Source organism: Lacerta agilis, chromosome 3 (assembly GCF_009819535.1).
Source record: "Lacerta agilis isolate rLacAgi1 chromosome 3, rLacAgi1.pri, whole genome shotgun sequence".
Lineage (NCBI taxonomy): Eukaryota > Metazoa > Chordata > Lepidosauria > Squamata > Lacertidae > Lacerta > Lacerta agilis.
In genome coordinates, this window is record NC_046314.1 from 38,321,316 (window position 1) to 38,391,746 (window position 70,431).

General features: G+C 41.2%; 1 protein-coding gene across 3 annotated transcripts; it reads right to left on the minus strand.

Moving 5' to 3' along the window:
• Window positions 1–9,146: 9,146 nt before the first annotated feature.
• Window positions 9,147–60,487, minus strand: IBTK (inhibitor of Bruton tyrosine kinase). 3 transcript variants are annotated; one of them, XM_033143295.1, is made up of 29 exons: window positions 60,270–60,486; window positions 51,150–51,819; window positions 44,115–44,211; window positions 43,483–43,607; window positions 42,856–42,966; window positions 41,749–41,919; window positions 39,840–39,957; window positions 36,575–36,755; window positions 35,567–35,690; window positions 34,287–34,461; window positions 31,450–31,624; window positions 29,736–30,344; window positions 29,473–29,559; window positions 28,798–28,880; window positions 28,672–28,709; window positions 25,794–25,890; window positions 24,348–24,449; window positions 23,773–23,890; window positions 22,196–22,256; window positions 21,291–21,418; window positions 20,496–20,608; window positions 18,529–18,677; window positions 17,608–17,771; window positions 16,859–16,951; window positions 16,310–16,453; window positions 12,111–12,245; window positions 11,323–11,394; window positions 11,103–11,235; window positions 9,147–10,167 (listed from the first exon to the last, which is right to left on the minus strand). In XM_033143295.1, exons 2-29 carry the CDS (start codon window positions 51,471–51,473, stop codon window positions 10,042–10,044), a joined length of 4,053 nt encoding a protein of 1,350 aa, XP_032999186.1. In that variant the 5' UTR covers window positions 51,474–51,819; window positions 60,270–60,486; the 3' UTR covers window positions 9,147–10,041. The 3 variants fall into 3 exon arrangements, with proteins under 3 accessions (XP_032999186.1, XP_032999187.1, XP_032999189.1); XM_033143296.1 differs by lacking the exon at window positions 16,859–16,951 and having other exon boundaries at window positions 60,270–60,487; XM_033143298.1 differs by lacking the exon at window positions 29,736–30,344.
• Window positions 60,488–70,431: the final 9,944 nt, after the last annotated feature.

A 70,431-nucleotide genomic window follows, 5' to 3' on the forward strand; every position in this document is an offset into this window, starting at 1 on the left:
CTCCCCAACCATAACAGAGCACAACCCTATTCAAACCATCTATGCATAATAATAAAAATTGCATATCATCCAGCTTGTTAGCCTCCATGGAGCTCATTCACTGGTCTCAAACTTCCCGTACTACACCTTTGTCACTTATAAAGCTAGATGTTGACCCAACCATTTTTGGAAGGTCCAAAAAAGTGGGTCCTGGGGTAGAAGCTAGACCAGGGGCAGCTGGAAGACCCAGTGGGGCTTCTAGGAGGGCATGAAGTGGCAGCCAGGTTGTTCCTCATCCTCCTCCTTTGAAAATATAGTATGGACACATAAGCACTGCAGTTTAACAAACAGCACCAAACTAAACTGAGGGGGTCAAAGCAGTCCCTGCTGTCAGAGGTGCTGCTCTACTGGAAGAACTGACAAGAGCATTGCCTGAGCCCCAAGATCCTCTGCCTTCATCGCCAGAGCTTCTAAGTTCAATGTGATACATTCACAGTTGAACTTTACAGTGCCAGTAGTTTCCACGTGGACGAACAAGTACTACTAACTGCCACGCCACCACCGCCCAAGTAATACCAAAGAAGAAGCAGAAATGATTTAGAGCAAAATTAATCATTAAACAGCAAAAATTGATGTGCCAGTCAAATTTAACTATTCCACATACGCCTCTAATACATTTCACTTGAAGGATTGATTTGTGGCGATTAGATAGCTCTCTCGGGTTTTATATATCATTCTGAAGAAGCATCTCCTCACGAGGCATGTCGGTTTTCTTAATGGGATCAAGTCCATTTGTCTAGATGAATAATGAATCAATATGGCTATTAACAATTTACTACAGTTAAGTATTCAGAGTTGGGTACTGCAAATCTCCGCCTCATAAGCTTGTGCTTTGTTAATAATGAATTCCCAAAGAAGTAACCATCTCTCTCTCTCTCTCAGCAAAAAAAGTATTGTGGCATCTTAAAGATTAACAAATGTGTAAGTCACAGGGTTTGCCAACCTTTGGGGGCCTGTGGCAAATGTAGAACTCTATGAAAGAGCCATGGGCCCCAATCACACCTCAATTCCCCCCCATATAAAAACTGAGAGGCTTGTGGTCACCTAGCCCAAGCCCCTCCCTCAAAAAACCACAGATGTACCCATATACACAGGTATAAACACACACTCCTGCCTACACAAACAGCTATATATCCTTGATAGTGTAGCTTGTGATACTTTTGAGCACTTTTAACTAGGCACTGTAAGTGTTGGACTACCATTTTATTTTCTAGTTTTGTCAAGTAGTAGAGTGTTACCCAGAACCAACCTGGCCTTGCTGATCTGCTTTTTTCACTTGGCTTGTTCGTTATTGTAGCCTGAGAAATGTCTGATGTATTATTTTTTTCATCTCTGTTCAGTGAGTCTCAACAGGTGTGATTGTATTGCAGGCCTTGGTCACAGACAATGGATTTGGTGTCCACGGAGAGATCCACAGAGATCCTGGAACATCCAAGTTGAGGCCCATCAACATGGGCAGTTGAGCAGACACAGCACCTCAGCTCTGCTTCCTTTTTGTACTTTGCATGCTGATTGCATCATCTGGGCTTGACGAGGCAGGTGACCCTCACCTGTTCTGAACCTGCTCTAGCTGAGGAATCATAGAACTTCTCCCAGAGATAGCGAGCCCCACACCTGGCCAGCTAGGGAGCTGGGCTGTGGGCCCTTGCTTACCTCAGCCTCTTGGAGCGCCCTGCCACTGCTCCCTACACCTCAGAGTCCACCGTGTTCATGGAGTTATGGGTCCCTCTGGCTCTGGTGATGGGTCCTGCTGCTCTGGTTCCTGTGCACTGACTCCCATCCCCTTGCCAATTACCCCATGAGTAATTCCTACACCAACCTCTCCTTCCCCATCCCAGTGTGTCCCAGTCCTGGCTACACCCCTTGCTGGGATCGTCTTCCTCCTCCACATAGTCCTGCCAGTTCATGACACTTTCTAATGAACTAGCTGGCCTAACGAAGAGGCATTTGATCATATCCTTCAGCTTCAGTCTGAAATGGTACCCCCCCACACACACAAAATTCCCCCCTAAGCAAGATGGTCAAAAGCATTCCTGGCCACTAACTTAACATGCAGTTCCATTGCTGCTGTGGCTGTAGGCGGGGGCCCAAGCTGGAAGTTTGCAGGACCAAGAGTAGCTATAACCCCATTCACCGTGGCAGAGGTTTTCTTGTCAAGAGCTACTAGCCATAACAGCCAGTGCTTTTTTCTGGGGGGAAAATGTTTAGGGGTACTCTCATTTTGACTCAAGAAGATCACCATTTTATAGTTCAAATCGGGGAAAATAAATGCAGCAAATGGACAAAAGTACAGTACAAAGATTCACAAAATGTTTAGGGGTATGTGCACCCCTGGGTACCCCCAGAAAAAAGCACTGATAGCAGCAATAAATCAAATCTCTATATTCCTGGGCAGCAACCATTTTACAACATGCTAGGAAGAAACAGGGAACAGTTCTCTCAATTATGCTTCCTAGAAACTTCCCAGGGGCATCTGGCTGGTGGAGGCAGTGAAGTGGATTAAAATTATCTGTCGATTCTTAAATCCATGATCCTATGTGCCACAATGGGCCCAAACAGGGGTGTTCTGAAGTACATCTTAATCCCCGAAGATTTGCCAAGCATTCAGCTCCCTCTCCTGGTGCAAATCCCTTTGCCAAAAGCCACCAACTGCAAAGGAGTGATTTGAATTTCACAATGAGGATAACGTTCATCGGTTTCAAATGAAGGCAGGTGCCCCCCTTCCTTCCTTCCTCCTCTTCCGAGGCACACGGCTTGACCTGCGTGAGAAACAGACAGCTCTCTCCAATCTGAACTTTTAATTAGTGCTCCCGCCTTCCCCCTCCGCCTATTGTTTCAGCCGCTTTTACCAGGTGAAGAAAGCATACCACTTTCTAATGAAGTGTCATGCTCTGCTCAATGACATTTAGCAGATGTGGCAAGCGGCTGCCCATATTACATTAGGGAGAAAATAGCCCTCAAGGATGAGTCACGGCGCAAGACGGCTGAGCTGATGAGTCACCCCCAAACTAGAGGAAAAACGCTTTGTGTTCTCAGCGGAATTCACTTGTTACGATCGCAGATTTCAACTGGGTTGACTTTACACAGAGAAAGGGACATGAAACCACAGCATCGTAATGGCTATGCGTCAGGAGATGAGGCTATGCACCAGAAAAGAAACTTTTAAGAAGCAATTACAACGGGTTTTCCCCCCTGCATCTTTGTTGCATACTTCCGAAAGCAGAACTTCCAAAACTGAAAGACGGGGAGATAAATGCAAAGTTGTTGCTTTTAATGCTTTAGCGAGACTTGGTACAGAGCCCACCGGAATAGGCAGAGTGGGAGCTGCAAGGCTCTCAGAACCAGCAGACTGTACTCTGCATAAGAGAGAAAAGCAAGACCTGAGCAGGTACACTTCGGCTAGACCTGGAGGTCCAGGGGTGCTTGGGCTGCAAGCTGACTGCAATTGTGAAAAGACTGAGACAGTACAGGAGAGTGCCCAGGATCAACTGGGGCAACAACCAACTGGCAATCTTTCTATGTAGCACACTCATAAACAGAGTGTGGCAAGTTTCTAGACCTCACTGTTGTTGGGACATTTCATGATGCTCAGATTCGCTGCAGGTCACTCCAAAGTGATTCGAGGCTCCAGCATACACATTTCTCTCCTGCTGCCTACTGAATGCGCAGGATCTGCTGCTGTAACCAGCCATTTTTGTTCTCTCCCCGCCTCCTGCCATCTTGAGGCTTTCTCCTATGTCACTTTCTAAAACTTGAAGCACCTCCCCGTTAAGATCTGCAAGAAGAATGAAGGGCAACTTCTTTTTCGTGAGTTTTTATTTCTGTAGGACACGGGTGGGGAGCCTTTGGCCCTCCTGGTGTTGTTAGACTACAACTCCCATCAGCCTTGAGTGTTGTATGGAGCTGATGGGAGATGTAGTCCAGCAGCTTCTAGAAGGCCAAAAGTTCCATAGCCCTATTTTAGCACAAACTGACTTGGGAACATAGGAAGCTGCCTTATACAAAGGCAGTCCATTGGCTCATCTACACCAGGGATAGCTATTGTGGTGCCCTGCAGGTGTTATTGCAGTACAGCTTCCATCAGCCCAAGCCAGAATGGCCATGGAGGCAGGTGGAGTTGCAATCCAACAGCATATTGAAGGCACCACATTGGCTACCCCTGGTCTGCAATGGCTAGCAGTGGCTCTCTGGGATTTCAGATAGGGTCTCTCCCAGTACCTACTTGGAGATTGAACCTGGTACCTTATAATAATAATGAAAAATAATAATGTACATCTTGTACCCTGCCCATCTGACCGGGTTGCCCCAGCCACTCTAGGTGGTTTCCAACAAAATACAGTGGAACCTTGGTTCTCGAATGGCTTAGTTGACTAACAAATCAGCTCCCAAACGCCAAAAACTTGGAAGTGCTCTGGTTTTTGAACGTTTTTTTGGAAGCCGAACGTCCAATGTGGCTGTCAGCTATTGTTTCCGCGGCCCCTGCACCAATCAGAAGCCGTACCTTGGTTTTCAAATGTTTTGGGAGTCGAATGGACTTCCAGAATGGATTAAGTTTGAGAACCAAGGTTCCATTGTATAATGGAACACAACAGAACACCAGGCTTCCTGAAACAGGGCTGCCTTCACATGTCTACCTTCTTCATGCCAAGAAGATGCTCTACCACTGAGCTACAGCCCTTCTCTTGAACTTCAGTAGCTTATTTAGAAAGTGACTATATATGGGGGGGGGGGGAGTCTATATACATACACCCATTTCCAGAAGGTGGCTCCTTGTCAGGACTAGAGAAGAACACATGCCTCTGGCATCTCCAGGTAGGACTGGAAATGTCATGAAATCATAGAATTGTAGAGTCAGAAGGGACCACAAGGGTCATCTAGTCCAACCCTCTACTAGACCAAATTTCTCAAGAGCTCCTGCCAGTGTAGGAAATACCGTAACTGAACTAAATGGACCAAGGGGCTGACTTGGTGCAAGGTAGCTTCCTATGTAAGCAAGGGTGTTTAGCATTCACATCTTACAATTTGTAGCTGTATCTTGCTCTCTGCTTTCTCAGAACTTGAAAATGTTTCAGACCCCATGCCTGTTGTACTCTGAAACTCATGGCCAAACTAAATGTAGATTTAAGTGTGTTACTACATTTCATGTGCATGGTTTAAAAAAATTGCAAATAATCACTGGTTGTGATCAAGATCAAAATGAGCAGGAAGTGGGAATATAAACCTCTCCCCCCCATACACAATCCTAATGAAATCCCACCCCCAACACAAAGTTTGGTCCTCCTAGGAACTTGTTCCTAAGTGATTGTGCTTAGAACCAAAGGAATATTTGTACGTATAACATTTACAGACTTAACCATTAATTGGCAGCTCTTTGATCTCCTCTCCGTAAATAAGAACATCTGCATTAAGCAACAAGACAATAGGAATATTTATGGCTGGTGGTATAAGTTCAGTACAGTACAGTCTGGGAGGAAATTAACAGCAGCTTGAAGATGCAAGAAGGCCACAGGAATCGTTTGATTAGGGGAAGAGCTAGACAATAATGCAGGCTGCTTTGAAGTTTTGAGATAGAGCAAAAGTCAAGGTAAACAGAAATGGCCTATGAAAGAAGAAAATCAACATAATCACTTGGGTCAGCCTGGTTCAAACAAGCCAACCATTTGGCATTTTAGATACCATTGTGTACCACACACATCAAAAGCCTTTGTTTGCTTCAGGGTGGGAAAAGCTAGCAGCAAGAGAATCTTGCAGATACATACAATCATGTCTTATGCCAATTTCGCTGTAAACAACTAGGATTGAAACAGATGTAATGCAGGAGATCATTATTATCTTGAACTTTATAAAGGGGGGGGGGATTTGAGCAGCAGCACTTGGGGTGGGGAACGCTGTTGTATTTTGCAAGGGAAAACCAGGACTTCTAAAATTTCAAAGAACACTTAGCTTTTAACAGTAAGGTAAAGGTAAAGGACCACTGGACAGCTAAGTCCAGTCAAAGGCGACTATGAGGTTGCGGCACGCATCTTGCTTTCAGGCCAAGGGAGCCGGTGTTTGTCCACAGACAGCTTTTCGGGTCATGTGGCCAGCATGACTAAACCGCTTCCGGCGCAATGGAACACAGTGACGGAAACCAGAGCGCACGGAAACGCCGTTTACCTTCCCGCCACTGTGGTACCTATTTATCTACTTGAACTGGTGTACTTTCGAACTGCTAGGTTGGCAGGAGTTGGGATAGGAGCAGAGCCAATAGCAGGTGTGGCCAGAGGCAAAATGTGGGCAGGGCCAGTGGCAAATGACTTTGTTAAGCATACTCCATCCCACCTGTAGAAAAGCCCGGTTTGTCACCCACCCATCCTCTGCATCCTCCATTCAGGCAAGCAAGAGGCATCATGACATACAGTGGTGCCCCGCTAGACGAAAATAATTCGTTCTGCGAAAATTTTCGTCTAGCGGGTTTTTCGTCTAGCGAAAGCGCGGCTGTCATTGTTAAGTCCTAAATTATATGGAGCATTTGTAGAGTGAATGGAAGACCCCTATAAAGATCTCAGCATGGGTAACTTTGAGGATCACTTCAACATCAATGGTTTGAGGATGTTATTATCTATAGTTTGGTTGCCACTATTTTGCTAGGAACATTTCTACCTAAATGCCTAGAGGTTAACACAAATATTGAGATTCAAAGGACTTTAACATGAGCCCAAGGAAATTATTCCCACCTGTGCACCAAGGCAACCACACAGATATACACACACAACTGTTTTATTTGAGGTTCACCTGTAAGAGTTGCTTGCACACTCTCTCTCTCCATATTTCGTTACTAGAGGGCATCCAATAATCCATTGGTCAAGTCCAGAAGCCCACCTCCATTTTGAGAAGTGGAATTTTCCTTGTGCACTCTTCTTCTTTTTTTAATATTTTGTGTTTCTCTTTAAAGAAATGTATCATGGTTGTTTTCCAGCGGATGCAGAAACTCAGTTTTGCAATGGCATTTTGATATAGCATTAAAACAGAGTTTCTGTTTGTTGGGCTTATATCCATATTTATTCCTCTGCCACAGCCTGACAGGCAACACAAATAAGTCTTTGCACACAATTAGGACTGTACATTTATGGCTTTCCCACACTGTATTTGAGCTTCGGCACAAAACTCCAACAGGATTTTTAAAATAGGGGACAGTAGTCCTGTGTGGAATTCTTGTGTAACGGATTGGCAACAGGAAGGGAAAAGGGAATTGCCTTGTAGGAGAAATGGGTTCATTGGCAAGGGATTTTTCTTTTTTAAATAACACATAAGCAGGTGTGCAATTTTTGAGCTGCCAAGTAAGAGTGCACAGCCTGCAGGCTTAAAAAGTTTTAAAAGCTCCAAAATGCTAGGATACTATTGCAAAGGAGAGAACATCATAGCTGGTGGTTTTATTTCCTCAATGAGTGCTTAAGATGACTCTCATGTAAACACTGGCGGTGTCACTTTCACAGATGACACTCACAGTGCCATTAACTGTCCACCCACAGTATTCAGAACTGCAGTTGTGTTCCCCCCCCCCTCAAGTAAAGGTATCAGTTTTGGGGAGTAGTTGGAAAACCTTCAAAGGAAAAGGTCATTCCCCATAATAAGCAATCTTGTTTTACAGGAAACTATATAAATAAATTTTAGGGAATCCTAATATTTACATTTAAACCTAGAACAACTGTTTTTAAAAAGCAGCACCAATCCTGAGAGTGTGTCATGCAATTCCTTTGTACGTAATATTGCAAAATTTACTTTTTGGAGTTCAATGATACAAAATTCATTTACATCAAAATAATGAAGTGATGGACTTTTGCCAATTGCCAAACAGTTTACAGAAGGAGCAGTTTAATAGCCAGGCAGCACTAATCTATTTTGCAACTGTCGCTGGCAAGGGACTTGCTTTGAAATTATAACAGACAAACTGGAGGGGGGGAGGCAAGGATTAAATCTGGACCTAAAGCAAAGTCAGGAGCTCACAGTTGGCATCTTCTCCAAATTTTGATTTCTCCCTTTGGGAGCAGACACGTTAAAAAATATATAAATAAAATTACCACAACACGGCAGGCATGTAGTTGAAGCATATTCATTGTATGTTTGAAATTGCTACTCAAGAGTGAACAAGAAAATGCAGCTACCTGTGATTCCCCGATAGTGTCAACAAAGCTCAAATGATGTTCCAAGGACTAACTAATTGTGGAACTTCACCAAGGTTAGTAATTTTAGTCATACACAGGAAGATTTATGTTATATCCATGATATTTGTCATGAGTCCTCCTTAATCAGTTGATTCTGAATATAGCCACAACATACTGCTCAACTAACAACTAGGAATTATCAGTTATACACTCCATTATTTTCTTGTGCAATAATGAGAATTTTGTCTAGTCAACTGTCTTTTCGCTTGGTATTTTGAAAACTCCTTGCACAGTGCAGTCTTTTCCTCACTCTTCCCCCACACAAAAAGGGCTATACTGAGAGCTTTCACCAGTACATGAGAAAATCAGCCATAGGCACACCTGTTGTACATGTGAAGCATCACAAAATACCTTAACTTGAGGGGGAAACCAGAGGGTTAGTTGTTTTGAACATTTAAAATGTGTTATTAAAATGTGACAACAGAGGCTGCTGTAAAAATAATCTGCTAATCCACAAAAATAACCCGCTAATCAATTGTGTATCCTGTGGTAACTTGTGCTAAACCACTGCTTGCTCTTTATTGTGTTTAAAGAGTCATTTTTTGTGTTCAACTGCATACCATGAGATACAACTACATTTAATGTAGACTACAGGTGACTAAACTGTGGCTCCAACTAACATCATCCCTGACCACTGGCCATGTTGATTGTGGCTGATGGGAGTTTGGAAGTTCTAGCACAGAAGTGTAGCTATCACATACCCTTGGCCAAGGAGTAGTGAAGGAGGAAGAGGACCCCCACCTGGTCAATCAGACCAGTCAAATCAACCCTGAAAGTCAAAGGAGTGAAAGACGCTGCAGTCACATCAGGGAGGTGGAGATCAACAATCTCCAAAGCTTCCCCATCATTTCAACAAATGCTGAGATAAGTGAAATCTGCCCATACCCATGCATACACAAACTCTGATCGGACCAACAGCACTTTTAATACAGTTAACAAACATCCTTTTATAAGACTTTCCAATGACAAGAAAATCATCCACAATCAGGCATAGGGTTTTGAACACAGAGTACCAATGCATCTGTTACAAGTGAAAATTGTCAAAATGCAATGCTCATTTGTATGAACAGTTTTAATGCTTAATTAATAGCATGTGCTTTTCTGGAAACATTTTGCAGTTTAGCATGCTGCTACCTACCCCATCCTATTTTTGCCATACAAGCCAAAATGTGCCTTTTTTCTATTTGATCTGGACTCCCAGAACAGTAAAGTCTGCATTATTATAAGGGCAGTCTCAGAAGAACTTGAATACCTACTTAAACCAGCACAAAATACCTATCCAGTACAGACTTATTTGTATAAGGCATGATGGCAAGGAACATTGTCCAGAAGAGCAAGAGGCACAGAAACATACCAGACACTGGATACCATTGCTTCAACAGACAGCATTTTCTTTCTTTTTCTCTTATTACACACACAGTAACAAAATTTAGTAAATCAAAATTTGTGGTATTCTGGCTGATCATTCAGTTACATTAATTCAACATGTATGCATGATAATGACAGTTCAGCTGTTGTTAACTGGAGAAAAAACACTTGGCTTTGCACCTTTTGCTAATTACTAAAAGGGTAAGCTCATACAGCCCTACTTAAAACTACATATACTTAGTTGTAAGTATATGCAGACTTCATTCTCCATCTTCATAATATGAACCTTCATAATATGAACAATTAGTAATGCAGTTGGATAAGGAAGATACATTTTCAAAGCAGGTACTATGTTGAAAAGAGATGGACACACGTTACTATCCTCAATCTTAAGAGCATACATCTTCATAAAATCCAAGATTAGTCCAGATCAATGCTTGTTCCACATTGGAGCTGCTATTGGCCCCTGTGGAGACCTTTCGACCACAACAAACTCATCGGGGTTTCCAACTGCTTGATAGTGGATTAACAGGTCCTGGATAGCACGTTCTTCTATCTGCAAGAAGAGAGGAAGAAAGGGGAGGGTGATACTTTTTGAAATCTGACAGGGCTAAGGATAATGTTTACACAAGCAGAGAACAGACCCTTAAGCCTCGAAGTGCCCAAATCTTCTGGCAAACTCAGTAGCAAGGCAAAGCCTTGCGAGAGGTAATTAACTGTAATCCCATATTCTCCCGTTAAGGAAACAACACATCCAACTTCTCTTGAACCATGGCACAAGGGAATCAACTGAGCACATAGATCTAACTATCAGTTAGGACCAGTTAAATCGAGGGAAGGGCCTCCAGTTGTTGTTGGACTGGCCTGTGCAACTGCTCCAGCTGAATCTCATACCAAATTGGGCCTGGAGCAGTTTAAGGCATTGGGTGATTTGTGAGTTGGGGGGTGGGGTGGACAGAATGCAGAGGATGCAGGAAGTCTGCCTGCATGTCCTTCTCCCCTGCCCCAACTGCATGCTTAGTTAGGCTTGAGAACCCAAATTAAACACAGTTCAAGGCTCTTGATTCGCTCTATTCAGATTCAAGTTGACTAGATTAGAGATGCTCTGAAATGCCAGATCAGGCCCCAAATTGGATTTGGGGGGACGTTCCCAGCCCCGTTGTTAGACTCCCTACTCCAATCAGCCCCAGCCAGAATGACCAACAAGTCAGGATGAGGTGAGCTGTAGTCCAACAACACCTGGAAAGTGGTGGAATTATGAAATGAGAAATAAACAAATACTGAACTGGCATTAAGAAAATACTTGAAGGCATGTGAATAACACAGCATATCATAAACAACATAGCAGCATGTTATATCGAATTGTATTTTCAAAAAGTGGTTGTAAACAGCTTGTTGGGGCCAAAGGTCTCGGTAAAAATGTACTTAATAAAATAAAAAGAATGGTAATCAGCCACTCTCAACTTAATTGTACTGAGCATTTTGCCTTACCTGGATCAAAGCTAAAGGTTTCTCTCTACTCCGGATGAGAGCAGCTTCTTGCTGGAGTTCTTCCTCTACAATTTCTGCAAATGTGATAGTTGTTGCTACAACTGGACTCTTAAAGGATGCTGCTGACCAAGGGCTGCAAGGTAGATTACCAAATGAAAGATGTCACCACATCGCAGAAGACATTTTCATACAAATACTTTTAATTACAAATCCAACTTACTTCTGATTTTCCGACAGTGTTGGTTCATTAAAATGTCGATTTTCAGCCCCAATAGCAGTGGCAGTTGAGCATCTAGAGACACCAATAAAATATTAACAGAAGAACTGTTCATTAAAAACATCACCTAAGGAAGTAAAAAGGTTGCCAGCCAACATGAATTCTGGTCTCTGGAATAGTATGAGGAATACATATTTTGACCAGAATTTGTTTTCTTTTTCTTTTTAAAAAAATAAATCCCAAATTTTCCATTTTGATTAAAAAAAACACCAAGGCAAGTTTTATTTATCTATAGAAACCAAGACATCTATTTATGAAAAGGATGGAAGTGGGGATAGAAGTTACCTTCCTTGACTAATGGAATGGCATGGCTCAAGGTAGAGGTTTTTTGTTTTTTTTAACAGCCACGCAGACGTAGACTATACCTCTCTATATTTTTTTCCAACTCCTTCACTTACATTAAACTGGCATGCAAACACAGAGAAATAACATTATACGCACGTCTCACTTGAACTGCTTCTGAGAATAAGCTTCCCTAAGCCACTTCACTGATTAAGCTATCAAATTAGACATATCTATACAATATTATGGAAGTACCGTAAGTGAACTATCATTTATTCTGTTCAGTAATTTATGATAGCTTTAAAACAATGAAATATAGCATGCTATCAGAACATATATTCAACTTAAATGAGATGTTCTGTATGTAAGTACTTAAATAGCTTTTTATATTGATGTGTACAACTTCCGTGCTTGCCAGAAATGTGCAAATAAATGTTATACTTTCTCACCTCAGAGATTTTTGATCTTGTGCATCTTCCATCACTTTAGCACAATGTTTTCCAGAACTGGCACCAACTGCTCTTTTCCCCTCCTCCAAGAGATTACGGAATGACTTTGGCGAAGCAGATTGCAATGAAGAAGACCTTTAGCAGAAAAGAGGGATAAAGTCTCAAACCCTTGCACCTTTTGTGCTATATGTGAGTCACACCAAACTAAATGAATCAAACACTGCTATGTTATAACTTCCAGAAGATCCTTGGGATTTTTCTGTTGAAAATTATTTTACCAACAGACTAAAATTGTGTGAAAATCCTAATTCACATAAATCTATTGCATGTCCATGGCTGTTTATTATTTACTTAAGAGTATTTATACCCTACCAACCAACTGTAGTTATTGAGTCATCTTAAGTATACTGAAGAACCTACAAAATAGACAGGAGTTACTATGCGGGTGGCACTGTGGGTTAAACCATAGAGCCTAGGGCTTGCTGATCAGAAGATTGGCGGTTTGAATACCCAGACGGAGTGAGCTCCCGTTGCTCGGTCCCTGCTCCTGCCAACCTAGCAATTCAAAAGCACGTCAAAGTGCAAGTAGATAAATAGGTACCGCTCCGGCGGGAAGGTAAACAGCATTTCCGTGCGCTGCTCTGGTTTGCCAGAAGCGGCTTAGTCATGCTGGCCACATGACCCGGAAGCTGTACGCCGGCTCCTTTGGCCAGTAAAGCGAGATGAGTGCCGCAACCCCAGAGTCGTCCATGACTGGACCTAACGGTCAGGGGTCCCTTTACCTTACTAAGCAAAGGTGGTTACTAGCCTCACCCAGCACTCCCAAACTTGAGTCCCTAGATGTTGGACCACACATTCCATAGAGACTGATTGTGGATGACAGGAATTGTAGTCCAACAACAACTGAAGACCAAAGATGGATGAAGGCTGCAGACACATACCCTAGTATTAATGCAATTGGGGACAGGGGGTAAAAGAAGATCTGGTTATTCCCCAACTATTCACAACCATTGAGGCATCACTTTACCTTACCATTAGTTACACTGAAACATTGTTGCCCATTGGAGCATTTTTAACATTGCTGTAAATACCTTCTGACTGACCACAGTCTATAAATAACTTCCTTTTTTAAAGGAACAAAATTTGATTGCAACTCTCGTTTTGAGAATAGTACTTGGCTTCAAGTTAGACTGACTAATTGTTTTGCTGAACTCAGAACTGGGGCAGAGATGCCAACTTGAATAAAATATTGGGCGGGCCAGATAAGCCTCGCCCTGCACAATTGATCACATGACATGGCACACATACCATTTGAATGACAATGGCCATTGACGTTGGAGGGCCCCAGCTCCCTCAAATATTTTATTGGGGGGTGGTGAAGGGACAATGGCCCCTAGGAGTTGGTGCCTACGGACTGGGTAAAGCTTTTGCATGAGACTTGAAAGATCATTGAGGGTTGAAACAGTCAGACTGAATACAAGATAGCTTCACAGGCTCACAGTTAGCATCCCTGCTGTAGCAAAGTTGAAGAGAAGAATAATATAAGCCAGGCACATCCAACAGGTAGATCCTGATCTACCAGTAGATCACTGGACGTCTGTGGTAGATCACTGGTAGATCACTGGCTTCCCCCAAAGAAGCTCAACAACTTTGGCTCTGCTAAAAAAAAGCTCAATTTTTTGCCCTGCACCCCAAAAAATGGGGCTTTCCCCCTGCCTAAAAAAGCTCACTAACTTTGACCTGAACCCCCCAAAAGGGGGTAGATCACTGCCAGTTTTTAACTCTGTAAGTAGACTGCAGTCTCTTGGGAGTTGGCCACCCCTGATATAAGCCATGCAGAAAGTCATTAGCTACTACCCTTGCAGCTCTGAAACCTGTCTCCCTCTTTAGGTTTGGGCCAATTTCAAAGGAAGTTATACATTTCTATTTGGACAGATCAGTAAGCAGGGCTTATTTTAACTGTACTATTCCATCTGTTTCGCATCGCAGTAAATACAACTCTCCTATTGCAAAGTGTTTTTTTGTGTGCTGCTATAATTCTACCTTGTTTGAATTAGAGGCTGGTGCAAAGGCCTAATAAAAGACAGTGGAGGAAAGAGGCCTAGGAAAAAGCCCCAAGTGAGGAACACAGAAAGATGCCTTATACTAAGTCAGACCACTGGCCCAACGAGCTCAGTACTGCGGAAACTGGCAGGCAGCAGGCAAGTGACTTTCTAGAGAATGCAGGTGCTCTACCACTGAGCCACAGCCCTTTACTTGTACACAGTAAGTATCATGCTCCAAGCTTTGCCTGCTGGATGTTAAAAGCTCTCATTCTCTAGAAGGATACATTCCTGTGCAGACTTTTGTTATAATTGAAGTGTCAATGTTGCTGGCCCCTATAGGTCAAGTCCATCCCAAGCTTCTCCATGCTTTTTCATGTAACTGTTAATTAATATATCACAAGCCCTATGCATTACAAGTGAAATAAATGCTATTTATGAACATTCAGATCCATTATCTGAAATGTTCACCATGATGCCAAGCAGCATCTCTCAGCAAAGGTATTACTGCACTCCCCCACCAAATACTATTATAATAAGTGCACCTTGAAAACTTGGTCAGAAGTATTTTTTTGCTGGGAGTGTGTGCTAGTTTACCTTCAACCTTTTATTCGCTTTCCCACAATTGTGCTTCCAAAAATGCTCAACACTGGGTTTGTTTTTATTAATTAATCAATCAATCTTCAAAGAACACTCCACAGTCCTAACCACCACCCCCCCCAGACCGTGAAACTAGAGGTTTCTTTTGGCAAGAAAAATGCCCAGCATGGTTTAAGATATATTGAGTCTCCATGTCAACCAAAAAAAGAAGAAGAAGAAAGTTCCAGAAGGTCCCACACCCATCTGGCATGTTGTCTTGCCAGTAGAGCTGCTGAATTTCCAAGACAAGGATCTTGTTTCACTGCAAAACAAAAGTTCTGGAGAATGCCACATACTGCAAGCACGGAAACCTCAACGTGGTGCCAAATGTATGCATGTGAGTTCATTTGGGCTTCAAAGCAGTCAGGGTTATACCAGAACTCAACAAGCTTAAGACAAATGCAAACTCTTTTCTGTCACCCTAAATTAGTTAAGAATCCTTAATGAGAACCATGTTTGTTAATGAGGAATTGTCATCAAGCCAGCAGTAGTTATACACACACACACACACACACACACGACATTAAAATAAATTCCATTATCCAATGAGCCAGTATTTTTTTTAAAGAAAAAAATACTATAAGATTTCACACTGATGGTCTGCTTAAAGCTTTTAGGGGGTTTGTCATTTTCCATTTTTTGCAGCCAAAGGAATTTTATGAAGGAAGTTTGGCCATCTATGCCCACATTAAAATTAAACCAAAACTCATTCCACAGCTGAAGTACACCAATGTATGCCAGTGTAATGTATTGTAGTGGAAAGAAAAATAAATTTCCAACCACGTTGAAATGTCTACTCAGCTATGGAGATAACTGTGTAATATTGACCTAGTCATCATCTCTCAGTCTATCCAAGTTCAAAGGGCTGTTGAGTGTATGCAGTGGGAAAATGTTGTGTATCCTGAGCTTCTGGTAGGAAGCACAGGATACAAACATGACAGATACATAATGCAATTTTAAAAGGTGTCCAGTGTGTTCCCCCCCCCCTCACCTTGGGCTACTGTGGAAAACTACAAAACTCTGGAAATGCTTTGGGAAATGCAATATTTGCTTACTTTGTACAAGGCCCCAGATGCAATCTAAGACAACTCTAGTTAAAAAGAAAGGTGCAGAAGAGAAGGAAAGAATTCAGGCAAGAGGGTGAACAGCACTAAGTTAGATGGATCAATAGCATGATTCTGTATAAGGCAGCTTGACAAAGAAAATATAGATGTTTGCAACAGCCTGGTTTTCCAGACTCTTAGAACCCTACTGATCAGTTACTCCAAATTAACGTATCACACTTCATACAGAGTAGTCAATTCCTCAAAATTAGCACTGCAGTTAGTAGTTTGTATATATAGGTTTGTTCATGAACCCTGAGAAAGCTTGCCCACACCAGAAAAGAGACGATTCTGAAAATATTACTTGGGTTCAGGTAAATTCCTTAGGTGTTCTGCTCAGCTGAAACAAAGCTTATTTTAAAGACTGAAATAGATCCCAACAAGCATTAACACTAAGGCATACTAAGAAACATACCACACATTCCCTGGTTTTGCAGCATTTTGGGGTGTTGGTGGCATGGATGCCTCTGGCACAATCTCTGGGCTGTTATCCTTAGCAGCCATAGCAATCAGCTTCCTTTGCTTCTGAGAAAGCTTACTTCCATGAGAAGTGGGTCTACTAAAAATTACAAACAGAAACGTTAAGTAGTTTACTATAGCCTATCAAATAATCACACAAACAAACGGCTCAATGGACTTTCTTACTTACGTAGGTCCTAAATTAGCAAAAGTACAGAAACTCCATAGCTGTGATAACACCAGTGGAGGCGGGGGAGGGAGGCACAAATCTTTCAATTCTATCCCTCCTGATCTGTTTTTACACAATCATGCAATTAATAAACAATATTTCTGAGGCAAGACAGGTGCTATATCATCTGGTACATCAGAGCCCCATAAAATTATTTACAAAACAAAGTTTCAAAGCCCCCCCTCAAAAATTAGGAATTTATAAGTAAGTTAAGAATTTAAATTAACACAAGTAGATCTTATCATTTCTCTTATTAAATCGTTTTCTTTTACCAACCCTGAATTTATCTTTGGCATGCTTCCACATTTTTGCATGTTTTCTTCAATTTCCATAATAGTTCTTAAATCCATAGCAGGGGGACTGGCAGGACTGAATGAAAGAACAACAACACCACAGCAAGTTGTTACTTTTCAATACATCCATTTCCACTTATATTCTACTTGCCAAGTACCACTGAAATATTCCATATCTTGCATATATTTTGTAACCGGATGTATAATTTATGTCTCCTTCCTCAATTATGGCAAGCCTCAAATAGAATGTTTTATAAGCTTTTCAGGGAATACATGCAAACACCAGGGACACTTTTAGTTTCACTTACGATGCCCAATACATTAACTTTTAGTTCGTGTGAAGTTTGGTGACTTTTCTTTCAAAGCCTACCATGAAATAGATCCTTAAAAGCCAGCACGTTTGGGCTGTAACTTTTACACAGCTAAAGCTGTAATAACTCCCAATAAAAAGGGGGAAGTAGCACCTTCAACACAGAGTCAATATAATTGCTTTTAACTTAATGTGCACAACGATCAGTAAATAACCTGGTCATCTGATGCGTCAGAAAACATGTCAACAACTATGCAGGCCAAATGCCCTCTGGAATGTGAACTTCCACAATGAAGACTCACTAGGATGGAGGAGAAACTCAATTCACATTTTAACTTACCTAATTCGTGGCATCAGCAACCGACTCAAATACTGTTAATAACTCAGCACATGACACACGTGGGAACAAACAAAATATATACCTAAAAGAGCTGATAACCCAGTTGGAAGAGCTTGCAGAGGTGTTTTTGTTGTTAGGAATGCACTGTGGAATAGTTATTTTTTGCAACGATGTTCTCTTGGGTATTTTCACCTCTTTTTTAGCATTTGGAACGTTTGCACTGGAAACACACATTTTCTCTTTCACCTAAAGTCAAAGCACACTAAAATTACACAGTTTTAAAACACAATATGTGCATTTACGGACAAATACGATGAGAACAAAACCAGATTCTGCATTTAATCCAAAGTAGATCCAGAGAGCTACTTCAGGCATGCCCAAGAGCTTGGCATGAATCCCATATTCTGTGGGATTTTCAACACCCTTCAGCTTTAGAAATGGTTTGCCATGCAACACAGTGTGCAGGATCTGTGGCTTAACATGTCAAAAGCCCTGCATGGTGCTCTGGACTGCACTGTGAATGTATTTCAAGAGTGTAATCACGTTCACAGTAAGTGGTATTAAAAGAGCTACAGTCCTTCAAGTTTTAAGAGAATCCTTTTATAACTTATTCATATTACTGCATCCAATACTACTATTCAATTAAATGAAACAATGTAGCCATTTTGCTCCTTTAAAATTTATGCTACATTAAGCAAGGAAGGTATTCTGTTATGGGCATACATAAAGATTAGAAAGAAGCTAACTAAAGAAGAGAAGTAATATCTGCATTATTCAGTTACCAAATGCATATACATTAAATGTGTCTCAACACAGCCTCACCAGAATTCTGAAGACCCATCAATGTTTGCTTGGTGTTCAAGGAGATCCCCAAGCTTTTTCCCCCTCCCAAACTCAAAAGCAAAAAAAGAAAATATTGGCACACATGTTTAAAAACATTAGATGCTGTGTTTTATTTAATTAGTAAACACTGAGGCAAAAAGAAGAATTAAAATGCTCTAACCTCAACTTTATCTGCATTGAATCCTGCTGTGAAGTCAGGGGACTGCAAATCTCTGGGGCTATTCACTCCTACGTAGCTACCTTCAGAATCCGAAGTCAGCATTTCAGGAAGGGATTCAATGGAGTTGGTTTTATCTAGTTTCAGTATCCCTACAAGTATTAGGAGAGGAAGGAAAAAAGAAATGATTAGTGTCTGTAATTCCAAGCTTGATTAACACCATATCCTGGCAATGTAAGTTTCCTGAGATGCAAAAGTTGTTTTGAGTTGGGGTGGGGATTGCTATCCTATGCCTTACAGCCCATCTGCTTCACTTCAAAAGATTCAGTCCTGATCTCATCCTTGCATCCAGCGCGCACACACACCGCCAACAGCTACACTTGCTACACCAGCCAGTTTAGCAGATAGCTTCCTCACTCCAATCTCAGCATTTACTCTCAGCATTTACTACTTATCTGTACTTTCTGGGAAATGAAGAGGCACGGGGGAGAGCCCTGTCTGTTGTTCCCAATGCCTTTACTGGCTCCTGTTAAGGAAACTGAGCCCTGTGCAAGAACAGAAGAGTGTCTTCTGCTTATCCTGATGCCCAGTGCTACTGCTGCCTGTGCTGGGGCAGCAGCCAAACTGGGGGCTAAGGAATAAGTATGCATGTATGTATTCTGCCATCCCTTAAGTTGTTTGTTTCTGCAAGGTCCTGCTGAGGCTCTGGGAGTCAACACCAGTGATCATGTAATCTATTATGCATTATATAGTTGTACCGTAATAATGATACAAACAAGCCATCTTGTGATACAGAATACTGTAATGTGTTTTTCAATTTAAGATTTCAGTTTGCTCTTCTTTGTCATGGACTATTGAGAGGAAACTCTTGCATATAATACAGAGAGAGAGTGAGAGAGAGAGAGAGAAAGAGAAAGAGAGAAACAGCAGCAGCTGAATACACCACATCTTGCACAAGTGAACTGGCTTCATCACTTTCACTACAATGAAGTTACTTCCAACTGTCTGCAGAGGTCAGGGAAAAGCCCTGTCTCATTTCAGCACAGCTCTTTGCAGCCTTGGGGTACAATTTACAGAGCTTAATCAAAACATTATGTATTATCAAGTCCACAGCCATAACGAAAGCAAAAACAAATGGCAATACAGTAGCAACAAGCCCCAGCAAGTCACTCACACCAACAACTTTTCAGTCTGGAAAGTGATTGTCACATGATACAACAGATTTACAATAGTACATTAAAAACAAAGTGGCAGCTGACACATGTGAATCAGAAAACCTTGCACTGATTCTGTCAGATGGGAAGTGCTCTAGAGGAACAGGTAAAGGGTAAAGGTAAAAGGACCCCTGACCATTAGGTCCAGTTGCAGATGACTCTGGGGTTGCGGCGCTCATCTCGTGTTACTGGCCGAGGGAGCTGGCATTTGTCTGCAGACAGCTTCCAGGTCATGTGGCCAGCATGACCAAGCCACTTCTGGCGAACCAGAGCAACGCACGGAAACGCCATTTACCTTCCCGCCGGAGCAGTACCTATTTATCTACTTGCACTTTGACTTGCTTTCGAACTGCTAGGTTGGCAGGAGCTGGGACCAAACAACGGGAGCTCACCCCGTCGCGGGGATTCGAACTGCCGACCTTCTGATCGGCAAGCCCTAGGCTCAGTGGTTTAGACCACAGCGCCACCCGCGTAGACAGCCACAAATAACTCGACCATGGTATCAAAAAAGCATGCATACCAATTGCTTCCCACATGATCCATACAATATTCACAATGTATTAGGTGACTAGTCTTCAACCATGTTGAGATCCATGCATTCCAGAGCTAATTCTGGCATTACAGAACTAATATAAACTGAGAACCATACCTAGTACACTACTTTTTTTTTGTAAGTATGCAGATTTACTTAACTGACAACCACTTTAAAAGCAATCTACAAATCAGTAGTGAAAACAAAGCTCATCTGCCACTAACCTGTAGAGGGTGGGCTCTGAATAATATCAGAAAGATTATACCCTCCTGAGCTGTCTGACCGTTTTCGTGGCTTCTTCTTCGCCTTTGCTTTTGCTTTTTTGAAAAGAGCTTCCCTAGTTTAAAGCAAAACACTTTTACTTAGATTTCACTCACTTTTTGATTGTGACAAACAGAATTTCAACTTTTCTTTCTACATTCTCCCAGGCCCAAGTTTTCCAAATATCAGGACCATGTCTTTTCCTAACCCAGTTTTTAAAAGCTATTTTAGACAAACCTTTTTAAAAAATAAAAATACAAGATTTTGTTACCTTAAATTTAAGTTTCCGAGCTCTACAAATCACCCCCTGCTTTAACAAATACCCTTTCTCCATCTTTTCTTGTTCAGCTCTGAATTGGGATAATGAGATTCACACTGGGGATTTACGATACCCAGGGAACATAACACAGTGCATTTAAAAGCGAATTACTATCATAATCCTTTCTCCATCCCACCCCAGTTCCCCTTACTATTTGAACCAAAAGATGTCTGGGCAGTAGTTTTTCCTTACCAAAGAAAATTCTGACATTTAAAAACTTTTATATGGAATGTGTTTACTGACACCAATCCACATTGTTCCATTCTAGCTGCAGATTTGCTGTTTAGAATAACTGAAAACAAATAGGAACACAGCAGGCAAGAGGTGAGCAGAACAATCCAAACCTGCCGCTGAGGCTCTGTGAAGCAACAGAGCTACCGTCACACTAGAAGCCTCGTCACTCACAGCACTAGAAGGTGGAGGGCAGGCAGACACTTACTGGGTAGTTTGCTCTGCACTCAGCTCTTCTTTCAGGAAGACAAAGGTTTCTCCTTCCTCAGGCTCCAAGGAACTAATATCAGGGCCATCTTGGTATGGAGTAATTACCCTTCTGACCATAGCAGGAATCTACAACATCATAAATGCTTGTTAAGCTGGGCACTAGGAAAGGCAGGTAGGCATTGAATGCATATTTTAAAAATCTGTGCTGCTGTGCATTTTGAAATCCCATAAAATTCAGTTTGGAAGAAGAGTGACTAACCCCCAGTTTGGGGGCCTCATTTCCCACATGTTTTTTTTGTCTCCCCGCACCCAGACCTCACTATTTTTGGTGGCAGCAAAGAGAACAAACACTAAAGGTGACAAAGCACTGGAGTGGGTGGAGCCCAGTGCTCCCGGGTCATTGGACTGATTATTGAAGTCAAGAGGGGCACACACACTGCTGGTATATGGCTCCCATAGGTTGCCCCAGAGTAAATGTGGCCCTCAGACCAAAAATGATTAGCCACCCATCCCTTGTTTAAAATATGGCATGGTAAAGAAAACCTCCATACAATTAATCTAAGGATGTGTTGGCATATATAGACAATTCATAAAGTAACCTAAAACATTTGGAGTGATATAATCCAAGTAAAGTTGTAAATACCTGGTGAAGCCTTGACAAAGTTTCTAAACCTATATTTTATTCATTATAACAACAGTTCAGCAGACTCTGGAGGAGTATTGCTTTAGTATCTGTGGGACTCTTTTTCTATTATGGCAATTTAAACCATGAGACACATTATCAATGCTGCACAATTAGAAAATAAATTGGTCAGACTTTCTTTTAACAAAAGACATATCAAGACATTTCATCACTCAAGCTGCTTTAAAATGTAGCCTACTTAAATGAATAATAGAACTTACCATTTTTCTGTAGGAAACAGAAAGGTCCTTCAAAACGTCATCACTTAAAACATCTAGAGCCCTAAGACAAACACACGTTAAATGCAAATTCAAGAGTGGCTCGCTGATGATATTCAATATTTAGTTGTGCCAAGCACAAGGAAATGAAAGGCAATCTTGATAAATTCTACTTAATTCATAAAGTATTTGGGTGTACTGATAACAGATAAGATTCTGAAGTGCCGGGGGTCAACTGAGTTGCTATACCTTAGACCTGTAAATGCCTGCTTGTGAACTGTCTCTTGGCTTAGTCCCAATTCTAGAATTTCCAGGTAATCTTTATTATTATTATTAATGGTACAAGTGTGAGTGGATGGAAAGAGTAATGGTACAACAGCTCTCCAGATAACAACTTCTCAAGACCAGGAATCAAGCAGAGAACTACAGGTGCTACTATGACGGTACAGAAAAGAGAATCTGCAGGTGAAGTATGCAAGAAGAAATGCTGAAAGGAAAGAGAACTGACAAGAGCAGAGATTATGTAGAGCAACCTCCCCCAATCTGGTGCCCTCCATATGTTTTTGACTACAACTCCCATCATACCTGACTATTGGCTATGCTGGCTGGGACTAATGGGAGTTGTGGTCCAAAGTATCTGGAAGGTTGAGGAAGGTTGGTTTAGACATGGGAGGCAGCCTGTCATTCAGAAGGCAGCAGTAGCAAAATGGATCAAATAGAAGAGCGTAGAAGACTGTGAGAGCAGGAAAAAGATCTGAGTGGTAAAAATTAAGGGAACACAACTGGAACACATTTAGAGTCTAGGTCAGGCATATCCAAAGTCCACTTCGGGGGCTTGATCTGGCCCGCCGGTCGGTTTAATCCAGCCCCTGTGGCAGTTATTTAACGTGGGGTAAAATCCTAAAAAAAGTTCAACAGCTTCAATTTGGTCGGCCCTTTGGTTGGCCCTTCACTTCATCAAATCAGGCCCTCTTTGAAAAAAGTTTGGACACCACTGGCCTAGGCCCATGTAACTTGAAACTGATAGTGAAAGACAGGGATCCAGTACAGGCACAAACCCTCTTCAGGCATTAATGCTCCTGTGTTGAGTAACATGGCAGCAGGCAGTGACAATACCATGAATAATTCCATCCCCTAGCCTTCAGATGAATAGCACATATATCTATGCAGACAAAGCTTATCTGTACACAGCTGAATACTCAAAGGCCCTGTACACTACTTGGCGTGTCCCTGCTCCCGTGTTACTCAGCACATGAGCCTTAACGCCCGAAGGGAGCTATAGTTACTTTTGCCAAACCTCCAAAACCTTTTAAACAATGGCTCCTTCACTCCATTCTGAAAATCTGTTTGAAATGTGACACAAGCATTCTCTTTAAAGAGCATGTGTTTATCAATGTCACTCGCTTGCCAGCTTTTTTATTTTAAAATGTTCATGTGTTACATTTTCAAACTGCTTTTTAAACCTGGTGTGTTGATCTCAAAGCAGGAAACTCTCAATGCACGTTAATATACTACTCATTTCCCTGTGGGTTATGGTCTGAGGCAGTAGTTGAGCATGCAGTGCCAGGGATTGCTTTTACCTTGTTTCAAGTATAGCTGCCATGTTTAGAACGATGAATTGCAAGCAAGATTGTTTCAATTGCTCAGCGTTGTACATAGCTGCAAACTCCAGAAGCTCAGCAGCATTCTTCAAAGTAACTGAAATTGGGGTGGGGGGGGGTGGAGAGGAAGAGAATACATTTCCCAAGCCATTTCTGTTAAAATGCCACTTATCCACAATATAAATTTATAGTGCTTTCCAGAAAATCCTGGGGTATGTTCTAGGGTATGTACATAGATCATCTGGGGCACTTATAAGGCAATTTGGACTCGCACAAATGGAATACATTATCTAAAACTCCTCCATTCATGCTCCACAGGTGCATACTGCAAAGAAAGATTTATAATAGAAACTTTATTTCAGAACGTTTGTCCACCATTACTAGGGTTCCTTACAGCATAATTTGAAAGTCATTGGGCCTAAACATTTTATTTTAACAGGCACACTACAATGATTTGCAATAAGTAACACCATGTTTTGACATTCGTGCAAGCTATTGTGTAACTTTAAAACAATAAGTAGCATTACTACAGGGTCAATCCAGTAACAACTCACGTTTTTCGGTAATGGCTACTTCGCAGATTTCTTTCAGTCGTAACGTAAGGAGCTGATCTGCTACCACAAGAATATTGCAGATGAATTCCACATTTTGAGATTCTGGAAATCATTGGAAAATTGTATCTTGAGCCTAGTTTCCAACTTTATTTATTGTCTATCTGTTAACTCAGCCAAGATTATAGTCTAACATAACACAGTATGAATCACCCCACTCAACTGCAAACGACTTCAGATGATTAGCTAGCCTGGAATGTGCAAGTCACTGTCTAGAAAAAAAACAAAAACTATCCTAATTCTTTGTGCCATACTGAGGCTACCAAGAAAAGTACAGATCTTAGCTTTCTGCAACCTTAATAAAATTGCTTTGCAACTTCCCAGTACTTCTTCTAGTCCTGGTAGATCTAGTAGTTGCCTTAACCCTCCTCAAACCTTTCATATTTGTCTGGTTTAGGGAAGACAGGATGCCATTTTTACATAATCAGCCATCTGCATCTCTGTCATAAGACGATTTGGAGTAAAGTGTCGTCAATACGCAGATGACACCCAGCTCTATCTCTCTGCTCCAATTAAACCAGGACAGGCAGCTGATGTGTTAGATCAGTGCTTGGAGAAAGCTCAGTCCTGAAAAGACACAGGTGCTATGTGTCCCGGTTGCTCGTGTTCCAGGAGGTGGGGAGATGACTGGCAGCTTGGGGGTGCTCCTGGATTCAACACTCTCACTGGAGGCTCAGGTGCTTAGGAGTGCCTTTTTTCAGCTACAGCTGTGGCCCCTTTTGTACAAATATGTCTTGGACACTGTGCTCCATGTTCCGGTAACTTCCAGACTGGATCATTGTAATGTGTTCTACGTGGGGCTGCCCTTGAAGATGACTCAGAAACTTGATCCAAAATGCAACAGCCAGATGACTGGGTGGTGCTCCTTCAGGTCTCATACATGCCATTTTAAAATAGTTGCCCTGCTTACCAGTTCATTTCCAGGCCAAATTCAAGGTGCTCACTTTAATGTTTAAAGCCCTAAACCACTCAGGCACCCAATACCTGAAAGATCACCTCCTTCCCTAACTTCTCAAGGTGCTAACATAGGTGGAGGGTGCCCTCTTGGTTGCTCCATTGCCCTCAGAAGCTCAGGTGCAGCATTCTTGGCGACAGTCCCTTAGTCGTGGAATTCGTTTCCCACATAGGTATGTCTGGCACCTTCATTGTACTGCTGTCAGCAAATGCTGAAGACACACATCTTTATCCTGGCTTTTTACACTTGTTTCAAACTTTTTAATATTGTGTAATACTACGTTTTTAATTGTTGGATTTACATGACATTTTACCATTTGTGTATTTTAATCCATTAAGCTGGTATTTTGCTACTGATATCATTTTCATCTCCTCTTCCTACTGTTCCCAGATTCCCAAACATGCAATTTATTCTCATTCTATTAACATCCTTACCTTTTACTATAACAGCTTCGTCAGTGTAAATATAATCCAGGATGACCTGCAGGATGTCAGAGGGGAATGGCATTTCCAGAGCAGCACAACATGATGCCTAAATGGAAGTGGGTTTAAACAAACATTTCAAATGCCAGCCCACTTTAAGATCCAGTAGAAGCTCCTTGTGAACCTTAAGGGAAGTCATCAGATTTTAAAAATGATATATGCCATTACAAACAGTGCATGCAACAGAAAACTAGTAAAACTAATAGTAATAGTAATAGCAGCAGCATACATAAACCTTGATCCTTTCCAAATAATCCAGATCACGAATATATTGTGCTTACTCTTCTGTATTCTACTCTCTCTCTCTCTCTCTCTCTACACACACACACACACACACACACACACACATATATATATATATACACATATATATATTAATAAAGTGTCTTGGTAGCTTTCATAAAAATCAACATACTAAGAGGGTGGGTGAGCAGTGATTCCAAAGGTTCCAATGGCCAGTGAACACTTTCCCCCTTCAATGACCTCAGATGCACATTTTACTAAAGGATTTAGAGTATGAGTGACCAATCCTCAAGGAAGCATACCTCCAATGTTTCTGCATGGGTCATGGTTCTGAGCATGCCTCTTGTTTGGAAGATGATGGAATAGAAAGCCCATGCTAGGAATGATACAATGACACCCAATGGAGAGAGCTTGACCAAATTATCCACTCCCAACAAAAGCTGATTAGGAGACAGGCGAGAACAGTACATCATGCTGAGATGCAGAGGGTAACCTCCTCTGCATTTATGCATGTTGGGCTTATAAAAAAAACCTTTAACTTCTTGTGATGCACAATGTGGGAAACACTGACATAGAGCATCCATCCCTAATCAACTGCTCTAAACAAACCAGCCAAATATAAACAAAAGGAAAAACTTCTTATGAAGATGGCATTCTGCAGTCATAACAGAATTATCTCAAGATTGTTGGCAAACGCCCCATTTGGGAAATAAAGTAGTAAGAGGTTCCATTAGATTATTCACAGCTATTAGTCAACCTCTGGCACTTTCAGAATGCATAAACTTGAAGAAGACGTGATCCAACTTAACGTTTTCAACATTTATTGGAAAAATCTCAGTTCAGATGGACTGCTGTAACATGAAAGGAATTTCAAGAACCAATTTCTGGGTTACTGTTACATACCTCAGACTCTAGTATTATGTGTCCACCATTAAAGAGAACAAGAAGCCACAAACCTGTCGTTCACATCTATCCATAGCCTAAAACAAACTCAAACTGGCAGAACTTGCGCAAGTGCTTACTAATTAATTATTTAACTTCTTGTGGTGCACAATGTGGAGGCCAATACAGTGGTACCTGAGGTTACAGACGCTTCAGGTTACAGACTCTGTTAACCCAGAAATAGTACATCAGGTTAAGAACTTTGCTTCAGGATGAGAACAGAAATTGCTCGTCGGTGGCTCAGGTTAAGAACAGTTTCAGGTTAAGAATGGACCTCTGGAACAAATTAAGTTCTTAACCCGAGGTACCACTGTAACTACTAGCTACCAAAAGTCAACCTGCAGAATAAAATATCTATCCCATCATGGCAAGTAGGAAGTTTAGGAGAACAGAATTCCACACACATTACATATTTGGGAGAGCATGTGGTAATATTCTGTTGTAAAAGTTCATTAGTTTCTAAAAACATTTTCTATATTGCAAGGGCAGAGGGCACTATGCAAGAAATGCTAGCTATTGATTATATGGATCTTGATATTTGAATACGTGGTATTTTAGGAAGGAACCAAGTCAAACACATTTCATAAGCATGGGTGGACTTATTTCAATAAGAGCACAAGACAGAAAGATCCAGGGACCAAGAAGACAATAACTTCAAGAAAGAATGGGGGAAGTTTCTAATTTATTTAGGAGACCACTGTAAGCAGATGAAAACATTAGCAGGATTCTAACAACACTTGTTATGTAACTATTATGATGGACAATTTGGAAAGATACAAAATACTGATTATGTAATAATATGCTGTTGACAACAGGACCCATAGAGGGGAAGGTGGGAAGTGAAGGGATTCAGAGAAATCTCTATATATGGTTATGTATTTGGTAATGTGACAATTCTTTACTTGTAAAATAAATAAATAAATAAAATATTTCAAAAAAGAAAGAAAGACCCAGTTTGGACATAACAATAGGCCAAATCATGACTTGTTGTGAATGAGTGAATCTGCAGGTTCCCATTTATAACTATTTCTAACCTACAAATTTATTAACTTCTGAAGCTGCATTTCACAAAGCCAGACCACTGCTCCATCTAATCCATTATTGTGTCTATTCTGATTGGCTGTGAAGCCTCTCCAATCTTAAGACAGGCTTCCTTACACAGAGTAAGGCTGTTGGTCCACCTAGCTCTGTACTTCATAGAAATGGTGTGGATCTCCAGAGTTTCAGCTAGGCATCTGTCCCAGCTCGATCTGCAGATGTCTGGACTAAGCCTGGGACCTTCTGCATGCAAAGCATGTGTTCTATAGTCCCTCTAACCCTTCCCCCCATTTCTGTTAATTAAGCTGCCATAAATTAACCACAATTAAAATCCCATCATTGAAACAGTATTCCAACTAATGTATCATAGCATAGCACACAGCTACTATAAAAGGCCCCTTGTGCTCAATATCATTTATGTAATGAAGAGTGCACATGTAGAATTCACGGCTGGATAATTTTTATATTCTTGCCTTCTGTTTTGCAAGCCATTACAAAGTTCTCTTTCGTGAATAATTACTTTCTCCCCCACAATGCCCGAGTAAATATTTTTGCACAATTTAAAGACGAAGGGCAATGCGCCTGAGCACTTATACAGCACACTTACCTCAATCCAGGAGCTGCTCAGCATGCTGTGAAAATAGTCTGAAAAGGAGAGAGACCTCATTTTGACATGCATTAAAAGACAGATCTCTATTTAAAATGTGACCAAAGTACCTTACATTATACCTACCAAGTCTTGCACAGAGCACACATTTGTGACATGGGAATTCTTTTCCATCTACAGATTTCATGGTCACATCGCAGAGGTACGAGCTGCAAAACAATTAAAAAACCTATTATAACAAGACATTAAAATGACAAATGTGGTTTAATATAAACAAGGATAAAGTAATGCAGTGGGGTAATAGGGGGAGAATCACCAGATTTTTTCAGAGTTAAGAAACTGAACAGTTTATACAGGTTAGTACATATGGAGAATCGTATTAATGAACATAGAGGGTTGTGGTCAGTAACAGTTTGGCATATGGCCAGCTGGTTGGTTCTGTAGTGATTCGGACACATTTATATACACTAAGGTGATGACTCAGTAAGCATTTTACAAGAATAGGAGCAGCAAGGATTTTTCCTGCATAAATTCATGGAGGTCTGGTAACAGACATGTCATATGTTTTATCCATGTGATAACACGCACAACAATTATTCTAAGAGAAATTTTTGAATGTATAGTTTTAAGTTCTATTTTACATGGTTTTCAAAAAAAAAAACAACTTCAGAAAAATGAGAAGTTGAGACACTTGGGACTTCATACAAACGAGAAGACAGAATTATGTGAATTATTTGAATTGGCTTTCATTGTACCCTATTGAAATCTTTATGCTTCCATACTGCACCTTTTGAAACTCACCATTTTTTCTGGTTTAGCTTTGGCTTGTTGCCAGTTTTTCTGTTGCCAATGTTTATTCTTCCATTTTCTATTCTGACTCCATCTAGCCTGCAAGGAAAATGAATTGTTAAAGCGATAACAACGCTCCACCGTAAAAAGAATAATGTAACAGGATTAGTTGACAGGAGGAGTTATAGGTGTTTATTCAACTTAACCCGAGGATCAACCCCTTTAGAAAAAGAAAAAGCGTGTGTGTGTGTGTAAAAGACTTAGCGATAGCATACCTTGAACTTAAGCTCCCAATTCCAAATTTCTTTGCAGCAACTTGCAACATTTTTATGAGATTCACTTCTTCCCCAGCACTCTTACATTTCTTAGAAGCGGATTTTGGTTTGCTCTTCTGTTTCTCATTTCCCATGTATACTTGGTTACTTCTGTAAACCTCGAACGCAGACTTCTTATTAACATCTCCATTGATAGTTATTTTATTAAAGTTTGTAATTAAGGTGTTTTCATTCTCTTCCATTTTTTCTTTGTACACCGCTTTGAGCCTGTGACCATGAATGAGGAGATCACATGTATCCGTGTAAATGTACTGCAGAACGTACATAAACAAATCTGGGTGAAGTTTTTCTATCACAAAGAGATCACAGCCAACACCATCTTCATCTTTACGGTAAATATCAGCAGAATCTATCCAATTGTGATCCGATTCAAAGAGCTTCCGGAAGAAGTCAGAGCGTGTTGCCAAAATGTACTTGTGCACAGGGAAAGTCCTGGAGCCAACTTGAAAAGTCACATCATGGATGTTGTCCGTAATTTCTGCTTCTCCCAACAATTTGCCAAAATCCTCAGAAAAACTAGAAGTTGAGACACTTGGGATTTCATACAAACTGGAAGAAAAGAGTTACAAGAATTATTTGAATTGGCTTTCATCTCACTTTCATTTCATTTCATCTCATCGTCATGCTCCATGCAAGAAAAGAAAAAGCAAGTTTCTAAGGCAGGAATTGGGAACTTGAAGATCTTCAGACACTGTTGGACTACTAAAACATTAATCGTCCCTAACCACTGGCCATACCAGCTGGGGCTGACTGGAGTTGGGAGTCCTACAACATATGGAGAGCTGCAGCTTCCCCCACCCCTGGTTCCAAGCAGTATTTGCTTTCCTTCTTCAAAACATTAAAAGAAATCCCTCAAGATGCATCATTACACATGAGTATGTAGAGCCCCGTTGTGGTAGACTCATAAATATATTGGATTCATTCCTGTATATTTTTAACAGTACCAGCAACGCTTTCCCAGTCCGCCGACTAATAGCTGTGGTTTAATGTAGCATATGGTGTTCCATTTGCAGAAGGCAAGACTGGGCACTTCATCCCTCTTTTCAGGAAGGCAAGAACATCTTCATCGTAACCTCAAGTTTCAGTGTATCTGAAGAAGTGTGCATGCACACGAAAGCTCATACCAAGTACAAACTTAGTTGGTCTCTAAGGTGCTACTGGAAGGATTTTTTTATATTTTATATTTTATTTTGTTTTGTGCTAAATATTAGTAAAGGACTAGCGTGACCAAAGTATCAAAAAGCACGAAAGAGCACTGCACCCAGGCACTAGTTTCAGAGGCCCTTGTGGTGTGTGCACCCCCTAAGGTCTGTGAGGTGGGAGCCCTCATGGCACTGGAACTCCCTTCCCAGTAAGTTTTCATACGGCTTAAAAGACCTATTTGTTTCCATTGGCCTTCCCTTGAGTTATTTTGGTCCTGTTTGCTGGATTGAGGCTGGAGTGGATTATGATATGGGAAGATTTGAATGGGTTTTATTCTTTTGTTTTTCAATAATTGTAATTTGCATTGCTATCAGTTAGTATGGATGGGCTTTGCCCAGGAAAACAGCACCAAAATGGTTTTTTTAAAATAAAAATATTGTTTTCAAAGCTTTTAGGTAAATTATTCCCATAAATTTCAGGTAAATCATTCCCATAAATAGCTGAACAATACCTTGTTTTAGGATCTGACTGTAAAACAGCAAAGTTGCACCCATTAGGATCAGTAGTAACATTAACAGCTCTGTGAACAAAAGCAAGCTTCTCAAGTCGTATTCGTTCATATACGTTGTTTGTATCGCAAGATGAGACCTCGGTTGAGGAATTCTGAACATTTGTCACAATCTCTGCTGCATTTGGAGAGATTAACTAGTTAGATAATCAGTTGAGGAAACAAATAGGAAAATGTTTTGCTGGAAGCATTGCATTGATTCCACTAAGTTTGAAAGGCAAGTATTTGGCTTTAGTTATACATTTATTAAAGACTACTTCATACTTGATGTGATTTCCAGACAGTACAACTAATTTCATAAGAAGAGCCCTGCTGGATCAGAGAAAAATCTACAAGTAGGAAAATAATATAGAACACTATCTCATTTAATTGCAGCATGAGTGTAGGAAAAAGTTACAACTGAAGCTTCCATGAATAAAGACCCTGTGAAAAAAATAATCTCATCATCTTAAGAGTGGAATCTTATATCCCTTTTTTTAAAGATTCAAAATGTTTTGTTAATCGAATCATACAAATCCACCAATCATACAGTTTGAAGTCTGTACAGTGGTGCATATGCAAATTGTTTAAACTCTAAACTAATTTTAAGTTTCCTACAAGTTTTGGAAAATATTTTGGTACAGAACATCATTCAGTTGAACTTCCAGCTCTACTGAAGCCATATGACTATAAAACATCCTGAATGTTGTATTCATATGCAGCAATCACTGTTTTAAATTTCATCAGCCCAACTACTCTACTGATAGATCTCTGGGTGATTTGCAATAGATCAGGAGTTCTCAAATTGTGGCTCGTGAACCACGAGTTTCATCAGGTGGTCTGTCGTGTGTCTGTGGATTTGTGGTTAAAAATAAGAGGTGGGAGATCCATTGCACTGAATATTTTAACTGATTTAAACTGTATTTTTATTGTGTCTTGTATTTTATTGTTTTACAATTTGAAGTCTATGGAATTCTAATTGCTACAACAAGTGGGGAGGGGAATCATTAAACTGCCAGTCTGCCAAGACCCTCAGCAACTTTGGGCAAGTTGAGAAACTACTGAAATACATCACCTCCTCACAAACATGCGCCTTGAACTAAATAAGCTTGGGGAAACCTAGAATGGATTTGTGTGCAAAAGGACTCGGTGCTGAGCTGAGCTCCATTTTGGTACACAAAAGTCCCTTTCTCAGCAACTGCTCAGAGCTATTCCACCTTTTGCAGTGGGCTCAATTTGGTAAATCTTGTGGTTCTAGTAAAATAAAGCTGATACCACAAGCTGAAGTGTGCGTGCCCCATGTCTTTATCATTATTTAAATAAGAATATCATTCCCTGACACTTTTATGTAAGCTTGCATACTGCTCTGATGGCACTAGATGGCACTAGTTACTAATATTTGCACTGCTGAAAACAGTGTTTCCTTTTAATAGCAGATTTGGTGGACCACTGTCAGCAGGTAGAGTAACTAAAGACTCCAGACAAGATAGAGAAGTCTGAAAATTTCTGAGAAATAGAGAAAGAAAAATGTTGCTGTTGGCTAAAAAAAAGAGAAAAGGAACATAATACCCTCAAATCCTTTCACGCATGCACATATACCTACCATAGGAACAGAACATTAGAAAGCCTTGTTACCACTACAAAAAGTCTACTGGATAATTAATTTGCTCGGACAGGGTGAATGAGAAGATATATACCTATAAAATAACCTGATTAAAGATAATCATGAAAAGAGCAGGGAAGAAAAAATACTGCAGACCTTATGCCTGCTCTTGCGAGCGGCGGCGGGGGGACGAGCAGCCCAAAAGGAGATTTCAGGCTGCTCATTGCTCATTGCCCTTTGCCGCTGGCGGCGGCAGCGGAGGAGGAACGAGCAGCCCAAAAGCTGACAGGAGCCATGGCTCCAGTGGCAGAGGCCAAGGGATCCCGCTGCCATCCAGTGCCTTCGCTCCATAAGACGTGCAGACTTTCCCCCTTCCTTTTTAGGAGGAAAAAAGTGTGTCTTATGGAGCGAAAAATACGGTACTAAGATCCCATTTTTTAAATAAAAAAACATAATTTGGTAAGACTCTAAAACCCATGCCCACACACAAGCCTTAAGTCCAGTGCTATAGAAACTTATTTTTAAAATTCCATTACAAAAGGTACAAACGACAACCAAAATACTCAATGACATGTTCATTCATAGTTGTTATGGGGAAGGGATAGGAAGGGAAAATAAAACAAGTTGTGCTAGATTTAGAATGTGATCCTTCCCCCTAACCCCCCCCCCAATGTTGAGGTTGGGTGTTTATGTGTCGCGTGAAGATTTCTCCCCACCATCCTCTGCTGGCAGAGAGGAATGCTACTGGTGGGGGAAGCTCTACTATAGCAGAGGAGCGTGGGTGGGAAAATATTGCCAGCAATTCTTTTTATGTTGGCCAGTGGAAATCCCTGCAAAAGGGGCATTCTAGGACAGGGACACAGCTTCCTTGGATCCAAAGCCAAGGGGTCCAAGCTACATCAACCAAAAGTTGGCAGATCAAAAACCAAGAACTATGCTCCCCCCCCCCTACTTTCTGTCCTGGCCAGTACAAGAAGCGGTGGTCAGCCACTCTGCACCTCTGAAGCCCCTTGTTAGAATTCCTCCGTCCTTTGAGTAGTACAGCTGTAGACCTCTCCTTTTTTATTTTTATGTCTTAACTCAGGAAAAATAATAATTGTGTGTTCACGTTCACATTTACACTGATTGACCCAGAACTGCTCTCTCAACTGCTTCAGTTCAGCCAAAGTTAACACACTCAAAAGTCTACTTAACCTACCTTTCTTCTCCGAATTTTTGTTCCCCTCCATCCACTTTCCTTTGAAAGCTTCACCGTCCTGTGTAACGAACATAATTTCATTCCTATTTAAAGAAATATCAGACATGTAGACTTGGCGGCCATACACCCATCGGCACTGCTTCAAAGGATTGTTGGCAGATTTCCAGCAAAACACCTAAACATTTGTGGAGTGTGGGGTAGGGAGAGGAGAGAATGAGAGCAATTTACACATTTCTGCGATAATTTACCCCCCCACCCCACCCCGCTGCCGCCTTCTTTAATTGCTTTAAACTAAATTCTTTATGCGCAGAGAAGCTACTAGCGCCTACTCCTGCTTCCGCAACCTATCTGTGGATTTGCTCACCATCTGTTTTGTCCTCATACAGATTTACACAATTTTAAGCGAGAGGTGTCCTGCTTCCCTAAAGCAGGGGTGGGGAACCTCTGGCCCATGAGCCAAATTTAGCCTGGAACAGTTCCCAAATTGAATTCTCCCTAACCATGCCCACCTGGCCCACACCTGATGACATTCGTGAGAGGTATTGGGCAGGCAAAGATGCTGCTGGATTGGGTGTGTGGCCGACTTCCTCACGGTAAACTCTACTGTGCATCAGATACTGGAAGAAAGCAGCTTTGTCAGCAAGTCCCCCACCACCACCACCTGAAAGTTTGCAAAATTTGTTTGCTTTTTCATTCTTAAGTAAAAGTGATCAAACTGCCTCACAGCTGAACAGCAAAACGTTTTTGGTAGACAGAGATGCAGACTTGACCTAAAAGGGCCAAACTATGTGTGAAATGAGTGACATTTAGACAAGCTTGTAAGAGGAAAAAGCCAGAGAAGATAATTTTGTTTGGTACATTTAAGTCAAGGGCCCTGATTCACGCTTCCTGGACTAATCAGATCAAAACACAGTGACTGGCTGAAAAATTGTGTATATAAAATGTATGTTTTAGGATAAAATTCACTCAAAAATACCTATTTAGTAGAAAACTATACAAAAATACTAAATTTTGTGTGTGCTTATGTTTTTCATTTGCAGAAGATGCAGAAACAGAATGGAATGGACTTAAGAATAAACATTTGCAAATCTGATATGGACTGAATAGACTGATCTGTTCATCCCTTGGAGGAGTTACACGTCACTACTGCTAACAAATACCGTACATTTGCATTAGTGACAAAAATAACTATGTTACATGCTATAAACATAAAGTGGTTTCAAGGTATGTCTTTACACTTTATTGGGGGGCGGGGGCCAGCACAGTACTGGTCAACTTACTCTTCCCGCTTGGTCCAGTGCAAGGATACAAATCCTCTGGCCTCCGTTTTCCTTAAGGTGTTCAGGAGCTACTCTGTAGTCCAGGTAGCCTCCATTAACAAGAACCTTCTTTAGATTTAGTTGCCTGAACAATCACAATACAAGGAGAACTTCATTTACACAAAATACATACAAGTCAAAAGTATAAAGAAAATGAAACATTTACATGAAGAACAAACCTAACAACTTTACTATTAAAGAAGAAACAAATAAGCAACTGTTGCCAGACTATCACAGATGCTAAAACCATTACTGTATATTGACCTTAGGACAAGATTAATCATAAGATTTTACCCTGCCCTCTTACCAACATGTTGCCCGATAGTTCATACAAACCATGTGACATGTGAAACATATTTGCCACATACATATGTTAGAAAGATATATTCATAAAGAACAAAAATATAACCAGTTTTGCATTGTAAGATATCATAATCTATAAAGGCGCATCAAAAATAAGCAAAAAAGGAGGAAGGACAGCATTCAGAGTTTCCACAGAGTGCACGATCAGTCCAAGGAAATAGACAAACAGATTACTAGTAAAAGTAAATCCTTCACCTTAACCGTACAGTGGAACCTCATGTTACGTACCGTCCTCCTTGCAAACGCTTTGGGTTACTAGTTCCGCTAACCCGGAAGTAGATGCTCCCGGTTGCGAACTTTGCCCCGGAATGCAAGAGGAAGTCACGCGCCAGCAGTGGGGAGGTGCCATTAGCGAAAGCGCACCTCATGTTACAAGCGGTTTCGGCTTAAGAACGGATCTCCGGAACGAATTAAGTTTGTAACTGGAGTTACCACTGTACTAAGCTGGGAGTGGGTGCCACTACTCAGAAAACCATTTGCCTGGTTCCCTGTAGCTTCACGTCTCGCAATGAAGGAACCACCAGAAGGCCCTCAGAGCTGGACCTCAGTATCCAGGCTGGACTAACAAAGGTAAACTCATAGTTTTTTCTGAAGAAAAGCACTCACTTGGAAGCAATCTTCTTGCATTGATAGTCGGTGAGCAAATAGATATCTCCTCTTTCAGTAACACAAACTGTGGCACCATCACTTGCAGCGACAAAGGACACAGTAATGTCTTTGTGATGCAGAGCAGAGACTTGGCGAGGTGAAGTTACACACTTCTCTCCGTTAGGATCTAGCAAGTATCCTACAATGTAAGAGAACACCTTCAATGCCAACTTTTTCAGACCCATAATTAATTGGCACAATAGTTTTCCTACTCAAAAGAATGACAGAAACAAGTGCTGTCAATTCATATTTATACACACACACACTTAAAAATTATGGAGCATCAGAAACTAGTTTATAAATTTAGGTCAACATATGAAGCTGCTTTACACTAAATCAGTGCATTTTCTGCCAAAGGAAAGATAATTTGTGAAAAAGAGAACACTGGAATGGAACACTGGAAAATTTGGAGGATTTATGGAGTGCATGACAGAAAGACCAACAAAATACATGAATGAATGTAGACTTAATTTAACCTGAACTAGCACATAATAGTTAAAACCTTTTACATAGAAAATTAATATTTTTTATTCATAAAACATATACATACCATCCTGGTGCACATTTACTTGGAATGAATTCTTAATTTTGTTCTATTTGGATTTTCTTAGGATTATAGCTTTACAAGACTGAATCAGTTGTCACGAAGTTCATCCATTCTACAGAAAGCACTTTTTAAAAAAGGAATCTTGCTAATGATTCTAGAGCTGGGGCCGCATGCCACTGACTAGTAGCATCTTCAGTTAGCATAAGAATCTCCCTGTTGGATCAGGCCACTGGCCCATCTAGTCCAGCATTCTGCTCTCTCTGTGACCAACCAGATGCCCATCAGAAGCCTGCAAGCAGGACCTAAGTGCAACAGCACTTTCCTCTCCTGCAGTTTCCAGCAACTGGTACGCAGAAGCATATTGCTTCCAATCATGGAGGCAGAGTACAGCCATCATGGCTAGCAGTCACTGACTTATCTTCCATGAATTTCTCAAATCCTCTTTTAAAGCCATTGTTATAAGAATTCTAAAGAGCAGTTTGGTGGCCATCACTACCTCTTAGGGGAGTGAATTCCATAGTTTAACTATGTGCTGTGTGAAGAAGTACTTTCTTTTATCTGTCCTGAATCTTCCAACAATAAGCTAGTGTTACGTGAGAGGGGTTTTTTGTATGTCAATAATAATTGTATACGCTTCTATCATGTCATCTCTTTGTCGCCTTTTTTTCTAAACAAGAAATGTAACTGTTTCTCATAGGGAAGTTCCTTTGTCCCCTTGATCACTTTGGTTGCCCTATTCTGAACTTTGTCCAATTTTGCAATATCACATTTTGAGGTGAGGCAACAAGAACTGTACATCGGCAGTTTTGTTTGCATTTGCCTAATGACCCCTCGCATGAAATTTGCCTTCTTCACAGCTGCCACACACTGAGTCAACATCTTCACTGAGCTATCCAATATGACCCCAAAGTCTTTCTCCTGATCACTCACCACCAGTTCAGACCCCATGAAATGAAGATTTACTTTTTGCCCCTATATGCGTCACCTTACACTTCTTTGCACTGAACTAATTTACCATTTCTTTACACTTCTTTGCACTGAACTAATTTACTAATTTACCTATATACTCAGCCTTGAGGTGCTTTTGGAGTTCTTCACAATCCCTTTGTTTTAACAACCCTGAACAGTTTAGTATTGTCAGGAAACCTAGCTACCTGACTGCTCACTCTTTGCTCTAGATCATTTATGAAACAAGTTAAACGGCACAGCTCCAATACCAGTCCATGGGAAACTCTACTTTCGACATCCTTCCACTTACGAGAACTGTCCATTTATTCCTTCTCTCTGCTTCTTCTTACTTAATCAGTCCCCAGTCCTCAAGAGGACCTCACCTCTTACTCTATGACTACTAACCACACTCAGGAGTATTTGGTGAGTTCAGATGCCAAAGTCAATTTAGAACATTTTACTCTATTATGTCCTCACACTAAGCATTTTCACATTGTGCATAAAAAATTACACAGTGTAATGTTTGTTGTAAAACAAATTATGGCCTCTGCGTCTATGCATTTTAAAGAAGGATTTCAGAATTGGCAGTGGAGACAGAGAGAATAAAGAGAGCTAGCAAGTTGTCACAAGGTGGAACAAAGAGTGCTGTCCAATCTTTTTCTAGTTTGAGCTATTAACTGCATCATTTAGACCAAGGGTAGGTAGGGTCTGGATTCAGTTCAGCAAGCCACAGGCAGTGCCTCCACCCCCACAGCTTTGGATTCATTCTGGGTGATAAATTGCTCTGTTCTGCAGAGAATGATCTCTAGAGAACACAGAGAGCATTTTATCTCCTGTTTTGGAGATAAAAGATCTCTCTGGCTGATTTGAGAAAGCAGTCAATCTTTTCTCTGAGTGCTAATCACCACAGCACTGAAATCAGAGATAAAGCTCTTCACTTAGCTCTCTGAGAGTACATTGCAGGATTTCCCTTCCACCACCACTCAGGGCTGGAATGGTGAGGGGCAGAAATGCCAGGATTATGCAAGTGTGCGTGCATGTTTGACTTAACCATTCCACTTTAAGGCATTTTTTAAAAACTTCTGTGTTTTATCAGTAAAACTGACAGTCCAGCATTTACTAGTCAGCAAACCAACCATGCAAAGTATAAAATACAAAATCACAGGCTCAATAAAGCCAATTATTACAATATAAGCTAGCATAACAGGTTTAACAGATAGGACAACATCCAGATATTTTGCTACCTATTCTGATTTCTAATAAATTAAGAGACCTTGTCTCAAATTTTGAGATAGCCATGTGAGCTGATAATAATCACTTTCCCCTTAAGATGTCCCTTGGTTTTTCCCTCTAAAATGTTTAGCACCAAAGGACACAAAAAAAGACTTAGGTGGTCCACTGTAACAGAGGATGCATTTGCTAAGTTCACTTATTCTTATTGAATAATGTAAATGTATCGACAAATAACAGTGGGTTTTTCATGAGTGCTGTATATTGAGGTCTGAATCCCTAGTACCCAAAATACACTTAACTTTACAGTCAATACATGAACTCCTAAATAGTCACTGGTGCAAAATAAAGGTTGGTTTTACAGAGAGTGCTAATCTCAGTAAAGCAACAAGGAGATTTTAAGCTGCTTCTTAAAGAAATGGCAAAGTTTAAAATTATTTGTTTAAAATAATCTTCTTCCCCCCACCATCACCTTACATGTAAAACTCCCTCTCTCACCTAGTTGTCCGCCATTCAGCCCTATTGTGTATACTGCTTCTTTGGTCCATAAAACAGTATGGAACCTGCCTGCTGCCACACCGATCACTGTTCTGCCTTTAAGATTTTTTGCTTGAACCTGTATGAAAAATCCAAACATATACAGGTGTTAGTATATTAGTTACTAGTAAATTTAGCCAAGTTAGTACATTTATGATATAGAGAAATATAGATATATACCCCTAAGAGCTTAGAATACACCTGTCGGCATTTTACTTTACATTCTGAAGAAAAGAAAAGTAGAATAATTTTTATTATAAAGTATTTACTACTGTCCTCTATCTATTGACAGAAGAGACGGCAATATTTTTATTTAAAATAAAGGAATAAAAGCAATGTAACAATACAGACTACCGTTAAAAACACGACGACACAATCAGAGCCAAAATACTTAAAACCACAATGGCCGGCATCATAAGCCATTCAGCACCAAGATGAACAAAATGCTTTTCAGCATGTGCCAAAGCTGTAACAGAGTCAGCACATGTTTTACTTCTAGAGGAAAGGTATTCCAGAGCATGGCATCAACACAGAAAAGGCCATGACAACCAGGAGGGCCTCCACTGATGCTGATCTCATTGGCAGAGCAGGTCCTGAGTTGTTCACAGCCCTGAATGTTAATACCCAAACTTTAAACCTGGTCCAGTAGCAAACTGACAAGTAGTGGAGACTCTCCACTACACAGTGAAACAGCAATGTCTCTTTTGAGTTTCAGGTGTGACATAAAAATGGTTGTCTTCTACCTGGCTTTTAACAGTTTCCAATGGCCTTCAAGGTGCTTAAGTTGTTACAGCCAGTTTTCATAGGTGCTTTGCCACAGTGTAGCAAGCACCAATTGTTTTGTAGTTTAATGTTTTGTTTTAGCCACCTGCTCACTTTTAACAATGAAATCAAAAGCACACAGAGTTTTGTTTGGCAACTAGAATATGACAGTGCAGTAAAAATACTAAGTATGTATCCCATAGCCTTGTAGACACTTTGAAACTGTGTTAGTTTGAACTGTTGCCCCCCCCCCCAAGAGCTAGAGATTGATCATGCAATTATTAGCTAGGTAACTTTTTCATGATACAATAAATTTGTATTCTTACTCTCTACCTGCAGTTTCAGTTAAGCTTAGGAAGAGGTCCACTGCTCAGTTTCATTGCTGCAGTCCCACAGAAAAAGTAGAATTAACCACAGCAAGGGGTCAGCTAGTTAGCCACTTCTTGGCTGAGACCAGGGGTAACCAACTTGGTGGACTACTACTTCCATCATCCCCAGCCAGCATGGCTGGTGGTGAAGGATGATAGGAATTGTAATCCAGAAACATTCAGGCTGCTCCTAGTTTAGACCGCCATGCAATGCTGCCAAGTACAGTGGTGCCCCGCTAGACGAAAATAATTCGTTCTGCGAGTATTTTCGTCTAGTGGTTTTTTCGTCTAGCGAAGCGGCAATGCAAACCGCCGTTTTCGCTAGACAAAAAAAAAATATTTTTCGTCTTGCGAGGCAGCCCCATAGACAAATTCGTCTTGCGGGGCAGCCTTCCGCTAGACGAATGCCTTCGTCTAGCGAGTTTTTCGTCTAGCGAGGCATTTGTCTAGCGGGGCACCACTGTACTGTTGAAAAATGCACATTCCTCATTTAAAGGATTGTGTAGGCTACGAATAAGTCACTGCCATAGAGTCGTCCAGGTGATTAATCGTCTGATGTTTCTCTTAAGCAATCTGAAATATGTTTTTCCCCCAGCAACAGCAATAGATAGCATGTTATCAAGCAGCAGCAGCAGTATATCTAGCACTGACCAGCATGTACACATGGGAACATGTGCACACATCCATCCCTAATTTACAGGCATGCCAAAACTATGCAATTACAAAAAAGACAATTTTACCTGTCTGGGAACATTACAGTTAGAGGGGGGAGGAAGAACACCCAGCTGATGAAAAGTATTCAGGCCAAATGTATACACGCATCCATCTTCTGTTAAAACAAGTGTATGATCTTTAGCTGCTGCCACCTGAGAACACTGGTGACCCATCAAGCTTTCCACAAGTCTGGGAATCTAAGAGAGATTAAGAAAATATTGCACATGTGTTTCAGACATGCCTCTCTCAGTCAAGACCTACATCAACTTTGTCAGAAACAAAGCAAAACCATTTCATAAAATATATTAGGTGACACACAAACGTCTCCAATAAAAAGATCCAGAAGCTTTACTATTTATGTGCACTAGAAGGCTTTAAAATCTATTTCCATTTTGAAATATCTATACACTTTAGCTGGCCATTATAGCCGTTCGAAATTTGTGGTCCCCACTAATCATGCTTCACACCCAACCACATGGCTCAAATGAGGACAAAAGTTTGAATCCCTTTAATATCAAAGCCACTTAGCCTGGATCTAGACACATCAAAGAAGTGTTTCAGTTAAACACGTTGTAAATTGAAACAGGGAAAACTGGAAGAGAAAAATTGGGACTCCATGGCGCCATCTGGTGGCAAAATGTTATATCGCATATACAACGCATATAAACCGCTTTTTCTTTACCAATCTACACATATAGATCATTTTTTCTTTACCAATCTAGCTGACTCATGGTTAAACTCAAAACCAACATAATGCTTAACCAAGGGATCAGGAGAATTTAGTTTATTTCTCGTGAAATTAAAATAATATGTTATCCTCAAGTATGTTTCAATTTGGTTTAAATATGGCATAGTTTAGAGGGTACTCAGCAACAAAGAACACTGTAGAAGATCTGCACATGGAACATTTTGCATAGACAATTATGCTTTTAGCTCTCTTATTAAAACAGCAGCTGCATGCTACACTAAAGTAGCAGCTACTTCTGACAGTGTGTCAAAAGCAGCTGGAGAGTTACTTAAAATAAATAAAAACTTAAAAACCCTTTGTATGCACAAAAGATGGTTCAGTGGGCCAAATACAATATTTGAAACCAGGTTTCTTTTTCATAATCTAATAATTTGTTTTAAAATACCAAGCAAGTCTGTTCATCACCATGACCCAAGCGTCCTCCTTGACCATGTCCACATGTGTATACTTGTCCTTTTTGGGAAAGAAACACCGAGTGAAATTTACAGAGCACCACCTAAAGGAGAGAGAGGGAAAAGGTCCTTAGCAATGTTACTTGAGCTGCATCATGAATTAACGTTACTTATTATCATCACCATGAAGTAATATATAACGAACAAACAAAAGGAGCAGAGAAAATTCCAATAACTAAACCAGATTTTCTTCGGAAAAGGAAATGCTGAAAGGCGTGTACTTACGCTAACAAACCAACTGATGAGAGTAGAAAAGATGCTGAGGCTGTTTGCTTTCCCACCCACACCAGCTATTGAGATTTAATGCCAGGTGTATTGAGAGAGGGTGCAAGAACAGAAGCAGGGGATGGGCTGTTTCTGCTTTGTAAGTCACAGAAAAAGAGGGGAAGAGGATGGAGGACAGAAGTGAAGCAAAGACACATGATAAACTGGGATTCTAAGGTCTAAGACCTGGGACTAAGCCCTATATTTGCTTTGAAATAAATGCTCTGAAGGTCAGGGGCTTGAGGGAGTTTACCATGCTAGCCCTGCATGTTTTGTTGTGTATATATATTAATTACCTGTTTAACATAAACACCATTCCTAGGAAAAAGATCCACCAGCTCAGGATGATGTTTACTCTGTTGACCACCATGTCCCAAAGTAAAATTTATATTGTTTCCCCAGGTGTAGACATCTGTGGGATCTAACACAAAATCATGATTTCCATTTGAATCCTCATTCACATATGCACACGATGCATTATTTTAAATGCACTTCTACTTTCTGTTGAATGGATTCTTTTCAGATATCCTGCAAAACTAGGCAAAAGGCCTAGAAAACTCAAGACTATCAGTTTTTTTAATTACAACAAAATTACATACCTGAGCATTTACATAAAATAACACAATCCCAACATTCTCAAGATATATATGGAAGAGAACTAAGTCACTGAACATAGCTTAAGTACCAATAGGCATGCATGTACACACACAATTTCAATAAATGTAGGTTCAACATGCTGTTTTAAGGTACGATTTAGGCCCCTCTGGATTCAGAGGAGAGGCAAACCCAGCATCCAGCACCTAACATTGCACTTCATAAAGCATACATTTTCTAAAATATAGCTTTTTTCTGCATGTTCAAAATATATTTATTTCTTCATGTTCAAATTTGTACCAGTAAGCATAATGATCCTCTTATGGTGACATACCTGTATTCTTAAAAATGACATGGGCTGGTCTGTCCTTCATTACAAGATCCAAAGCAGACAGGCCTTCTTTATCCTGCATATACAAGTTCACACCATGCTGAGAGCAAAGGGAGGAGAAGAATAGGAGAGGAAGTGAAAACTCATAATCCAGTTTCGTTTCTTATTTCATCCACCTTCTAATCTAAATTAGCTCATTCATATTTTTATAGGTGTCTGAAACCTCCAATAGACTCATAAACTGAAGCACCATCCTGCCAAGGCACAGGTGAACAGTTTTATGTTTTGGTTGGGGGATGAGGGACTCCCTCCAAAGATCAGATTTATAGTCTAACAATGGAAGGGTGCTCCTTCTACCAGCTGAGGCACCACTAGATATACCTCCAGTTCTCCTTAGACGGGTCTAATGTGTTATATGCTGTGAGCTGCCTTTGAAGACAGCTGCTAGGATAACTTTATGTAGGCACTGAGCACATATCTTGTTGTGCTTAAAGGGGTCCACTGACACATGATCTTTGTCATTTTTTCCTCAAACTTGGGTCCCCAGCTGTTGTTGGACTACAACGTTCATCATCCCTAGCTAGCAGGACTAGTAGACAGGGACGATGGGAGTTGAAGTCCAACAGCTGAGGAGGCAACTGATCTATGGGAAAGATCCTGAGAGACTGAGGGAGGCAAGCAAAGGCCACCTCTGAGCATGGCTCAGCTGAACGATCTGCTCCTCTCACAGGGCCTTCTACCATCGAGTACTCTATGGGAAGGAGCATGATAATTACGCGTTTATATGTATATATTTTTATTGCATAGCATTAATGTATTTTCTTATTTGTAAGCTGCCTTGGAATTATTTGGATAGCTAGGTAGCTCAGTTGGTTAGAGCATGTGTGGCGTTTGCCTTTCTAGGGATACATATAAGAGCAGGAGTGAAAAAGGGGTTAAGTGGCTGACCCTAGGCTGTCCAATAAACAGAGGGGGGGAGGAGCTAGGGGCAGCTGAAGGAGTCAGTTAGAGTTAGAGAGCGGGGAGTTGAGGGAGTTGATGAAGAGCAGTTGATCGAGGGAGTTGGTTGGTGGGTGGTTGTTGATTGTGAGGGTTGGTGGTGAGGTCTAGTGGTGAGCGTAGGCAGGGTTGTAACCAATTTCTTAAGTTGTTGAAGTTTTTAAATAAACACTTATTATTTTGTTTAAAATTGCACCCTGACTGTGAAAGTTATTACCAGGGAGGGGATCCTGGTTGGTGGCAGCGAAGCGCGTGGTGGCACAGGGATCAATAGTCCGTCAAACGACCGGGGACCCTGTGTGATCGCCACAAAACTGGTGGCAGCGGCGGGATAAGATCAATACGCCGGCAGGAGACATCAATAAGCCCGTGGAGGGATATTGAAATCGTTGTGCCTGTTCACCACAAAATTGGCAGAAGCAGCTGGGGTTAAACAATACACCTGGAGAAGGGAAAGGGTAAATCTGTGAAGTGATAACCTAGCTCAGGGGTGTAGTTGTGGTTACCCAAGGACGCTGCAAGGCTAAGATAACAAAAGGAGAAAAGAGAGCTCACAAATCTGTTCTGGCAGAGGGTTTTGACTTGGGGTCGGAAGAAGTAAGCTTAACGGGTAGAGAGAAGACCCATAGCAGAACTTTGAGACCCGAGTCTGGAGAAACCTAGCCAGGGGGAACAGTGCTGAGAGGAGAGTTCTCTTATTTTGTTAATTTAACTGTCAATCCTCAATCACACAATATGCCACCTAAAAAGACAAAGAACCCTGTGAGGGAACCAGCTCAAGATAGCTCTGAAGGGGAGGAAAATGGGAATCCTCTGAGGGAAGAGCAGAGCTTAGAAGATGAAACTAATATTGTACCTGAGGCGAGAGAGCCACAAGTTTCTATAGAATTAGAAAAGTGGAAACTAGAACAACAATATAAATTAGAATTAGAAAAAGAAAGAATTCGAGCTGAGAGGGAAAGTGAGAGCGAAAGAATTCGAGCTGAGAGGGAAAGTGAGAGCGAAAGAATGCAATTTCAGTTGGAAATGAAGAAACTAGAATTAGCAGCCATGGAGAATCAAAATAACAGAAATAACACCAGTAGTCAAACAACAGGGAAGGTAGATTTAAAGCGATTCCCTGAGTTCAAGGAGAAAGATAGCCCAGAGGCTTTTCTGATATCATTTGAGAGAGCCTGTAAAGATTTCCAAGTGAAGGATGAGGAGAAAATGGTGATCTTAAGGGCTAGAATTAGTGGCGTACTGGCAGAAATATACGCCCAAATGACAGAAGAACAGTCAACAGATTTTGAGATGTTTAAACAATTAATTTATACGAGGTTTGGAATTACCTCAGAACAACTAAGAAAAAAATTCAGGAGTGTGACAAAGTTGAGAGAAGAAACGTATGCTCAGTTGGGGGCAAAAATTACGAATTACCTCAAAAAATGGTTAGAGCAGGAGGGTGCGGATTCAATTCAAAAAATCAGAGAGGTTATTGCGTTGGAGCAATTTTATGCCACCATAACTGGGGAGCTGAAATATCTTGTAAAGGAAAGAAGTCCTAAAACCATCCAGGAGGCAGCAACCATAGCTGACCAAATTAATGAAATTAGGGACCATGGATTTGATAGTCCAAAATTTGGCGGGAAATTGTGGGGGAACCCCAGAAACCAATTTCAATATGCTAAAGGAAGCTCTTCTCCGGCAATGAAAAAGGGAAACATACCACAGTCAAAAAGCCCAAGTGACGTGGGCCAAACTAACACCCATACCTCTGAGGTAAAAGAAAATAAATCTAATTATACTGGGGGAAGAGATATGAGGTGCTGGTCGTGCAATAAACTGGGCCACAGAAGCTTTGAATGTAAGACTGGTGAACAAGTTAAATCTGGGAGCACAAACACTCAAAAACACTCTTATTGTATCCACTCAGTAGGGCAGGGTGAGGCTAAGCAGGTTGCCACGGAAACCGAAGCTTTAGCTAGGCCTGAGACAGAGGAGATTCCTGAGGCCTCAGTAATACACTGTTACTTGATTAAACAGAATGATTTGCTCTTGAGAAAGTCAGGAGAAAATATTTGGATTGAAAACAAAAAATATCTAGGGTTAAAAGATACCGGATCCCAAATCACAATTGTTCATCCTGAGATAATCAGTCCCGAGAGAATAATTCCAGGAAAAACTATAGAATTAAAAGGAATCGCCAAGGAGCCAGTTAGACTCCAAATGGCTGAGGTAAACATTAAGTTACATGACTGGAGTGGAAAGTGGCAAGTGGCCATTTCAGAGGAAATCCCCACTGCGGTGCTTATCGGTTGGGATCTCCTGGAGCATGTACAGAGTGCGTTTGTTATTACCCGCTCCAAGGGGGGCCAACTGTCAACTGATACTGAGGGAAGCGAAACAGTTGCCAATGAGGGCAGGACTCAAAGTCCTCAAGTTGAAACTTTGAGTGAGCCAGGCTTCCTAATACCTTTCAAAACTACTCAAAAGACTAATTTCTCTCAGGAACAAAAGAATGACATAGGACTAAACAGCTGTTTTGAGGCAGCAAAATCTACTGTTCCATTAACCCCTGATTGCCCAGAGAGGTTCTGCTTAGAGGAGGGGCTGTTATATCGTGAAGCCCTTAGCACACCTTATAAAGGGGGAGGAGGAAACCGCAGACAACTAGTGGTTCCTCACATGTACAGAGAAGAAATCATAAAACAAGCCCATAATAGTATTTTTGGGGCACATATGGGGATAACTCGGACCAAACGAAGAGTGGCACAAAATTTCTATTGGCCAGGAATGGGGAAGCAAATTAGAATGTATTGCCAAGCCTGTGACATTTGCCAGAGGTTAGGACTCGACTTGGCACAACCCTTGCCTAGAGCAACCAAAAAGGGGAATGAAATGCAACTAGCCTGGGAGGAACCATCCCAAATCGTGTCCGAAATAAATAATGTAAACTACCTTATCCAGCAGGGGGATGAGGGGCGCAAGGTAGTTCACGTAAACATGATTAAGCCTTACCAGAGAACCGAGAGCTGGGCTCTCTATGCTATCCGAGAGGACCCAGAAGAAGCAGAAATATCATGCTGGGAAGGGAGAGGGGAGCAAGAATGTAATATACAAGAAGTTAAGCTAGCCCCTACCTTAACCCATTCACAGCAGGAGGAAATAAGAAATATCCCACAAAAATTTAAAACGATTTTCAGTAATACTCCAGGACTAGAAAAAGGGGTAGTCCATCACACTGACACCGGGATTGCAAAGTCTTGTGATTTCATATTTGCTATGCCGTATGATGAACAGAGTCAGATGTGGTTGCAATGCAAAGCCAGAGCCAATGCTCCGTATAGCCACACCATAATGGAATATGAAAAATATATTCACATGGGCATTAATCCAAAGAAGATTGTGATGGGTGTTCCATGGGATGGCTATGATTATACCTGTCTAGGTTCAATTAAGGCCCGTGTTTGTTCAATTGCAAAAGTTCCTTTCCAAGGGATATGGCAGTGATATGGCAGGACGTCAGCGCCCATATAATGTAAACATGGATCTAGTAAACAGTTTTATTTCCGGGATCCTGTGGGATGAGGAACAGGAAGCCCCATATTTAGAATGCAAGGTCTTTATATTTGACATTGGGGGGCAGGCCTGGAAAGCTTATGACTGGTCACATATTACCATAGTGACGATTGTTGGAAAATACAACCCAGAGCTTATGGGTTATGCCCATTCAAGAGGAGTCAGAGTTGTTTTAAAAAGTGACCTATCTGTGAGATCAGTTAGAACAACTATTCAAAGTTATGATAAAACATTCATCAGTTGGAAATATAGAAAGAAAAACATACTGAAAGTTATAGTTGCCAGGGTGTCCCATCAACTTTCTATGAAAGTGAAAGTGTTTCCTACACTAGAGATTGTGTGGTGGGAAGTTGGGTACCCTGCTGCTCATGCAACACAAATAAATGCCCAAGATGAACGTGGTTACACAGCATTAACGTGGCCACCACATCAAAGACATAAAAAAGTAGTCTTCAAATTGCTTGAAGTGGGAACTGATAATTCAATACATACCAAAGATGGACTGACAGCAAGGGAGATTACTAACAGCAATAGGCAATCAGAGCTTTTTAGTCTACTTTCATTAAGTAAACCTGATTGTCCAAAAAGCTTCAGCAAGCTGACTAAAAAAGCAGCTTTCCACAAACTTCTGAAAGCAGTTCCCAATGAATTCAAAAGCCAGACAACCAGTTCTTATGCTGCTTTTGGTGACATGGAGACGTTTGTACAAGACCTCAGGCTACAACACTTAACAGAGATCCTGAAGGAGAGAGAGGGTGACCCAAGAGAGCTTTTGACCCTGAGAAACAAAGACTCTACACAGCTTGGAATCCACAATAGTTACAGACGCATCGACTGCAGGGATCGGAGTTGGACTGTGTCAACTTGCATCCAACTTGCATCCAATCACGTGTGGCAGAGAAAAGACTGGTGCCTAGAGAAAGACACTTCTTGTGGCGGTTAAGGACAATAAGGAGCGTGAAAGGATCCTGGACATCGTGGCAGATGCCTTATCACGAAGACCCGAAGGCAAAGATTAAAATGGACAGTTACAAATTTTCTTGCAGTAACTAAAGGTTTAATATTGCATGATCTATTGTATATAATGTGGGAAAAAAAAACAATTATTAAGCCAGTATAAGATGAGGAGTTAAGGTTAGTAAACATAGGAAATGTTTGTTTGAATTAATGTGTCCCGCAGTTTGATCAGGAGTATAACTCTGTGCAGTTATCCCTCCTGAATCAAACTTATTTAAGGGGGGAGGTATGTGGCGTTTGCCTTTCTAGGGATACATATAAGAGCAGGAGTGAAAAAGGGGTTAAGTGGCTGACCCTAGGCTGTCCAATAAACAGAGGGGGGGAGGAGCTAGGGGCAGCTGAAGGAGTCAGTTAGAGTTAGAGAGCGGGGAGTTGAGGGAGTTGATGAAGAGCAGTTGATCGAGGGAGTTGGTTGGTGGGTGGTTGTTGATTGTGAGGGTTGGTGGTGAGGTCTAGTGGTGAGCGTAGGCAGGGTTGTAACCAATTTCTTAAGTTGTTGAAGTTTTTAAATAAACACTTATTATTTTGTTTAAAATTGCACCCTGACTGTGAAAGTTATTACCAGGGAGGGGATCCTGGTTGGTGGCAGCGAAGCGCGTGGTGGCACAGGGATCAATAGTCCGTCAAACGACCGGGGACCCTGTGTGATCGCCACAGCATGTATTGTGAAAAAGGGGATATAAATAATTGCAACAAAAAAAGGAAGCAAGAACAATTTAAATTGGGGCTAGTTACGTTTAAAGCCCTACATCAGCCTTGCCCAACCTGGCGCTCTTCAGACGCATTGTACTACAATTCCCATTGGTCCCAGGAGGCACAACTGTGTTGTGAACTGCAGCCCAAAACATCTGGAGGAGACCAGTTTAGAGAAGACTAACAAGGAGAATCTATAACTGTTCTTCAGTTGAAAACAACTTCAAATGCATCAAAAATAAAACAATGAGACAAACAGACAAAAACCTAGAGCAAACCTGAAGCCATCTGTAGTTCACCTTGCCTCCACCTTGCCTGCAATAGCGGGAAACGATTTGTTTTGACACCAGACTCAAACATTATACAGAAGCCTTCCTGTTAAGATTTTCCCCCTACATATTATTCAACAGAACACTCTAGTTAGATTTTATTTGAACAAACCATGACAACCTGATAAAAAGATATGTGCAACTGAAAGAATGACCACATGGGATTTGGCAGAAGTGGGTGGTATTCCATCCGCGCAAGGATTTTCACTTGCGGTTACTTTCCTTGCTTCTCCCCACATGCTCTCCCCAAGAGATGGAGAGAACGTTTTGTTGCACAAGAATAAATGCTTGCACTAACATAACGTTCACCTGAGTGCGACATTGGATTCCATCCAACTGCTTATATACAGTACGGTCTGATTTTGCTCAGTGCTTGGTTCCTAAAGTCATGAGGCCAAATGCATATTCATAACGGCACTAAGAATTGCAAAATACCAACCTTCAGTAGCGACCAGGCACAGTCTATATGACCATAGAAAATGCCACGGTGCAAAGCTGTCCATCCAGACTCCTTGTCTTTTGCCAACAAATCCACTCCATTTGTTTCTATCAGCCAATCTAGCACCCCTTTCTTACCACAGGAAGAGGCAAGATGGAGGGCATTCCTGCCAAAGATATCCTTGCTTGTTGCGGCATTGTAGCAGTGAGAAGTGAGGAAGGCCTTGATTTGGCCTTCACTCCCTTGAGTTATGACAGAAACAATATCCAAAGCATGCTGCAGTGATCGACACTTCAAAGTACAGTCAGGCATCAAAGAACTCATCTTACGCTTTACTGCACTACTCCGCTGTACAAGAGAAACCCCTGTAAAACACAGACAAGGGAACTCTGCTTTGTGCCCCTTCTTCACAAGAAAATCATGATTTTCAGGTACAGTCTTTATTCAGTTGCAGAAAGCTGCCATGGGAATTATTGTGCTGTTAAGGCTTGGCACTTAAAAAAATAAATATTTTCATCAATATAAATTCAAGAGTTCATTTCTTTATCTACAAAATATCGTATTATAGTTGAGGAAGAAAAAGTTTCCAAAAGGCAATAAAGGTGTGAGGAGGGGGATTCCCCCTCCACACTGGCTAGTTCTTTCAGATATCCATAATTGCAAGGGAGATCTGCAAGAAGAGAAATGAGAGAAAAATGAGATTAGGAAACGTTCAGAGTATCAGCAACTGTTTCAAGGATTTATTGATTTATTGATTGGTTATTGTTTCCTGGCCTCCCTCTTAAAGGAGATGAGAGCAGCAAACAATGGATAAAACAAAAACAAAACAACATCTTAAACAACTCCAATACAGATGCAAATTGGGAATTTATGTGAAACTCTACTCTGCCCCCATCCCTCACTGGCAAAGAGAATACTATGTTAATTGTGCTAGAGCAAACAGACAATTTATATTAAATGTACATCACATTGACATTTTACTTTCAACTATGTCAGATTCAAGCCCTTCGGTACAGGAGGAAGCACAAAACATTTGGATAGAAAATCGAAACTCTGAACTGGATTTCTAAGACCAGAAAGATGGGCCTTCTTTGTTCTGCAGACACTTCAGTTTTTACCATTACACCTACCCCTATCCCCCATCTCTTTGGGCACCCTCACCCCTCAAGCATTTTCTTGTACCACCCTAGAAATAACTAAATCATACATACACACAAGCTATGCCAACTTCTTCTTTGTGCGCCCTCTCCATGAGAGGTCTGGAGGGTGGCAACACAAGAACAGGACTTTTATGTAGTGGTTCACCATTTGTGGAATGCTCTCCCCATCTTTATATATCTTTAGGCGCCAGACAAAAACTATCCTCTATAACCAGGCCTCTGGCCTTTAATTATCTGTGACAGTGACCTTTCAGAAGTGGGGTGTTTTTAATGTATTTCTCTTTCCTCTTGGTTCAAATGTATCAATGTGGGGTTCATTTGATTTTGACTGTAAGTCGCTTTGGGTTGCCCTGAGCAAGATAAGGTGACTGACAAATTTAGTAAATAATAAAATAATAAGTACCAACATATTTTTTTTAAAAGAAAGATATGGAAATAAACAAGATTTAAACTACATGCTTCTATTCTATTTATACATACATTTAAGTATGTTTAATCTTTGTCCCAGGTACTACATATTCACCAACTAATTTACTGACAAATTATGTGAACTTGCTTTTGGAGATGGAACTTGCTTTTGCCAGACATGTAACAGAAATAGATCTAACTAGGGACTTTTCTTACTTGCTCATTACCAGCAGTTGTGGCTTGGTGCCTGATGCAACTCATCATCATATTTGTTTCAAGTTTTATATGGTCTCTGACTTGCCTGCCTCATATTTCACACACTTGTGTCCATTTTTAAATACGACACCAGCATGTAAACACACACACACACACACACACACACACACACACACACACTACCCATATGGGATTTCATGCAATTGGTGTTCTATTTAAACTAAGGTGCCTATGCACATATAGACACCTACAAACAGGTTTAAATGTGTACATAAGTACATAAACTACACACAGGTAATGTTTTCTTCATGCTTCTTTATATGCCTGGCCTCATGTTTAATCAGGCAAAAAAGACTTGGGCTACAACCTGTTCTTTTTAATTTTTGAAGTGATATTTGTGCTTACTGATTGCATTTCACAAGAAGCTGTACTTGCAAATGAAGTTGCTCTGTGCATCTGTCTGTGAGACAACTGTACCCCCCACACCCTGTCAGCCACTACACTAGCCAGCTCTCAAATTATGTAGGCATGTTATTGGCATCCATCTGTCTTGAGAGACAATGGAAGAGTGCACCAACGGGGGTAAATTCAAACTGCTAGAAAGTCACAGTACCCACTGTAGCTGTAGAGACCAACATGGGAGAGACATGTTTTATTGCAGCTGGAGCAGATGAAAGTGTCCTGTTTCACTGTTACAGATGCAACATGACATTTTTTTTCTCTGCTCTTCTCCCTGTGGTCATGTAGGCTTATATGTATTTTTTATAAAATTATAAGCCACTTGATTAAAAAAATTGATGGGCAATGTAGAAATAACATTATATATAAGCATGGCTAACAAATTTTGGTGATTTTCACTACAAACTCTCGAACTTCATATACAGGTAGGTAGCCATGTTGGTCTGTCAAAACAAAATAAAGAATAAAAAAATTCCTTCCAGTAGCACCTTAGAGACCAACTAAGTTTGTTCTTGGTATGAGCTTTCGTGTGCATGCACACGTGTGCATGCACACGAAAGCTCATACCAAGAACAAACTTAGTTGGTCGCTAAGGTGCTACTGGAAGGAATTTTTATTATTTTGTTTTGACTACGGCAGACCAACACAGCTATCTACCTGTAACTGGAACTATGGAAGGCACCACATTGAGTCGCATGAAATGGAAGTCCATCAACCTCACCAAGAAAAACTTCTGTTTCAGTGTATCTGAAGAAGTGTGAATGCACACGAAAGCTCATACCAAGAACAAACTTAGTTGGTCTCTAAGGTGCTACTGGAAGGAATTTTTTAATTTTTTTATTTTGTTCAAACTTTATAGTTAGTATTGATCTGGAAATATTTCACCCCATCAACTATGATATTTTCAAAGAACCACTGAGTGTTATCCTATTAGAGGAAAAGGGCAGAATATCAAATATTGGCTATATAACCATCAAATACTTGAAGTGGAACCGAGCTATCAAATGCCAAAGACAGCCTGTCAATTAGCTGTGAATTATATTGTATATTAATAATTCACACACACACTTTAACATCTGCAGCACTAAGATTTATAATGGCAAGCATATTTTATCACTTATTTTAATGGCCGTCAAGTTAAAACTTAAATGCCTCCCTTTCAAAACTATACTTCTCAATTGGGGGGGCGGGGTTGAAGGGACAAAACATACAGCTAATGTGTTGTAACTGCCAAACTCCACAATCCGAAAGTGGGTTAGCAGCACTTGTTTAACTTGTTGAGTTGACAGTAAAGGGCACAGAGGGAACAAACTGGAAGGCAGGACAACATTAGTCAGAGTACTATTTAGGAACTTGCTATAAAAAGTAAACTGCTGACATCATGCAGCATTTTTGACTCAGCAGTTCTCTCTTATCTGTTGCTTCACAAGTTGTGTAATAGTGCTAGACAAATTCAACATGCAAATGTTGGCTCACATATTTGTTTCACTGTAAGCAGCCTGCATTCCTTGCCAATGAAGTGGGCAATAGGTTATTATTTAACAGTAATATATCCACATGTCATGGAAATGAGCACAAAACTAAAAATCTCTAGGTAAGACACATCAAAAAGAAATCTTAATGCAAAGCAGACGTCAAGGGATCATGAACATTAAAATGAAAATGACTATCCAAGCAGATCAGGTCATGGGGAGGAAATGCAAGAAAGCTGAATTCCAGCATTTTCTGGAAAGTTATGATTCATCTCAAATATGATCAACACCAGATGCTTCCAAAAGGTAGGAAAGTGTGCATCTAATAATTTAACAAAATACAGGAAACCTCCTACATTGCTTTTTGACTACTATCTACAAATATCTTTTTACTATGGTGTTACAGCAAAGGCAATCGAGTAGTGTTACAGAGTAAGTAAATTTCATGTTTTGTAAGCAAACAAATAATGCTAAAATATCAATGCAAAATATTTTTTTAAATCACACAGATGTTGACCTGAATTATGTTGTCACTACAAGGTCCACAATGCAGCCAATCAGGAAATGCTTCTTTTATGACTAAACATGTAATCAATAGCAACAAGTTTTCATTTCGAATCAAACAGATAAAAGGCTCAGGGTACACAAAATTATAGTGAAACCCAAATTACGTTTTTTCTACCACACTAGTAAAAACAACCAAAAATAACAGCAAACCTGTCATAGAATCATTTACACTAACACAAGCTCTTTGGTGTGCCTTACCACCAAAGAAGCCATTTGCTCTGTAGGCTTTTTTTTTTTTTTTTTTGCAAAGCACTTATTTTTCTGCTTGTGCCATGCAGTGGCCCAAATGTAGCACCTATATTTATGATTGACAGACGCCTATTTCACAGTAAGGACTTTCTGTAACCTCTTGATTTTTAAAAACTATATGAATTTAAGAAGCTAGTTCTAAGTCATTCCTTGTGCAGCAGCACAGGTCTGGGGACTGGTCTCAGGGGAAATATTGAGCCCTTGTTCTTGGGCAAACTCACTCCAAAGACTGCTTCGGAAGAGAAACTGGAAAGGGAGCAAGGGAGTGGTTTTGTCTAACCCAGGGGTTGTCAACCTGGTCCCTACCGCCCACTAGTGGGTGTTTCAGGATTCTAGATGGGCAGTGGGGGATTCTAAGGCACAAGCGGAACCTCCTTCCATTGCGCACTAGTGGGCGGTAAGGAAATTTTATCATCAAGAAAGATGCATTAGTGGGTGGTAGGTATAAAAAGTTATACATGACCATTTTGCTGCTAACATCAATACATTAGCTGCAGCAGCTCCACATCAAGTACACTGTTGTTGTTGTTTAGTCGTGACCAACTCTTCATGACCCCATGGACCAGAGCACGCCAGGCATCAAGTACATTACAATGGTCTATTCTGGAAGTTGACAGAAGATGTATAACTGAAGCCATACTATCCCTGTTCAGAAAAGCCTGTTGTAATTGGTGCACCAACTGAAGCTGGACATAGGCACTCTTAGCCATTAAAGTAACTTGGGACACAAATGTCCATAATGGTTCTAGGAGCAACCTGCAAACTACAAACCTGCTCCTCCAAGGGGAGGTAATATGGTAATAGGAAAAAAACAGGAGTGGCCAATCATGCAAGAAAGATTACAATCATTTATCTGTTCTAATGCCAAACAACAGTATGCTATGTACTAGCCCCATAGTCCTTTCCACCCATTAAAGGAGAGAACACAATTTAAAGTGTCAACAACCATACAACACAACAATATAAGCAGGCATGGCACAGATTCTACCCCCGCCCCCCCCCTGCAACACCCAGATGTCCACAAACAACAGCAAGGGTACAGTGAGGAGACTGTGAACAAAGAAGCCTCTGATCAAACCCCAGGCCATTGCGGATCACAGGAAGTCAAAAAGCAATACCAAATAGCTTCTATCAATGCAAGCTCTTGTCCTATAGCAGAAACACTCTGGAGGAAGAGATATGGTTCATTAGTAAAACACCTGTTTGCATACAAAAGGTACCAGGTTCAATCCCTGGCATCTCCAGGTAGGACCAAGAGAGGCTGCCATTTGAAAACATGTAAAGTTGCTGCCAGTCAGTGTAGGCAATTCTGACCTTGAAAGACCTATGGTTTCACTCAGTATAGGGCAGCATCCTATGTTTCCTTAAGGCTGAACTCTCAGCAGTTATTAGTGCATTAGCTTATATGGCTTATGTTATGCTTCCTTCAGATTGCTTGCTCAGTTGAGTTGCCAACTTGGAAGAAGTAGAATCTTGGATTGGACATGCTTACAATATTAAATTCTCTACTCCTTTCTTCTCATGCTTTTAGGCTTTTGACTAGAGAAACATAAAGTAGCTAAGGTTTTGCCTTTAGTCCTTTGAATATTCAAGTTCAATAAAAAGGAGACTTCCAAAAATCAGCACAATGTCTTCATTCCCAAGGAGTTATTTTTAAATCACTGCTCTGAAACCACCACTACAGCTGAGCTGCTACTCTCAAGATATTCTGAATTACAATTCTCATCATTTCTACTGGCTAAACTGGCAGGAACAGAGAGATGGAGTCCACCATGCATGGAGTGCACAAGGTTGGGGGGGAGGCCATTTTAAGGAGCAGTTGAAAATGGCTCAAGAGGAAATAGACACGGTGTGTTGGGGGAATACAGAAAAATGCTGGTTTAATGTCATTGTCTCCAAATTTGCATTTAATCACTACACCCCATCACAACTTGGGCAAGGTGCTAGATAAGGTGGTAGTAGGAGAGCTTCATGGATACTTAGATGAAACGTGTATCTAAACCTGTGGTTCCCAGCGTGGGGCACACACCCCACAGGGGGGCAATTTGATTTTAAGGGGGGCAATTTGAGATTGACTTATTAACAGTTAATGGCCTGTTAGGCTTCCTCCATGTGAATAGGAGTTCACTTTTTGAATAATAAGAATTATATGTCATGGGGGCAGAATCAGGATTTTAGAGATGCTTAGGTGAGGAATTGTCCCCCTGCTTATTTAACTTATATGCAGAATTCATCATGCGAAAGGCTGGACTGGATGAATCCCAAACCGGAATTAAGATTGCCGGAAAAAATATCAACAACCTCAGATATGCTGATGATACTACCTTGATGGCAGAAAGTGTGGAGGAATTAAAGAACCTTTTAATGAGGGTGAAAGAGGAGAGCGCAAAATATGGTCTGAAGCTCAACATCAAAAAAACTAAGATCATGGCCACTGGTCCCATCACCTCCTGGCAAATAGAAGGGGAAGAAATGGAGGCAGTGAGAGATTTCACTTTCTTGGGTTCCATGATCACTGCAGATGGTGACAGCAGTCACGAAATTAGAAGACGCCTGCTTCTTGGGAGAAAAGCAATGACAAACCTAGACAGCATCTTAAAAAGCAGAGACATCACCTTGCCGACAAAGGTCCGTATAGTTAAAGCTATGGTTTTCCCAGTAGTAATGTACGGAAGTGAGAGCTGGACCATAAAGAAGGCTGATCGCCGAAGAATTGATGCTTTTGAATTATGGTGCTGGAGGAGACTCTTGAGAGTCCCATGGACTGCAAGAAGATCAAACCTATCCATTCTCAAAGAAATCAGCCCTGAGTGCTCACTAGAAGGACAGATCCTGAAGTTGAGGCTCCAGTACTTTGGCCACCTCATGAGAAGAGAAGACTCCCTAGAAAAGACCCTGATGTTGGGAAAGATGGAGGGCACAAGGAGAAGGGGACGACAGAGGATGAGATGGTTGGACAGTGTTCTCGAAGCTACTAACATGAGTTTGGCCAAACTGCGAGAGGCAGTGAAGGATAGGCGTGCCTGGCGTGCTCTGGTCCATGGGGTCACGAAGAGTCGGACACGACTGAACGACTGAACAACAACAACAACAAAGGTGAGGAATGGCCCCCAAAAAAGGTTGGGAACCACTGATCTAGACCCATTTAAATCTGCATTCAGTCCTGGTTTTGCAATCAAAACTGCTTTGGTCACCTGGTTAATGACATTTGTTAGGGAAGAGGACAACCCTATTGATATCAATAACCTGCTCTAGATTCAGTTGCACTCCCCCTGGAAGAGCAGGTTTGTAGTTTGCAGGTTGCTCCTAGAACCATTATGGACATTTGTGTCCCAAGTGACTTTAATGGCTAAGAGTGCTTATGTCCAGCTTCAGTTGGTGCACCAATTACAACAGGCTTTTCTGAACAGGGATAATATGGCTTCAGTTATCCATCCTGTCAACTTCCAGAACAGACCACTGTAATGTACTTGATGTGGAACTGCTGCAGGATGTTGCAGTCAATGTATTGATGTGAGCAGCAAGTTGGACACGTATAACTTTTATTCTCCAACTCATTGCGGGTCTGATTCAAGGTCCAATTCCATAAAAATCAATTATCAATGCAATATTAAAACAAAAATAAAAAATAAAACAATGATGTCATAATTTTCATTAACAGACTTGGGGCATCTTGTGAACATTTGAGAGTTGATGTACACAATCAAGATTTAGAGGACTGAGCTCTGCCTGTACAACCAAGAACATTCCTTTTTCTCACTGTATTGCCAGTACTTTTCTCTCCAAGCTGTACATTCCATTAAACAGAGATGACCTGCTCTGCTAGTGTGTACGCAATAAATTATCTCACAATCAAAGTAAGGAGAGCAAGGCGTTCCTGACCTAGACAGTGTAAACATTCAAGGGGAAGGTGTCCTCAGCATTATCAGTCAGAAATAAACCGTCATGGATGTTGCCCTTGGAACCAATGAAAGCAACACTACCCAATGGAGTTTTGCAGAAGAGTTCAAATTACAAGTCCTATTAGCAAAATGTTAAGGAACCACAGGGCACAGTGGTAGCCCTGAAAGTCAATCCTGCAAACTAGGTGTAGAAGCATTTAGAAAGCGTATTTCCATATACAATTTCCGGGTGTGGGGTGGAGAGAGAGAGATATATATATGAGGGACTCTTTTTCCCCATATAAAAATACAGGTGCCCAGCTTCAGTTTTCCTGAAGTGTGTGTGTGTGTCCCGTCCCACACCTCCTTCTGAAGATTGCCATCTTTTATTTTTCTGGCAGAGCTTCTGCAGACTGGAAAAAAAACAACTGCATGGCGAGGAGAAATGCAATCGGTGCAGCTTTTCCGTTCAACGCCTGCCCATACTGGAGCCGTCTGCACCTGTTGAATTCCTACCTGCCATGCAGCTGCTAGAAGCCCCCAGACTTCTACCTGGGCGGTGGTCGGGTGTGGGGTGGGTGGGAGGCTGGGAGACAAGGTAGCAACATTCTTTCATGCCTGCCTGCCTTCCCTCCCGCCGCCGCCCTCTCCCCCCACCACCTCCCCCAGCAGAGTCTCCCCCACCCCGCGCAGCACCTCCGCCCTCACCAGTCGCTAGATGAATGGGCTGGGACGGTCGCAAGAGGACACGCGCTGGGGAACGGGGAAGCTCATCCTCAGTGTCTCCGAAGGGCTCCGGGCCGAGCCAGGGCGACTGACGGCGGAGGGGAGAGAGCAGAGGCCAAGGCAGCCAGGGAAGGAATCGGCCACGGCTGCAAGCCCTCACAGGAGGAGACGGAACAGGGCAGGTTGAGGACACCGGAGCAAAGGAGCGCGCGATTGGGCGAAGTGCTGAGTATCGCGAGCGCCTATTGGCCGGCGGGAGCCAACGCTCCGGCTTCTGCCTCTGGAGCCAGAAGCTATAAGGGGCTGACACGCAATAGGCCCTCTCCGGGCAGGAGGGCGCATGAGGGAGGGCGAAGAGCCCCCCAGGAGGGGAAGGGGTGAGGGACGACGGCTTTCCTCGCCGAGTCGCCGCCGCAACCGGTCGGGTTGCAAGCGAAGCGTGCGGCGGCTGTTTTCCCCGAAGCGAAGCCCCTTTAAATAGCTTAAAACTGCCCCGGGCGAAGCAGCACAGGCAGCAATTCGGAGAGGGCGCAACCCTGTGCGTGTTTGCCCAGTTGCGGGGTCTGGCAAAACTGGACTTGCTCCTCAGGGAGAGGTGCAGGCTTGGGCTCTAGTAAGCCACTTTCGCCGTTTGCTGCAGAGCCGTCCCTTGTTTCAGTGGGTGTCGCCTCAGGAAAACTGCGCACCGCGACCCCTCCTGTCTTAGGTCCTTTCAGGAGTAAGACACCCCCCCCCCCACGGGGTTCAGATCAAGGTGCACAGAGGAATTTGCAAACTTCCACTGGCTCGAAGGAAACCAAGGGAGGCTAACCTTAGAAGCTATAAGCTCTCTGCTAATTTTAACCTGGGTTCTTTGGTGACCTTCTTGGGGGGAACGTGACTCATGCAAAATGCGGGCTGCATTTGTAGTGGCACACAGCGGCCACACCCTCAAGCTTTTGGTGTTGAGCCCCTGGAAAAGCTTTTGAAAAGGCTGACGAGAAAATTAGTAGATAGGGAGCGTTTCTGAGGTCACTCAGAATTAGCACTGGGGTGTAGAAGAACAGACTGTGGAAATAGATCTGAAAAATGAAGCATCTTTGTATAGCATTGCTTCAGAGTTGCTTTTCCGATGGCTTTAAAAAGGCCCGTTTCAGCTATTTCGGTACTTTTTGTTCAAGGTTTAAAAAGATACTGTACAATAGATAGCATGGCGAAAATCACTGGGGTGATAATTATTTTTGTTTTTATATACAGAAAGACATGCACAGAGCAACTCGGTTCATGCCATAGACCACATTACTGGCAAACTGGAAAGCTTTTTAGGTTAATGCACAACTGTGGAAGAATCCTTCAGATCCGCATTCCTTGGTGACTTTGCACGTGAATTTGTGAACCGATTTATCTTACTCAGCTTGTCTCTTCAGCAGTGGCAATTACTGTGATATTAAAATCAAAGCTATAGTGGCATACTTGGATCAGTCCCTTGCATGTACATCACTTCCTTCAAGAAAGCCTATTAATTTTAGCCAATGCTGTTGATTAAAGCTAAATCAATCTGTTTATGTAAATAGAAAAGGGCAGGTTTGATGTCTTGTTTTCCTAAGTAAATAAATACTGTTCATTTTGCTGTTCAGTGAAGATATCTGCCACACCTGCATATATGATCATTCACCCTCCAGCATTTTTATTATTTTTAATTTCTAATTCCCTGTCAACTTTTGGATCAGAAGAGGCCCAGCCTCCAACCAAGAAATTCCACTGTTGTTTATGTTAAAAAAAAATGGGGCTAATCAGAGTTTTCAAGGCCAATAAGGTAAGGATCTTCATAGATGCACTTGGTAAGGGAAAATTCATTTTTTTGCCACTAGATGTCACCATTGAGATATAGGTCCTCAAATTCACTGTTGATGAAACACACCGAAGTGTTTGGAATTGTTAAAAATGCTTATTAAAAGTACTTGTTTTCCACTTTTAGGTGCAGAACTAAAGTTAGATGCTATACGGGGAAAAAGAGCAAAATACAGTTTTAAATTTATGAACACATTTAATTTGCCATTCCAGCATATATTGAAAAAAGTGCCCTTTTCTGTTAGCACCATACTCATGCTAACGTTGCAATGTTTGCCACTTAACCACTTCTCTGCAGACATACTTGCTGAGCTAGCTAGAAAGGATGAAAGCATCTCAATTTCCCCTGTCACAAAATATTAGAGATTGAGGGTTGGGTGATGTGACATATCACAAGAGAAGCATTAGCTTGAGAAAATGTCCTCTGGGTCCTACACAACAGATTAATAACTGTGCAGATATTGCATCAAGACAACCTGAAGGAGTGTCATCACCCTTATCGTTCAGCCCAGACACTGAAGTCCTCCTCCGAGGGTCTTCTGGTGGTTCCTTCAGTGCAAGCAGTGAAGTTACAGGGAACCAGGCAGAGGGCCTTCTCAGTAGTGGCGCCCTCCCTGTGGAATGCCCTCCCTTCAGATGTCAAGGAGATAAAGAATTACACAACTGAAGGCAACCCTGTATCAGGAGGTTTATGATGCTTTATGTTTTCGATATGCTGTAAGCTGGGGAGGCCCAGCCAGATGGGCAGGGTATAAATAATAAAATCATCATCATCATCTTAACAGGAATATGGAGAGGTCTGGGACAGTTCAGGGATCCAATTAACACTAGTGCATACTATATCAATATCTGGCCAATGTAACAACAATCATTGGCCCAGTGAGATGGAATGAAGTATGACCAGCAATAAAAACCACAGACTCAGAATAGTAACTGAAATGAATCAATCATTTTACTGGTGTAAAATGCTTTGAGACAATAATATTAGCATCCTCACTGATGACTTTCAAGTGTTGCTTGAATATCTTTTTATGCTGACAGACCTATGCAGTTGTCCAAACTTTCTTGATCATTTTATTATTTTTTGTAGTTTATATGTTTTATTGTATATACTGTTATATACTGCCTTGATATTTTATTTAAGTTGGCAGCAAGCAAATATTTTAATAAATAAATATGACATCTGCATGAAATAAAGCAACTTATAACAATATAGTAGAAAATAATATATGTATGGTTTAATAATAAGAGTAAATCATGGTAATGGCATTAGTTTAAAAATGGCAATTGCATTAACAAAGCAATCAAAGTCACTAACATTGTTAAAATAGTCTCCTAATGCCCTTCAGCCCATCTAGTTGTGAAATATAAGTTATAAATTCACAAGCATATCCACAGGTTGGAATAAAGTTCACATTTACCATTCCAGGGCAGTACATATTGTGCTCTTTGCCTAAGCAGAGCAGAGCTGACTAGGCAGCAGATTGCTGGAAGAAGTGTGGGGAGACATAAAATTATTTGAAAAGTGAAGCTACAGGGAACCAGGCAGAGGACCTTCTCGGTAATAACACCCACCCTGTGGAATACCCTCCCATCAGATGTCAAGGAAATAAATAACTATCTGACTTTAAGAAGACATCTGAAGGCAGCCCTGTTTAGGGAAGTTTTTGATGTTTTGTCACATTAATAATTAATTAATAATATTCTGTTGTGAGCTGCCCAGAGTGACTGGGGAAACCCAGCCAGATGGGCGGGCTATTATTTATTTATTTATTTATTTATTAGGAACTGAACCAGGGGATGGACTTTCCAATCTTTTGCATTAATGCCATTCGTATTGTGGCCCTAAGTGGGAATGAGACTAATGTAACAGGGACCCTTGCTTGATCAGCAGTTCTTCACACAAGGCAACTGTGACACACAGCAGCACTGATTTTCCAAAACATGTCATGGTTTCTCCTTTGTTATGCTGACAACCTTGGGTTTCCTTCCAATCGTATCATCCTGAAGGACGCCAAGGTCTCACGTAACCAGCAACGAAGTTGACTAAGCAACACAAAAGTGACACAGAGTTACATACCACCCATTTCATGCCTGTTGCACCGTGTGCTTGACGTTTGCTATAGTTTCTGATTCTAGAGGCCCAGCAAGGTCCATTTCAACAACTTTCAACTGCATATGTTTAGGATCAAGCTGTAACAAGATACAGAGTGATCTTTCCGACCCTTTTGGCATAGTGTGCATGCTCATCTTTCTAATTACTCCTTGCTGAACATCTGCCCAGGAATGTTGTCGAGTCTTGAATAATTTTCCATCACCTCCCTGCACCACTCATATTTCACCTGTGCTCAGCTGTGTTGTGCCCCTAGCTGTACAGATGGAATTGGACTGAATTAGGGAAGCCCCAGGACATAACATGATCCTGGGGGATCATATCATCAAACAGTGTCATTCATTTAAGTACATGGGGTTTAATTTTTGCAAAAATGCTTTTATGGCACATTCATTTTGAGGCAATTAAAATTTAGTTTTCGATCACCCACTGTGGTGGAGGATGACCCTTGCTCCGAAAAGCGTGGTCAAAATTAAAGGGTTCAGGAACCCAAGACAGGACCAAATTTCATAAAATCGTACACAAACTTTACTAAAACTAAACTCTACAAGAGAGAAAAGCTCCAAATAATTACACAGATTAAAATAGCTCAGAAGGTAAGAAAACAACAAACACTAACTTACCCAGCTAATTAACATAATTGCTTACACTTAAATCTCAGTAGGCTGAGCAACAGAACAAGATGCTGTCAAAAGCCCAAAGAGATGCTGACCTTGGCTTTGCTGGCTCCCACCAGTCCAGGTTTTATGGGAACTTAGACCATGGGCGTTCACCTCCTCCACCCAATTACCTTGCGACACCAGACTTGAAGCCTTAATAGGAGCTCATTATTTCTAAGGTTCTAAGCCATTCCCATAAACCAGTCTTAAATGGGTGACATCACCACAGCTGCATAAGGTTGCGATCACATAATAAAAGTGTGCATAAATTTCAGGATTAATAGTAATTCAGGATTACTATTAAGATTAAATCTGGCAATAATAATAACAATAATAATACAACAACAACAACAACAACAACAATAATAATAATAATAATAATAAATTTATACCCCGCCCTTCCCCGCCAAACCGGGCTCAGGGTGGCTAACACCAATAAAATCACAACCAAAACATAAAACAATTCACTAAAATACAGACTAAAGTACAATTTAAAATTTAATTTAGTGCTGCTTACCTGTGAGAATTTTAATCCTCTCTCCCCCTGTTAAACATGTTTACTCAGCTTCAACTTTCTGCCCACAGAAATATTTGACCAATAATTTTTTTTAAATAGGCTAACAAATAACCATCTTTGTATATGCAGATCAGGCAAAAAAAACAACAACATTGTGGTATTGCCTTCTGTGCATCTTACGCATGGATAGATTCTTGATTCATTTCAGAATTTTCTAGGTGGTCAATCAGACGATTTCAAAATTAAATGGTGGCTGGTCAGTATAGGCAAGTCTGTTACCAACAGGGAACCATTATTTGTTCTAGTAGTGAGTAAGTTACAGACTAATTGTTTTGATCTGAAACTGCAAAGAGGATTTATTATTTAAATGGTGTGGGGAAACTCTGCAGTTTTAAGTTTTTAACAAATTGTATTTGTGAAAATGTATCTGCTGAACAAACGTCTTTGATTATCTTGCTTGTTCCTGAGAGTTGCATTGTAATAGCCATTGACTACAAACAATAATGTCATGGGAGTTGATCTATGTCACTCTCCAAGCTCGTCCCCAGGTAGGGAATTTATTGAATAAAAACACAGCCGATATTCAAGCAAGACATACTCTTTTTTAAATTTGACTTTACTGCAGTAAAGGACAGTCCCATAAAGTGATGGGAACTGTAATGATCACAGGTTTTACACAGCTTTTATACTTTCTCACAAACATCTGCCATATGGGGAGAATAATAGTATATACGAGGGACTGTTGTGTGAAAAACTGAGATAGCATGAAAAACACTGTACATACCTGTATACTCTAAAGTGGTGTATATTGCTTAATATTGGTATTATTACTAACACACATTCCCAGCTGAGAAATAGGGTATGTGTGTATTTGCATACCATACAAAGAGAGAAACAAACTTTGCCATCAGTATAACAATACTAAGAAAACACTTTGTGATTCAAGATTATGGGTTGATTCCTTTAATCACCTAGACCAAAATTGGTACATATAGGTAGGTATGTCATCACATTATCCAGATCAGATCCAAGCTGGAATAATGGTTTGAATAACTAGATGCCAGCATAAGTTGTTGTTGTTGTTGTTGTTGTTGTTTTAACAGAGCCAGCGTTAAAACTTTAATTACCAATACTTCAGAGGAATCTGGGGGGAGGGGGAATGCTTCTGTTTTATTATTGCTATCATTCTGTCCTCTGTGATTTCTTGAGCTCTCCTGTCCGCAGTATAAAAGGCAAAAACCTCCCACTCTTACAAGGTTCCCCAGATGAAAGAATGTGTCATGCATTAAAGTATTTTCTTCATTTCAATGAAATGTTCTTTTATCAATTACTTTAATTCCTTGCCTCTACCTCATTTGCCCAATGAAATTTTTTTTCAGCAAGAGCATTTACTCTGGTTTCCCAGAGTGTTTGGGGCATAGGAGGTAGCTGCAGCACAGCAAGGTATTTTAGAAAAATCCCTTTGGCACTTTTACACAGGTAAGCCAAGAAGCAAGGCCATTCAGAATTAAGGAATCGGCAGAACTAAATTCAGGAGGTCAGCTCATTAGCAACACGGCTTCAGCACATGGAACAACAGGCTGCCGTTAGAGATGGAGCTTTCTTTTTTTTAAAAAAAAAAAAAAGGCTTAATTAGTGTGGGTATGATAAATGGTCTTTGCAAACATGTTATATTTTAAAAGAGCAAAGAATGCAAACCCATTATGTGGAGGTAATGAGCCACAGACAGCCCTTCTCTCCCACCTACAGTGGCCCCTTTCATTTTGGTACTAAAGTTCCAATGCATACAGACCCTTAGTTTACCCTTGGAGCCATCATTTAGAGGTAGAGTACAGGCTTTGCATGAAAAAAGCCTGACTTTTGATCCCTAGCATCTCTAGGTAAAGGTAAAGGGACCCCTGACCATTAGGTCCAGTCGCGGACGACTCTGGGGTTGCGGCGCTCATCTCGCTTTACTGGCCGAGGGAGCCGGCGTACAACTTCCGGGTCATGTGGCCAGCATGACTAAGCCGCTTTGGGCGAACCAGAGCAGCGCACGGAAACGCCGTTTACCTTCCCGCTGGAGCAGTACCTATTTATCTACTTGCACTTTGACGTGCTTTTGAACTGCTAGGTGGGCAGGAGCAGGGACCGAGCAACGGGAGCTCACCCCATTGCGGAGATTCGAACCGACGACCTTCTGATCGACAAGCCCTAGGCTCTGTGGTTTAACCCACAGCGCCACCCGCGTCCCTAGCATCTCTAGGTAGGTCTGAGTGTTTTTTCAGCATCTCTAGGTAGGTCTGAGAAAACACTCAGGTTTGAAAGAGCTGAGCCGCTGCCTTTCAGTGTATTTTAATACTGAACTACGTGAACCAATTTTGTCAGGATAAGGTTTGGACCTTAGTGTCTGCTGTGGGGTGCTTGTACCTTCATTAAAGTAGCTCAGGAAAGAGATGCTTCTCCGATTTCTTTTCTATCATGATGGTTGTGCTGGTCTATTTGGTGCCAAAGTGGTACCACATTGTTCTGAGTCATTCCTGATGGCATGAGACTGTTGAAAAGAATTAAGCCCCAAATAGTTTAAATAATAATGTGTAGTGTCGCCAACTTGTAGTTCCAAGTTTTAAAAAAAATCTGTATTATTTGCATTATTGTACAGTCGTACCTTGGTTTTCGAACAGCTTAGTTCTTAAACGTTTTGGCTCCCGAACGCCGCAAACCCACAAGTGAGTGTTCCGGTTTGTGAACTATTTTTGGAAGCCGAACATCCGACAGGGTGTCTGCGGCGTCTGATTGCTGCAGGAACTTCCTGCAGCCAATCAGAAGCCATGCCTTGGTTTCCGAACGTTTTGGAAGTCAAGCAGACTTCCAGAACAGATTCCGTTTGAGAACCAAGGTACAACTGTACTTTTATTCTTGTATTGTTCTTTTTATCTATCTTCTGTTTTTGATAGCAAACCAATGTGAATAGGCATTTGCCTAGAAAAGCAGCCTAAGAACATTTAAATTTTGTTTACTTATTTATTTTAACCAGATTTATATAGCACTTAATCCATAAAACGCCATAAGTGTATATAAGAAAATGTATAAAATGTACATACGAAAATACTGCTAAAATCAAACTTCCAGTAAAGGAAGCTAAGGAGCATATTCTGCCTGTGATTCAGCTCATGGGGAGTGTGCCAGCAGCCACAGTCCTTATTGCTGGTCCTCTGATAGAGTAGATCACTTTTGGAGGTCACAAAATGTCAATCTGAGTAGTTACACTATAAGAAAACTTCCATTTCTGTTATGCTCAGTAAAAGACAGCATACAGAGGTTTAAAAGTTCACTCATTTAAAATAAATTAATTAAAAAGCATAGACCTGCTTGTTCCCTGCAGTCATGCCTTATAAGAGAGAAAGAAATAAGAAGAAAAAATGATGGAGACCTCACAAATAAATCTTAATTGCAGGCTCTATGTTAGAAATAGACAGGCCCCAAAGTGAGATAAAAATAAATCTGGTAGTTTAATGTTCCGAAATGAACACAAAAGGCTATCTTCAAGGAGCTCGGAGACAAGATGTTTTGAGGCACTGGTAGAGCTGGCTGGCACCGTAGCCTTTCAAACAGCTGATGAAGCACTTTGTCCCTATATGGAACTTGAAAGAGCAACACGGGATTTGAAAAAAGACGTTTGGGACTTCAAAATCTGGGGCAGGAACTGTAGTAGAAGCTCAGGGGCAGAGCACATGCTTTTGCACATAGGAGATCCCAGGTTCTAATCCCTGGCAGTTTTGTTTCACAGGATAGGATGGGAGATGATATGAAAGACCTTGGTCAGTCAGAGCAGACAAACAGTCCTGACAAACAGTCCAGTTTAGCTCCCCACATTCCTAAACACAGCAGAATAAAATAAGTGCCTTAACAGACATGCTGACTAGAACCCTCTAGCATTCTGAGGGCCCATCTGCACTAGACAAGGAAAGCTGTATCACACCACTTTAAACGGTTTTGGCTTCCCTCAAAGAATGCTGAGGAATCTAGTTTGTTAAAGGGCACTGAGAATTATTTGGAGACTCCTATTCCCAGAGCTCCTTTCAGAGTCACCATTCCCGGAGTGGTTCAACAATCAATCCAAGGGAACTCGAAGAATTGTAGTACAGGGACCGAAAGTGCCCGCCCTATCTCTCCGGCTTCTCAATCTAGCCTCTCCTCAGGCCACATTTCCTCCCCAGTCACACCTCTTACCAGCCCTGCTTCCCACCATCCTTGAAGATTTTTGGATGTGATGTGTCCCTGAACTCTGGTAATGCCTGTTGTTTGCTCGGATGGGGGGCAAAAAGCTGTGTGGCTGTGGGTGTAGAAACAATAAAGAAGAAAAACTGACATTTGTTGCTCTGCCCCTCATTGGCATATCTCCCCACCCCGCAAAAGGTCACCCAGATGGGAATGGGGCCCTTGTGCAATGTCACCAGACTCCCCATCCATCCACCCAAAACACCACCTTTTTCTTTTAAAAAGCAAAACAGGTTGTTCCTCCACACACAAAATATTTGAAGGAATTTCTATGGAAACCAAAAGAGTTTTATGGCACTAACAAAATTCCCTTAAGGGTTTTTGTAGATATCTGTCTAGGGAACCTCTGGATCAGAAGCCCCCACCCCCGTAAAACATAAGGATCTGAAGTAAGACAGCTACATGACGGGACTTAAAAGTGCTCAGCTTTGGCTGAAATGTGTGTTCTTCATTTCTTTCAAATAAAACTGTATGGGAAACAAGTGTGTCAATTAATCCTGGTTTCTGCTTAATGTTTACCTTTAACAAGGCAAGAGATTCAGGTCTATTAGCTATGGCCCAGTTATAACAGTTTTATACAGTATCATTAACTGAATGCAACAATTTGAGGGTAATTACATTACATTTAAAAATCACCTTTTCATATTGCATCTGAAATTTATTTTTGTACCCTATCATGTCACAGAGTAAATAATAACTCACTATAAAGTAGATTTGGCCAAACTGCCTGGCGTGCTCTGGTCCATGGGGTCACGAAGAGTCGGA

Excerpts from the sequence above, each read along its gene's own strand:
- IBTK (XM_033143295.1), bottom strand. The coding sequence starts at position 51,473 with ATGAGTTCTTTGATGCCTGACTGTACTTTGAAGTGTCGATCACTGCAG. Across the intron at positions 44,212-51,149 it reads GTGCCTGGTCGCTACTGAAG|CATGGTGTGAACTTGTATAT; the intron begins GTTGGTATTTTG and ends CTTTGCTCTCAG. Across the intron at positions 16,454-16,858 it reads ATGCCAAAGATAAATTCAGG|TAGACCCACTTCTCATGGAA; the intron begins GTTGGTAAAAGA and ends TGTAATTTTTAG.